Here is a 72,089-nt window from a genome sequence, read left to right on the forward strand (position 1 = left end):
TAAGTTTCTTGTCTACGGAATAAGCTAGAAAGACGTGGTACCCCTCACATGGGTACTTCTGAGGTTTTGAAGCGAGAGACGATTCTGAGGTTTGTGTTGATTTTGTTGTTATAGATTGAAAGTATTTCGTTAGACGATCGTTTAAGGCGAAGGGTCTTTACGTGGCATAGGAAATTGGTATGGTGAGGACCAAACCAATCCATTTTTAAAGATGACATTAGAACTTCTTATCGCAATAGATGTTAAGTTGATTTGAAAGATGTGATTGTTAGAACAATGAATTATTCTATGTATATGTTTTCAGTTTTATCCTTGTTATTACTACTGCGAACATTTTGTACTGTATTTAACGAATATTGGTAGTACAAGTGTTCTGCTAATTGAAAATAATTAATTTTCATAATATAATCCCTACAAGGTCTCACTATAATCGTTTGGTGTATATAAGTCATGTATAATTAATATTGGAAAGACAGTCGACTGAGTGGCTCTGCCCTAATGTGACATCCCCTAATTTCTCGGCCAGAAAAGACCGATTTAATTTATGCTTTTTTAAAATAAAGTCAGAGAATCTTTTTAAAAGATATTGCGGAATTGGTCCCCAAAAACAAAACATGATAAAAGTTTGTCGAAACCTTTCTTTAAGAAATATATAATTTCCTTTTATATTAAAACCTCGGGATGTCATGTTCCGATACAGATCAAAAGCATAAACAAGACATTATAAGCCTTACAACAGTTATTTATAACTACTGGCCTATAATCCATAAATCACTCATCATCATCATCCGACTATGCTCGGGGTCCACTACCTGTAATTATAAAAAGCTGAGTGGGTCAGGCTTGGAAGCCTGGTGAGCATATAGGGTTTTCAACCCACAATAAATAAATTTATTGTACTTAAACATCAAACAATCAACCAAATTACCCCAACCTCGTTATCTTATTTATTTCTTAAGGGTTTAACCTAAGAATCAACTATCACTCCTTCCTAAGGATTCATCCTAAGGAATAGGCACAAGGTCACACCATCACAAGGGTTTATACAACAGACACTAAGTCCATAGCTGCCAAGGTTTATTCAACATGTGCTAAATCCATAGCTCTCATTTATCGACAGTATCATTTACAGGTATTCCCCCCCCCCCTCTGCAATACATGTCAATGGGTTTTTAGAGTACATCAAATGAACATATAGTTCATTACACCTACAGGTTGCGGGCCTGCTAGTGTTCCACAGACCATCTAGAATAGTCCATGGTTGTCATCCCTACTCTGCTGAATGACGGGGGCCAACATTTTGGGTAAGTGATTCTCTCAAATTTCACCACTCACCCTCAACTCATGATCAATATTACTGATCATCTCCTTTATCCAACTCACCTTTCATCACACACCCATTATTTCATCTACCCATGTTTTACCCAACATTTTTGTAGATAAAAATACATATACAGTTTAAATTATTTAAAAACATGTATAAATCACACCTTCAACATCCAACTCAAATAAACAAACAATAAATATTCACACAGCACGTATTTTATGTAAAATACTTCATATCTATGTGTAAGGTGAAAGTAACTACACACTCATTTGATTTAATGAAAATCGGGCAGCAATTCGTTTCCTAAAACGATCGTTTCTAATAAAACCGGGAGTTTTATTGAGAAACCGGGCTCTGCGAAAGGTCGGGCTTCAAAACCGAAAAGATAAATTTTCCGGGTTTCTCGGGCACTTCGTGGCGTATTCCGGGTGTTAGAATCGATACCGGGGCTTCGGGGGATATCAAAATGGTGAAAATATTGAAAAAGGGGGTGAAAATGGCAATTTCTCAAAATTATCCGAGAAAGCTCGCAGGCCTTCTATTTATAGGGCGAGGTTCGGTGGTTGGTCGAGAAGGCGAGTCAGCAGCGAGGACACATGGCTCGGTCTTCGCGAGGGCAGGTGGCGCGCATGCGAGGTGCCAGCGCTTCGGACGAGCCTCGTCACCGGGTGACTAAGCTGCTTCGGACACGGGGCTGCACACGCGTCGGATGTGCGAGGGCCGAGACTTCGGTCGAATCCGGAAGCGACACACGACTGCCACCTGCCTCGGGTGACTCAGCAATTCGGACACGTAGCGCGCTACGAGCGAAGCTGACGTGGCATTTCCGGGTGAAGCTCATCCATGCGAAATTTCTCGAATTTTGTGCCAAAATCTTCTAAAATTCATAACTTTCGCATATGAGCTCCGTTTTTGACATTCTTTATATGCACGCGTAGGTAAAATTACGCTCTACAACTTTCGTTTAGACTTCGTCGGCTAATTTTGACTTTAATTTTTATATTATTATTTTTAACAGACCGAGACAGGAAATCCGTTAAAAATTCATAACTTCTTCATCTGACGTCCGTTTTCGTCAGACTTTTTACCGTTGTACTACTAATGACGAGACTTTCGATTCTCGTTTAGGTTGTGTCGGCTAAAAATCACTCGATCTAAAATTTGAGTTTTTAGCTGTCTACTGCTAAGCTGAAACTTCGAAAAATCATAACTTCCTCATACGAAGTCAGATTTGGGCGTTCTTTTTATCGAACTTCTCGGTTTAACGAATACTACGAGTTTCGTTTAGATTACTAAGGCTAAAAAGTAGTTTATCAAAAACTCAGTTTTTACGACATTCGGCACCGTGCCGGTTTATCGCGAAACTCCGACAGGTCATAACTTCTTCGTTATAACTCGGATTTCGGCATTCTTTATATATCCGTAATCCTTGTCACGCCCACTACAAGTTTCTTAATAGATATCAACTTTATCTAAAATTTAATTTCTGACGCTCATTTTTATTCTTAATTATTTAAACCCTAATAATTAAGCATAAAACACATAAAACACATAATATTCACATAATTCCTTTTCATTTCTCGAAAATGAGTCACAAAGGTTAACCTAGACCATTATGTCAATATTAATGCCTAGCCTAGAAACACGGGCGTTACACCTAAATCCACAACCAGACCAGGAACAGGAAATAAGGCGGAATTACTCACTCTATGCTTACAAATCTTAATTATAAATGACTTTAATGTATACACTAAGCCATCATAGCTTACTTGCAAGGGTTCTTAGTTTTTATATGAACGATGTGTTGACTTATGATTTTTAATTTTAATTGTCAAATATTTTTCATGAAATTTCGATGTTTAATTTTTTTTTTGTTTTTTAGAAAATGTACCAAAATCCTAGAAGGTTCCTCGTTGCTCCTTTATGTCCTATCATTAAACTCCTCCGTCTCCTCCATCATTCCTCTCTGTTGGACAATCTCTCTTGAAATGTCCCGTTTCACCACATGCATGGCACACTTGAATTGTACTAGCATCGGTGGTTGAAGTGATGTGTTGAGTCGGAGTCCTACAGAAATGAGATTCTTCGTCATTCCTCGTCTTTGGATAATCTCTTTTGAAATGTCCAGATTTTTCACAGCTATAACAAGGTTGGCTTATTCCAACTCCGGGAACTTGGGAGGTTGTTGTGCCGGTGATTTGCAGAAACGAGTGGTGTGTCCCTTTCTGTTGCAGTTCTTACAATGTATTTTGTGGCAATTTCCTATATGATGGAAATTGCATTTCTTGCAATTTGGTAGGTTTCCAGCATATCGATTTGTGGATGTAGGGGTAGCAGGAACAACAGTAGCAACAACAATAGGAACAGTAGTAGCACAAACTGTTTTTATCTGTTGTTTCTTGGTAAGTCCTTGGGTCGAACCGCTCCCTTTCTTGACCCATAGCTCTCGTTTATTGTTCTTAGGTTAGTGGGTTGAGGTATTCTCGTAGGTAGGCGCTCATTGGCTTCCTTGGTTGTTACTATGGTTTGGAGTGTCGACACTGTTTCTATTTTCGTATGGATTGTTAGCATTGAATTGTGCCATGACAGGTGTCACAACAGTTGTTACGACAGCTTGGAATGTAGCAGAGTTTATATGTAGAATCGGGGTTTCGTCGGTTAGTCGGTTACTTCCATGTGAAGACATGATTCTGTTACATAATGTGAAAAAAGTTCGTTAATAACTATGATCATTTCTAGTTGTACTCTATCTATTTATATATACATATAAATTTCTCGTTTTGTTATACAATTCTCAATGTTTCGACCTACATCCCTATGATGTATTTATGGTAGTGCGTAGAATTAGATATTGTACAAAGATTAAGTTCACTCGTCCTAGTATTACTCTCGCCCAAGTACACTTAACTGTGAAGTTCTGTTGGGATCCGGTGCCTTAGTGCTGGTATGATCACACCCTAAAATTTTATGGGAAGGCATCTTTTTATCATAATTTTTTTTAACAAAATGAAATGGTAGTAAGTCAGTAGTAATGGTTCTAGCTCATGTGTCTCTTGAACTATGTTATCTTGGTTCTGTATCTATCATGTTCTAACTTTTATAGGGTTCTGTAAACAATTCACAACAGAGGTCTATATAAAATAGACTTATGAATTTTTAATAGTTATCGTCCTTATACAAAATTCTTTGACTTGATGTATTAGTATTTGTTGTTATAAAAGAAGTAATAAACCTAACAAGTAGTGTGAGCAGTGTAATCACTAACTCACTAAGTTATATTATATTATAAATTACTTGTGTGATGTATAGAGTACTTTCTGGTTTTCTCCTGATAGAATAAGGTTCGTTAATGATTTCTCTAGTGCTTTTCACTTCATTCGGTCTTTTCTCAGAATTCTTCTCATGAACCATCTTTTGGTTCTGTCTAGACTCCTATGTTGGCTGTTTGCAATGTCCAGGTGTGTTGGTTGTGCGAGAATGGAAGTGTCTAGAGAATCTATGAGATTAATATAACATTTTTATTAAAAGTAAGTTTTTACGAGGATGATCCTTACCGAGTCTTTCTATAATCACATAGTGTATACAGATTATATATAACTAAGATCAAATAGACCTTCGAATATGTGATCCTACTTTAAGTCCACAACCAAACAAGGAACAGGAAGTAGAGAGAAGATCACAAATTCTAAGTCTATAAAATCTCAATTATATATAACCTTAACGTATACACTCAACAACTATAGACCTACCAGTAAGGGTCTTTTAGTTTTCGCATAAGTTAGTTTCTAGTAAGGATGACTCTCTTGTATTTTGTTGTTTCTGTGTTATAGTGTCATTAAATACTCCTATAGTATTTTATCTTTATGTTTGATTCTAGAGTTCTTCTGGTACTTAGGTAAGTTTTAGACTTGTTGCAACACCACTATAACTCCCAAACACATGTTGGTCATACCTCAAATAAATATAGCTGATCAGGCTATATTGATCTCATATATGACTACATAACTGTCCAGGTTTAACTGTAATGTCCAACATCCAAATACTTTTGTATAGTTCTTACTGTGACACTGTTTCTTGTATGTATGCATTTTAGTATACTTCTTATAAAATACTTAGATTTTAAAAATATACTTTTATTCAGAGCTCTTCATTCCTATATCATTTATAGTTTGTATATCTTTTATGGTCTGATATACTTATTTCACTATAAACAATGCTATGATACCAATCTATCACACCCCCAAACCGGAACGGCGGAAACATTCGGGGGCGGAGGACGTCATGTACAGTATCACAACAATGCATAATAGTAATCAAAGTACAACAATCATTGTATTTACAAAGTTATATGTTTTACATCTGAGTTCAAAACATAGTATGTATAACACCAAAAGTACAAGTTTAAAAGACATGAGTTTATATAGCTCCGTCTTCTCAAAAGCTGTGGATGTACCTGTTTACTGTTTCCCTGAGAATACGAGTAGTTTTGAAAAGGTGTCAACAATTAAGTTGGTGAGTTCATAAGTATGTTTATAACTGAAATCTGTTTTCTTGTTCTTTGATAAAGTAATCATGTTTTCCCAGAAAATCTTATATTTTCTATTGTAGTATAATGTAAGTAAAACGTGTGAAAGTTACTGTACTCTAATGTGGTAAATTTTAATTTAGTTCACTTGAAACCATGAAAAGTATGTTTTCTCTGTACTGAAATAGTATTCTGTACTTATACTTATAAAATGTTGTATTGTAGTTTCATTTTGATAAAACTATGTGAAGTTGTTTTCTTATTCATACACTAATCATTTTATTCAATACCAAATTGTGAGTTATTATAACCATACTAGATGACCTAAGATGACATGAACACGACTTTCTTCAGGCATCGCAAAAGCTACAACATTTGCCACCACAGGTCTGCCGACCTAGCTGTTGCAAGCAGCTCTGGTGTGAGATTGTCAGTCCCGTATAGATCTATACACAAGTGTCACGCTCCCCCTCCAGGAGATTCTGGTTATAATTTCAGGACTTGGTTGGTACTTAGAAAAGTACGTGAAGATTGTCTCACAAATGCTATATTGATGATTAAGCGTAAAATAATGAAAAGTTACTTTGAATAAATACACTGTAAGTAAGTTTCATAAACTATAATTTATATGTTTGTTTTCAGTAAAATATTCTGTTTGTTTTCTGAAAAATGTCCTCTACTAGTTTTCCGTTATATACTCTGTTTGTTTTCTGTTATGTATTCTGAACTTTGAAACCAATGAATAAGTTCTCTGAACTATACCTATTATAGTTTATATGTTTATTATACTGTAATGAAAACCTTTGTTAAATTTTATAAAAGTTTGTAATTCTGTTGTTCCTTAAATTCCACTATTTATATTCAAATAGCACTGAACAGTTGTAGCCTCATGAGGCTAATTACCCCACTCACGACCAGGAATTGGGGGTAGTGGTGTTTGCCCTCAAGATTTGGAGGCACTATCTATATGGGGTACGGTGCACTATTTATACTAATCATAAGAGTTTGTGGTATTTGATGGATCAGAAGAACCTCAACATGCGGCAGAGGAGGTGGTTGGATGTGCTGAAAGATTATGATTGTGAGATCCTATACCATCCAGGGAAGGCCAACGTGGTGGCCGATGCCTTGAGCCGCAAGGCGGCAGGTTCCCCGATTGGGAACGTTTGTTTGAGGATGACCGTGATCTCTCCATTGTTGGATATGATCGAGGAGGCACAGGTCGAGGGGGGTAAAGAAGGAGAATTGGAAGATAGAGCGGATTCGGGGACAGTATCCTTTGTTTGTTAAGGATAACCGTGGCCTTCTGACACAGTGTGGCCGGGTGTGGGTACCGATGACTGGAGGAGTGAGACAGAAGATATTGGAGGAGGCACACAAGTCCAAGTTCTCTATACATCCGGGGGCAACGAAAATGTATAGGGATTTGAGACTGAGTTACTGGTGGCCCTGCATGAAGTAGGAGATCGCCTGGTTTGTGGAGCGGTGCTTGACCTGCAGGAAGGTCAAGGCCGAGCATCAGCAGCCTCATGGCAAGGTTCATCGCTGCCCATTCCAATGTGGAAGTGGGAAGATATCACTATGGACTTCATCACTAAGTTACCGAGGACGGTGAGGGGTGTGGACGCCATATGGGTGATTGTGGACAGATTGATGAAGAGTGCCCAATTTATTCTGATCTCTGAGAGTATATCCGCTGAGAAATTGGCCGATATTTATGTACGAGAGGTGGTGGCTAGACACAGGGTACCAGTGTCGGTAGTCTCTGACAGGGATGTTCGGTTTACATCTAGGTTCTGGAAGAAGTTCCACGAGGAACTGGGCACTCAGCTGCATTTTAGTACAACGTACCACCCCCAGACAGATGGCCAGAGTGAGAGGACGATCCAGACACTTGAGGATATACTGCGGGCATGTGTGTTGGATTTTGGAGGGACTTGGGATACGTACCTCCCATTGGCGGAGTTTTCATACAATAACAGTTACCACGCCAGTATCGACCGACCTTCATTTGAGATGTTGTATGGTAGGAGATGCAGGACCCCGGTTTGTTGGGGCGAGATTGGGCACCGGGTCATGGGGAGCACTGAGGTAATGCTCAAGACTACCAGGTTGATTAAGCAGGTGCGCGACCGGCTGTGGGTCGCGCAGAGCTGGCAGAAAAGTTATGCTGACCGGTGGCGATCGGATCTTGAGTTCCAGGTGGGGGACTTTGTGTTACTGAAAGTGTCACCATGGAAGGGGGTCATCAGGTTTCGAAAGAGGGGCAAGCTAGGAGCCAGATATATAGGCCCGTTCAGGATTACGGCTCGGGTGGGCAAGGTGGCATACCGCTTGGATCTGTCGGATGAGCTTAGCCAGATTCACAACATCTTCCATGTGTCACAGCTTCGGAAGTGTGTCACTAACGAGACCGCAGTCGTTTCTCTGGATGACATTCAGGTGGACGAGAGCCTGAAATACATTGAGAGACCGGTTGCAATCTTAGATAGGAAGACCAAGGTTCTTCGGAAAAAGGAAGTACAGTTGGTAAAGGTACAATGACAGCACCACAAGGGCTCCGAGTGGACTTGGGAGCCGGAGGACGAGATGCAAGACCACTACCCGGATTTGTTTGGGCCAGCAGACTTCGAGGACGAAGTCTAGTTCAAGTGGGGGAGACTTGTAACACCTGTTCCACGTATTGATTAATTTATATAATGTTTAGGATTTTGTGCATGCAGTCGGCGAGTTGGGGTACTCCAACTCGTCGAGTATAGACTGTTAGGGGACGCGGGGTTTGGGTCCTACTCGACGAGTAGGAGCTGAAAAGAGAAACCCTAATTTTTAGGGTTTGCACCTTATTTAAAGAACTTAATGTGCCTCTTGTGGCCTCCCTTATCACCCTAATAGCCAGAGAAAACCCTAGATCGACCTTGAACCTTCTTGAGTGAGAGAAAGAGCTTTTGTGAGAAATTTTGGGGTATTTGTGAAGGATTCTAGAGCTTGAAGAGGAAGGAGCAAGGAGAGAAGCAGTAGATCCGACATCTACTCTGTTTTGGCCATCATCTTGAGGTATAAATTCGTCATCTTGATCTCTAGTTGATTAGATCCCTTTTCTTGGATGTAAATGACCATTTTTGGTGCAAAATGGAGTCAAACTCGGATATGGACTTATCACAAGGATATGGTTCCATATCTAGACCTCTCTAGGTCCCCAATGACATAACGTTGCTCACTTTATGCGGCCTAGCCCCTTTCCATGCACAAAAGCTTTGTAAGAAGCCTAGTTTTGATGTTATGGCCTTGAAGGCCCTTGCATGCATGTAAAGTTTGCAACTTTACGAGGTATTTGCACTAAGGGAGTTTGGATATGGAGTTTGGGACCTTAGATCCCGCTGAAAAAGGCTGGATTTGGAAAGGACTGAAGGAACTCGTCGAGTCCCTTAGCTGACTCGACGAGTCGGGGTAGGGTTTTCCCGTTTCTGAGTTTCTGAATGAGTGCAGTGAAGGATTAGGGTTTTGGTCTGAATGGACATTAGTTTTCTGGACAATTGATGAACTCGACGAGTCACTAGGGTGACTCGGCGAGTTGATGTGGGATCAATGGAATGGACTCGGGAGGAACTCGACGAGTTGCTAGGATGCACTCGACGAGTTGAGGTCAACATGGACTGTTGACCTTGACTTTGACCAGGGTTGACCAGGGTTGACTTTGAGGGTAATTATGGGATTATAACAAGTTAATCACATGTTGGTTATAGACAGTGAGGAGGAGCAATGCGTGGGATACATTCGATCTTAGCTTGTCAGTTCAACATTTGAGAGGTGAGTCTCCTCACCATACCAATGGGTCTAAGGCACCAAGGCCGACCCATTTTATGATATGTGGTATCCTAGATGTAGTTGTATTATGTGGCATGTTAGTTGGTATGAGCTAGGAAGCATGCTAGTGGTATATGTGGTATGTATGTATGGAAGACCATGAGAGAGCCCATGACACTTGGATGTAAGACCATGTGGAGAGCCCATGGATTTCCTATTAAAGACCATGGGAGAGCCCATGACACTTAGGTGTAAGACCATGTGGGGAGCCCATGGCATCCTTGAGTAAGACCCTGGGGACGAGCCCATGGCATCCCTATTTGTTGTATACATGGCTTATGTGATATATATGTAGCTTCTATAGCTATATGATATGTGATATGTGGATTGTGTGTGTGTGTGGTATGATCCGGGAAACTCACTAAGCATTAGCTTACAGTTTGTGGATTTGTTTCAGGTAAATCTGAGCCCAAGGACAAGGGCAAGGCTTGATGGCGCGGCGTGCACTCTTTCTCTCTCTCTCTCTCTCAGCCGTTAGCATGGGACACTTTGATATTTTAAAATAAAAGTTGTTGTTGTTATGAATTTGAAAACAATTGTATTCGGGTTTACATGATTGATGGAACGTGTTTTGGCTAATTAAAAATGAATAATTTCTTTTGAAAATCGGGTCGTTACAGATCGCCGATTCAGGTTGTAATGAGCACATAACCTTTCTTACTAATTTACTTAAAAACAAGAAAATAACTCCTTTTGAATCACTCGTAGTTATACCTAATGGTGACCCCATTTTCGTGGAGGGAAAAGGAGATTGTACTCTCCCAGGGGTATTATGTATTCCAAATTTTGAATGCAACCTTATGTCGGTTAGTCGCATAAGATTTTGGGGTGAATGTATTATCACAACTGCCTATATAATTAATCTACTTGCATCTAAAATCTTCAAAAATAAAACCCCTTATGAACTCATTTGGAACACTAAGCCTCAATATGATCATATGAAAATCTTTGGTTGTCGTGCTTATTTTAAAAATACAATTACGATGGGACATCAGTTTGAATTAAAAGGAAAACCAGGTGTGTTTTTGGGATATCCGCAAGGTACAAAAGGATATAAAATTTATGATATTGAGGCAAAGAAAATAATGGTAAGCAGGGATGTATTATTCTGTGAAAATGTCTTTCCTTTCAAGGGAATTCAGGCAGATGGGTTTGATGAAGGTGATGAGCTCTTCAAGTTTCAATATGACACATGGGAAGAAAGCTTACCATATAATAAACCTATAAAAACTGAGCCTAACACTGATGATGATCACTCTGATGGGCTAATGGTCCAAGAACATGAAGATGGCACTTAGGACAACCCACCATCAATTGGACTAGATATCAAAACAAGCCCAACCAACGAGTCCAACCCAAACAAAGAAATAAATCAGGGCAGTGGAAGTAATACTTTTCACTCACGTGAAGAATTCGAAGGCAGGATCAGAAGCACTCGAGCAAGGTCACAACCGCAGAGATTCAAGGATTATTTTGTAAAACTCCGCCCATCGGTTAGTCATGAACAACCCGTCTCCGATCAAGAAACCTCGACGGTACAACCTATCTCTAATTTTGTTTCTTATAAAAGTTTTTCTACAAATCATAGAGCTTATCTTGCGGCCATTTCTTCCAACAATGATCCAACCACCTTTTCTCAAACTTCTCAGGATGAGCGATGGTGTGAAGCTATGAAAAAGGAGATCAAACCACTAGAAGAAAACGGAACATGGAAGTTGACGACATTTCCAGATGGGAATCGAGCTATTGATTTGAAATGGGTTTATAAAATAAAATATAAACCAAATAGAGAGGTGGAACGATACAAAGAGCAGTTAGTTGAGAAAGGGTTTAACCAAATGGAAGGAATAGATTATCATGATACGTTTCCCCCTGTCGCAAAGCTCATTACAATACGCACTCTATTGACAGTTGCAACTAAAAAGAATTGGTTTGTTCATCAACTTGACGTGAACAATGCATTCTTACATGGAGACTTGGAAGAGGAATTTTATATGAAGATTCCACGGGGGTTCTTAGAAAACCGAAACTCGTGTATTTCGTCTTCAAAAGTCTCTTTATGGACTAAAACAAGCCTCACGAAATTGGTACCACGAACTCGCAAAGTTTCTTTAGATATGGTTTTTTGGCAGTCAAAGGATGACCATTCTTTGTTTTTATGGGATAAGAATGGTGTTTATGTAGCCATACTGGTTTATGTGGATGATGTTATAATGGTGGGAAATGATCTTAAACGAATTCAACAAATCAAGAGGCGGCTTGATGGAGCTTTCAGTATAAAAGACTTGGGACAACTAAAATACTTCCTTGGTATAGAGGTTGTAAAAATTCAAGAAGGACTAGTCTTGAGTCAAAGAAAATATGTATTGGATATCCTCAAAGATAGTGGGGTGCTGGGTTGTAAACTTAGTCTGTTTCCGATTGAGCAAAACCTGAAACTGGATCGAGGAGAGAAGGAAGAACAAGTTGATGCTAATCAATATCGTAGACTTATTGGGAGATTGTTATATCTCCAAGCTACAAGACCTGATGTAACTTATGCAGTTAACGCATTAAGTCAATTCGTTGCAGACCCAAGACGAAATCATATGAATGCGTTAAATCGAGTGTTACGATATTTAAAGGGGACATCAAGACAAGGGATACTTTTACCGAAGGCCGGTGAGCCGGTTTTAACTGCCTTTTGTGATTCTTGGGTGTCCATACACTAGACGGTCAAGAGCGGGATATCTACTCATGCTTGGAGGTGCTCCCATTTCCTGGAAAACGAAGAAGCAGTCAGTCGTTTCACGTTCTTCAGCTAAGGCTGAATACCGTGCGATGACATCCGCAATCAGTGAAATTCTATGAGTTAGATGGCTACTCAAGGATTTACAAGTTTATATTAATGATCCGATCGTTCTATACAGTGACAATCAAGCAGCACGACACATTACAAACAATCTTGTTTTCCATGAATGAACAAAACACGTTGAAATGTATTGTTTTTTTTGTTTATGAAAGAGTTACTTCTAAAGAAATTTTACCAATGCAGATTGACAACAAAATGCAAGTTGCGGATTTGTTAACCAAAGGTCTCGACACGAGTCAATTTTAGTTTTTACTTGGCAAGATGAACATTATCAATTTACATGCTCCATCTTGAGGGGGATTATTGGATAATGTTTTATCCCAATTTTAAATTCTATGTTTATCCCTTGTGTTCAGATTAGTCCGTTATCTTTTGCTGTAACTATTTATTTGTTTTTAGACTTTCAGTGAATAATAAGAAAATATAGATCGATACCATCAATTTCTAGAGGTTGAGAAAAAGTTTACAATTATTCCTTAGTTTTTACAACTTTCTTTTCATATATTTTTTGCAAAAAGGTCGGTTTTTTTTTTTTTCGAAAATTAGCTTTTTACTAAGTACATGAAATCTTCTTCACAATTTTTAAGAAATTGTTATTTTATAAGTATATATCTTTTCTCTACATTTCACGTATGTTTGTTTAAGATACCTCCAATCTTATAAATTAATTTTTAAAAGTAATTGTTTATTACATAAAATATTTTTTATAACTTTGTTTTTTATAAACTTGTTTTAAAAAAATAGTTTTCTTTAAACAATTATTTTTATAAAGATTTTTTTTATGTATTTAATTTAAAATTTTTTGTTTAAATCATTGAACGATTAGACTATTTTTTTTTTTTCATTTTTTACACATTTGTTTTTATCCATAGTAATTGTAAACACATGTAAATTCCATCCATTTCTTTTGCAATTTTGTTCGTTTTTTTTTCAAATATGTTCTCAATTTTTTTCTTACAAAATTTGATCAACTTTGGGTTTCTATTAATATACATTTTGACACGATATTTAGCATTTAGATAGTATTTAATCAAAATTTAGAAGCATTTTAAGAGCAATTTCAAACCAAATGAAAATAGGATAAATTACATGGATCGTCCCTGTGGTTCAGGGTAATTTGCACGTTCGGTCCCTAAGAACTTTTTTTAACTCGGATAGTCCCCGTGTTTTGATTTTATCGTGTCCGCGGTCCCTATCAGACATAAAATTACTATATTACCCTTATCAGTTTTCTTTTTAATTTATTTACCATTTATTTTTATTTATCATTAAAAAGAAAATTAAAAAATACGGGTAAACAAGCCCATATCCCATCTGATCGATCTCATTCTAACCCTCATCCACCCATTCTATGCTCCTCTCTCTCTCTCTCTCTCTCTCTCTCAACACACAATGAAGAACCCTAATTTTCACCGCCTTCAACCGTCGTTGGACGGCCGATGACCGACGGCCGACGGTAACCATCGACTGCAGCCTCTCGGAGAAACCTTGTCGCCTCTATCTCTTTGTTGTCGGTAACCCTCCTGCACTCGAAGAACAAAAATCCATCCTTCTGTCCTTTGTCAAGTTGGATTTGTTGATGATGGAACAAGAAATCTGATGGATTCGGGATGAAGTGATTCCTTCCCTGATTTGGATTTTAAGAGGTCTCAAGACAAAAATTCTTGCAGGTTTGTTATGGCTTGTTTGGATTTAGAAATCGATTTTAGTTGGGTTTTTTGTATCAGTTCTCATACAACCTCAACCTCAGTTTCAATTGTGGTAGTGAGGGGTGGTGGGCGATGTTGAATGTTCTTTTGTTCCATTTAAAACAAAGAAAACACATCCAAATCTGGAACAAGAACAATAACAAACACATTTAGAAAATATTTCTATATCTATTTCTGAATCTGAAACACGAACTCAAGAAGGTCGTGGTAGCCGGACGTTGTTTTCCGGTGACTAAAATAAGGACGGGTGGGGATTCGGTTGGCTCATAGACTTGTGAATTTGTGTTTTTAACTTCAAACAGAGAAGAGGGAAGAGAGTGTGGTCTCTCGCCGAAAAATTGGCAGTGGTCATCGGAAAATGGCAGTGGTGTCATCAGAAAAGTGTCTCACTAGAAAAAGGGTTTGGTAAGGGGAGCTGGGTGAACGGGGATAAAACGAAGAATGAGTTTTTTATTTAAAAATGATAAACAAAAATAATATAAAATTAAAAATGAAATACATAAGGGCATAATAGTCTTTTTACAATGTTTATGGACCAAAGACGCAACAAAACCAAAACACAGGGACTATCCGAGTTAAAAAAAGTTGTTAGGGACCAAGCATGCAAACTACCCCAAACCACAGGGAGGATCCATGTAATTTACCCATGAAAATACTAATAATGCTTTATAATTATCTTTTACCTTTTTGCACACACACAAGATTTTCGCAACAATGCATGGGCTATAACTCCTAGTTGTTTACTTTTTGGTGTATTTGTTTATTATCATTTATTAAAGTTTATATATATATATATATATATATATATATATATATATATATATATATATATGGCTTAGGTTATTCTATTCAAAGTAATTATTGTGTTATTGTACGCATAAATGTGGGCCAATCAAATTTACTTATTTTAAGAAAGTGATTAATATATATTATTGAATTAAATATAATTGAAAATATCATCTTAATTAATTACAAGGGTAATTTAGTCAATTAATATAGATTTAATAAAGGAAAATTTCATTTTTTAAGGGATCATAGATTATATTAATTTTAAAAATCCGATTTTACGAATTATAATTCTTTTAATTCGGACATTCTAACAAAATATCTTTATCAGTATATTCAAAAATAAAAATATTCATGAACCATAAATAATAAAAATATTCTTGAACCTATTTCTTGATCATGAATTTTAAAACTTCTTGTAGAATAACAAATTCTTGAACAATCAATTGAAGAATAAAAACAAAAAATACATTATTTCTTATAGAATACGGGTAACAATTGTTAAGAATTACATTTATTGTTAAAGAATAAAACTAAAAAACAATCAAAACGGGAAAGAAAACATTAAAATCTAACAACGACTAATACATTCTAAAAGAATAATGTGGTTCGTTTCAATTTTGTGGTCTGTTCTTCAAGCATCAACTTCTGTGATTCCAACAGAATTGGAATTCGTCATTCCATTCCAACAGAATTGGAATTCGTGATTCCATTCCAATAGAATTGGAATCTCACCAATATCATCCATTGAATCATCTACATAAACATACTTGATACCTTTTCAGAATTCAACCTTGTCAAGACCCTGCACTGTCCACATAAATGAAGTGTTAAATCAGGAAAAAAAATTTGAATGAAAAGCAAATTAATCATTTCCTGTCAAAAGAATTAGAAAAAAGACAAGCTATGGAGATGATCAAACCTTTGCAACAAGAACTTACGCTCCTTGAATTGACTCCTAGCTTTTACCATAATTTCCATTCGGCTTCTTGAATGCCTTTCAATTTGAGCTTCCACCCATATCAAAGGCTTCACCTGAGTGCTAAGTCGATATGTCATCAGGTCAAATGCTCCATCAGGAGGCACAAATGATATTGTTCTGGTGGAACTTAATGTCATCCAAGTCAATGAAATTGAAAAACTATCTATATATATATATATATATATATATATATATATATATATATATAATATATGTGATATAAGATTTAAAAGAAAATGAAAAATTACTGGTGGAACTTAATGTCATCCAAGTCAATGGTTTTTCCCTTTGTAGTTCGTCCTTGTGCCTCCAATATTACTCTATCATTTAGTCCAAGCTTACACTCAGGCATACCAATGTAACAAGAATGAAAAAAAGAACCCTAATTTGAAACTCACCTGAAAAATTAAACAAAAAAACAACAAATGAAAAACTGAAATCAAGAACCCTAATTTGAACAAAGAAGATAGAGATGGTCGATGAAGTGATTAGTAGTGTTCACAAGGGATATATGGAACCTATAATTGGAGCAATACCAGAAAAAAAAACTCTTTCAATCTCTTCTTTTTCGCTCTTGTAGCCGAGATCGACATGGTGCAGGGGCTTCTTAGGCTTGCTTTTTCGTCAAGATAGGAGGGCCGGTGAGGCTTGATCGGAGGCAGCACCTCCGATTTCTTCTTTGGTTTTTCCAGCGAACAATAAAGATGACGAGAGAGAGAGAGAGAGAGAGAGAGAGCTTCTCCAAAACGTCTATTGAAAGTCGGTAAAAGGGGATGTGTTGTTGGCTTTCTCCAATCTCGCCATCTGGTTGGGACAGAAGGGCGGTGGATACGGTGGTCGGATGAGCAAGAGGGTAGGGTGGCGGCTGGTGGTGGGAGGCATAAGGATGGAGGTGACGGCTGGAGATGGTTTGATTAGGGTTACGGTGGTTTTAAAAAGCCTAGTAGCTGAAGTCAATGGTTACCATAATTATAGGATATTATTTGTGGAAACTAATTATCAAATTACCTATTTACCCTTATATAATTATTTATTTATATTTTAAATTTTGATTGGCCCACATTTATGCATACAATAACACAATACTTACTTAAAACACCTGAACCTATCTCTCTCTCTCTATATATATATATATATATATATATATATATATATATATATAGCTAGGTTCAGGTATTTAAAGTAATTATTGTGTTATTGTATACATAAATGTGGGCCAATCAAAATTAAATAAAAAATTAAATAATTAAATAAATAAATAAGGGTAATTTAGTAATTTGATTAGTAACTTCCAAAAATAATCCCTATAATCATGGTATTGACTTTTAACCTAATTTCTCAGGTTTATATTAAACTCGTTTTTTTTTCTTTAGTCGCTCAATCTCCACCGATTACAAGCCCTAGCCGATGATACAAAGCCGTCGCCACCATGGTCCGCCCCAAATTTCTCTAAAAGTCATCTTCCAGTACCTTCATCCGCCCATTTCTACTTCGAACTCCTGGTTTACGTCTCCAAGCTACCCGTCGTCCTCCTAGTTATCCTCAGGTTATTTCGAGATGTTAGATTATTTAACTACGTTTACTATGTATTGTTGGGAACTCTTCATTTGATAACTCGATGGATCAGGAAGGTGAGAATCCGGCGGCGGATCCTAGGATATGGAATTGGAATCGTAATGATATGACTTTCTTCGGAGATTACGATGAAGACGATGACGAAGATGATGATGAGGAGGAGGAAGATGACAAGAGCATGGATCTTCTGATTAGGTTTGTTGAGAACGTGTCTAAGAAGATATCTAAGCGAGCTCGCAAAGCCGTTCGATCCGTTCTTCCTATCAATATCCCCACCAAATTGGTATTGATTTGCATTTCTCAAGTTATCAATTTGATCCAATTCGTAGGTTTTAGCTGGTTTTTACTACAATTGAGTTCAGGTTACTAAAATTGGGGCAAACTCGATTCAAATTCCATTCTGATTTATTCGTTTATACACAAAATAAACGAACTACAAAGATTTTTTCTTTCCCGATTTGATCCTTTTTATATATGCAAAGTCAGCAGCTTTCCGTTATGTTCTTGATATGTATTCAATTTCAACCTTTCATTAACCTACTTACATCTTTTTCTGAAATTGGCTATAAAAATTTTCATATAATACCTTGTATCTTGCATTCTTACTTTGACATTGTTCATTCTTTATTACCATACAAACTTACTATATGCTCAATGCCTTATATAGGTGGGATTCTCTGTTAATGGAGTTATAATCATGAATTCCAATTCTATTGGAATGGAATCATGAATTATAATTCTGTTGGAATGGAGTCATGAATTCCAATTCTGTTGGAATGAAATCATGAATTCTAATTCTGTTGGAATGGAGTATAGATTTTTTCTCACTGATTTATGCATGTTCTACAATTCTTGGTTATTGGTTTTGGTGCAATTCACAAGTCCACATATTTTTCCAAAGGAATTTAATTTTTTATTTTTCATTTGCTAATGCATTATTGGAATCTAAACTACAATTTGGTTTTGTTTTCACAGAAGTTAATGTTAGAAGAATGGACTACAAAATTGAAAGTGATTCTAAGCAACATTATTATTTTAGAATGTATTAGTGTCGTTGTTAGATTTTGATGTATTCTTTCCCGTTTTGAAAGTTTTTTTAGTTTTATTCTTTAACAATAAATGTAATTCTTAACAATTGTTACCCATATTCTATAAGAAATTATGTATTTATTGTTTTTATTCTTCAATTGATGGATCAAGAATTTCTTATTCTACAAGAAGTTTTTAAAGTCATGATTATAAAATAGGTTCAAGAATATTTTTGTTATTTATGGTTCAAAAATATTTTTATTTTTGAATATACTCAAACATATTCTGTCAGAATGTCCGAATTAAAAGAATTATAATTCGTAAAATCGGATTTTTAAAATTAATAGAATCTATGATCCCTTAAAATATGCAATTTTCCTTTATTAAATCTATATTAATTGACTAAAACACCCTTGTAATTAAATTAGATGATATTTTTCAATTATATTTAATTCAATAATATATATTAATCATTTTCTTAAAATAAGTAAAATTGATTGGCCCACATTTATGCATACAATAACACAATAATTACTTTGAATAGAATAACCTAAGCCTATATATATATATATATATATATATATATATATATATATATATATATATATATGTATATATATATAGAGAGAGAGAGAGAGAGAGAGAGGAGGGTTCAATTGAGAAAAAAAGGTTGAGAATGGGGGAATCATTCTCAGCCACTCATTTATTTTTGTCGCAAAAGTCTCCGTCGTACCAGCGGAAATGGGAAAGGAATAGACATGTGTTTTCCAACAAAACATGTTTCCTTAAACTATTTTTAAGAAGCTATTTTTATCGAAAAATGATATTAAATATATACCAAAATTCATGATTTTTTATTCTCTACAAATAGACATCCATATTGATATAGTTTTAAGATAAAATAAAAAATTTATTTTTTTTATATTTTCAGTTATCGTTATTCATAAGTGAATAAAAATGAATCAGATTTTTACTATAATACATTCGTTATTCACTTATGAATAAAAACTATGATTAATTTTTTTTACAATTTAAGTATCATTCATATATGAATATAGCATATAATAAACATATTATATTCATATTTAAATATTAGACGATGCATTCACTTGTGAATATTACATAGTTTATTCACTTGTGAATATTAGATGATATATTCACTTATGAATATTAGATAATATTTTTATATCTGAATATTACGTAGTATTACATGGTATATCACATGTGAATATTACATAGTATATTCACTTGTGAATATTAGATGATATATTCACTTATGAATATTACACAGTATATTCACATATGAATATTACAAGGTATTTTCACAAATATATATAATTTTTATATATTATTCACATATGAATAACATACAGACTTGCATATTTTTTTTTTGTTTTAATAATCATATACTGATTCAGGTGAGAAAACATATTCATATATGAATATAACGTGGTAATTTAGTTTATGCATTTCATCAAACAGTTGGAGTGTATACAATTTAACTTTTTTAAAAATGTTAAAAACATGATACTTTGACTATTTAAATCTTACAAAATAGTAGATTGATAGAGAATTATATGAAATTTTTCAAAAAAAAAAACGATTTGATCTTTTTCTAACCTCGATTTTGAAGTTTTATTTGATAATCGATGTTGAATGAATGATATGAAATGAATTTTTTGTTGATTATCGATGATGTTGATCTAATGACGCTGGGAGTATAATTAATCGTAGATGTTGAAGATCTGATCGTATTCAAGTAGAATTGAAGGTTGGATTAAAAGAACCAAAAATGAATTTTTGTTGTTAACTGTTGAAACGTGTTGATAAACATGTTATTGACGAAGATCGATGATTGATTAGCACTGGATGATGTTGATGATGGTTTAATTGAAGAAATCTGGATGATTGTTGAAGGTTGGAGAAGAAATTTGGATGATGAACGATGAATGAGTTTGAACTGTAATCTAATTCTCTACAGATACGTATTTGAGATTGAAGGTTGTTATCATATTTACAAGTTTGTCACCGTGTCTTTTTATGCTTAGATTAAATGAGTGGCCGAGAATGATTCCCCCATTCTCAACCTTTTTTATTTTCTCAATTGAACCCACCTCTCTCTCTCTCTCTCTATATATATATATATATATATATATATATATATATATATATATATATATATATATATATATATATATATATATATATATATATATATATTACGCGTGTTTTATAAATGTCTTTATATAAAAAAGCAATTGTTAGTGACTCAGCGAGTGATTTCATCCACTAAGCTTTGTTTTTTGTGTTTTTTCCTTCACAACCAAGTTTCCCTCCCACTTATTGCATGTATAAATCTCCTCCATAACTGATAATACGCTCTCAATCTCATCTCAACTATCACTCTATCAGCGTATTATTTATAGTTGTGTGTTTGATCGATCAGATCAGATATCAGATGGCAGATTGGGGCCCGGTTTTTGTATCGGTTTTGTTGTTTGCATTGTTATCGCCGGGATTGTTGTTTCAGTTGCCGGGACGCGGTCGTTGTGTTGAGTTTTGCTGTTTTCAGACAAGTGGTGTCGCCATACTCGTCCACACCATTCTCTACTTTTCTATCATTTGTCTTTTCACCTTTGCCATCCAAGTTCATCTTTATCTTGGCTAAAGCTCTAAACTCATCGATCGTTAATATAATTTTGCCTACTTTTTTATGGTAAGTGGACTTGTTTGTGTACATTTTTTTTAAGGTTGAGTGGACGTGTACTTGATTACTTTTGAATAATTGTATACTTATAACTTATTTGTATAAAAGAGATGTTGTCATGGCTTTAGATAAATATATATTACGTAATCATAATCTTAGATTGCAACTTTTACAAAAAGAGGAAACAATTCATTTACCAAAGTATAAATTATGATATCATTTGGTCATGTTTGCGTTGGAGAAATCGACCAGAAGAACTGAAGAAGAAGAATGTAAGGTGATAATAAAATTTGGATATCAAAATGAGTTGGGTAAGACATTTTTCCCTAACTAATATTTCAATCATATTTTGTTTGGGTATCATGAAATTCACCAATCAAAATGACAACTTCTAGTTTAGGCGAGGGCCGACCCAAGCTGATTCGAGGCCCCGAGCAAAATAAAAAACGAGACCCTTTTTGCTACATGTGACGACTTAATACCAAAAGTTTTTATTATTTCTAAAATAATATATGTAGAAACATAAAAATGGGCCCCAGAAATTTGGAGGCCCTGGGCCATCGCCCATACTGCCCTACCCTCCGATACGGTCCGTGGTTTTTGCAAGAAAATGAAAGTAGTGTCCTCTTGTTGTTACAGAGATCAAAGAAAACAAATGCCTCTTTGTGTCTAGTGTAAATATACAAGTTGTTTCATTCAAATTAATAGACGAACATCATAAATAGAAATAGCTCATATCTGGACATGTACCATTTCAGGACCAAATGCTTCAGGTTGAATTAGTTGCATGTCTCTTTGCTAATTAATCACATGAATCTATAGATTGATTTATGTTATAACCAGACGAATGTCAATCTGTACGTTGTGCCAAACACCATTATATATATATATATATATATATATATATATATATATATATATATATATAACAAATATATGTCATTATTAATTATAAATAATGAAATAATAATTTATATACTAAGTTGATGATATATATATATATATATATATATATATATATATATATATATATATATATATATATAAAGTATTGTAGTTATTTTGAACAATATTATACCAAAAGATTTGCACCTATTTATAAAACCACATATCCAATTACGACGTGTAAATAAAATTAATTATGTTAATTTTCATTTTATTGTTATTTTTAATTATTATTATCAATAAAATTATCACATTTTTACAATAAGTTGTTTTATGGATTCTCAACCCGTTCTAAATGCATATGTGGTATTTCCTGGTTTAAATTATCTTCATAAAATCAAATAAGAATTATTTCTTACTGCGCAAACTTTACTTGTAATGGTTTCGTCATATTCTGATTTATCGCTTGCTTTTTTAGATGAATCAGTTCCTATTATGAGTGTATTTCGTGGATATGAATGCTTATGACATGGGAAAGGAATCACTTTATTTTAATCTTTCTAGTTTGATGTTAAAATAGTTAATTTGCATTTTAATTTATTTAAAAAAGTTGAAATTTTTCGATGGGAAAATAAAAGAAGTTTCTTAAGTTCACCATGTCATGTATTTGACATTGACCTTGTTGCACTGTGCTTATCTTTGGTTAGAGAAACCCAATCCGATGTGTGATTGTTGTAACGAAATATCTTTGATCAAATGTACGTATTTGAAGTTGGTATCCTTTTAAGTGATTGATATTTATTTAGGATAATATTAAAATATAGAAAAAGAACCAACAAGAGACTCAGGTGGTTATTCAAGAATTCACCCCTTAGTGTCAAATCAACAAGAAAAAATATAAAAATAAAATAAAAGAGAAAGTAAATATCATCTTACAATTTTATCCTAATTATCATCCTATCAATGTTAAATGGTAACAAGTGAATTAAAATATGATTAAGAAAAACTAAATGTGACGCATGTCATTATTTAATATGGATAGGAGGATGGTAGAACGATATTTAATTTTTCAAAATAAAATCATTGTTATTTATACCACAAATTATATATACATGATTCAAATCCTTAGGGAAAGATATATCAACTATAGAATATATTTTTCCGTAAAATATATGATCTTCACATTTGTGAACAAGCAATAAAAAGTACGGGGAATATGAGAGAAATAAAAACTATATTTTTAAGAAAATCAAATGGAAAAATAATAACATTATTTTTTCATTTTATTTTCTTCTTTTATTTATTTCTATGCTTTTATTTTTCGTAACGTAATTATTTTTCCATTTGATTTTCTTAAATATTTAGTTTTTATTTCTCTCGTATTCTTATTTTTCGTATTTGATCCCCCCCTAACTTTTTATTGTTTATTCACAAATGTGAAGATCATATACTTTGTGTAAAGATATATTTTATAGTTGATATGTTCCTTGAGGATTTGAATCATGTTTATATAATTTGTGGTATAAATAACAATGATTTTATTTTGAGAAATTAAATATCCTCCCACCCATGTCAAATGATGACATGTGTCACATTTATTTTTTCTTAATGATATTTTAATCAATTTGTCACCTGACGATAAGTAAGAGAAAATTATAAGAGGATATTTAATTTCTCTTTTATTTTATTTTTATACCCCTTCTTATTCGTTGATTTGACAGCTAAAAGGTGAATTCTTAAAAAACCACATGAGTTTTTTTTTTCTTTGTGAATTCATGTATTATGCATTATTTTGTCAAAATCATCATTAATTCCAAAAAACAAACATTTGAGGAAAAGGTATTAGTGTGGAGTTTGGTATGAATGCCTAGTTCCTTCTAGTTAAAGGGCTTAACCTGTTTCCAACCAATAACATGGTATAAATTGCAATCTTTGCAAATTAGTCCAGAAAATCCATCTTTTGCATTAGTCCACTTGTAAAATGCATAATTAATTCTAAGAAACTCCAAATGGAATGGGACCGAGGTTTGGAGTTTTCTATGAATTCTAGTTTCTTCCTTTTAGAGGCCTTGATCTGATTCCTGCCCCAAGGTTGGTGAAAGCTTCACTTTTCATAGTCTTGTCTAGGAAGATGGTTGATTACAATAACTATCTTGTAAAATTCATAATTAATTTCAGAAGATTCTAAATATCATGAGACCAAGAAGTGTGATTAGATATAAGAGTCTAGTTTACCATATATTTTATTAAAGACACGACTCTCATTGTTTCTAAAGTAAAATTTGCTACCATTTCAGGTTGATCTAGAGAGTTGACTGGTTTTTATAGTTAACTTGTAAAATCTATAAAAAAAATTGTTAGAGCATGTATTTGATATCCCTAGAAAGCTAAGAGAGTATTATAAAATAATAAATAATAACATTATCGAAAGAATGGGTACAACAGGGATAAATAAGTCTATGAACATGTTGATGTACCGAAAATATAACCAAAATGAATACTCTATAAGTATTAAGTAATGTTTGAGTTTATGAACCAAGTAGTGACTAGTGAAAAAGTTATGTAGGTTGATCTGAGTGTGGCTACCTTCAGGTCCACATCCAGTAGAGTTTTCAGTTGATCTTCTAATCATGTGAGTTTCACTCTTCTCTACATGCTATTATGTGTTTTCGTATACACGTGTTGTAACATCCCAAGTTCGAAAGCAAGAAGTTGGAGGGTGCTAAGTGTAAATTAAGGAAGCTACTCGACGAGTAGGTATGCTACTCGTCGAGCCGGAGCGGGATTTGATCGCGGGTTAAGTGGCCAACTCGCCGAGTCGGAAGATGTACTCGACGAGTTGGTGCTGGAATGAGAAACCCTAATCCCGAGGGTTGCACCCTATTTAAAGGACCTTATGTCCTCATTTCGGCCCCCTATTCCCCCAGAGAGTTCCAGAAAACCCTAATTCCGTGTGAAACTTCATTGTTGAGGAGATTGGAGCTTGGAAGAGGAATTTGGTGGAAGGAGCTTGAGGAATTAGAGGCTAGCATCAAGGGGCTTGTGTAGATCTGGGATCTACATCAGTTTGGGCACATCTCAGAGGTAAGGAGCCATTATCTTAAGCTATTTCCTTTTTGGTTCATCCTTGGTGGTTGATTTGGAGTTCCTTGGCTTGTTTGAGATCTATTTCGGGTTTGGAGTTTAGATCTGAGGTTGCTACTCCAGATCTAGGCTTGTGATGTTCCAAAATGTCATAAAGCTTCTGTTTAAGAGTTGTTGGTGAAGCCCCCTAGTCCTTAGCCCTAGCCCTAGTGTGTTTTGGGCCTATATTTCCTTGGTTTCACGTAAAGTTTGCAACTTTATGTGAGGGTTAGAGTGTAGGAGAGTGGATCTATGGATTGGAGCCCCTGCATGGCTCGAAAAGCCTCTGTATGGATTGAGAACTGGAGAGACTCGGCGAGTCACATGGGTGTACTCGACGAGTTGTATGAACATGTGCATGGACTCGGCGAGTTGGAAGAACAACTCGGCGAGTCTGTTGAAGATTGCCTTGGACTTGGCGAGTCTGTTCTTGGACTCGGCGAGTCTGGTCGCAGAACCCAACCTCTTTTGGTTAAAGCTTTGGATTAGTGAGTCGGTTGGCGACTCAGTGAGTTGGACAGGATGGAATTCCGAGATCGTTGAAATCGACGAGTCTTGGGGCGACTCGGCGAGTTGAGTCGTACTATAGGAGTTTTCTGAGTATAAGAACTCGACGAGTCGACGGGTTGACTCGGCGAGTAGAGTCAACCAGGAAGTTTGACTTTGACTGAGGACTTTGACTTTGACCAAGAGTTGACCAGTTTGATTTCCAAGGGTATTTTGGTAATTTTGGTAGTTATGGAATTGGTTCTTTGGTAGTGTTCTGTGGTGGAGTTTGTGTCAGTGGTCGGAGCAGCTTGGTCTTATCTCTTCAGTCGGCAATTACAGGTGAGTTATCCTCACTATATCGACAGGGTCTAAGGCACCAAGGCCGGCCCTTTATCGGATGGGAATCCGGGTATTTGTTTGATATGTATTGATTTGCTATGTCTGCATCCTGGTATTTAGGATGGTATTATGTTAGTGACCTGGTTGAGGTCGGTATCCTGGTATATAGGGTAATGTTATGTTAGTGACCTGGTTAAGGTCGGTATCCTGGTATATAGGGTAATGCTATGTTAGTGACCGGTTAGGTCGGTATCCTGGTTAGGATGTTGTTATGCTGTTTGATCTGATAGATCAGTTTGTCTGAAGATTATTATGTGACCGACTGTTTTATGTGCACATGGTTGTTTGACTGAGGTTGGGTTGAGGCGGGTCCTGCTTTGTGCTGTAGGCCAACATACACAGGGCGGACCGGATAGACCGTAGGCCCAGCGAGCGGTCCGGATAGGCTGAAGGCCCCAGGAGGGCGGTCCGGATAGGCACAGGACCCATACGCGTAACAAGGAAGTCACAACTATCTAGGGTATCAGTTATGAGATAGTTCCCCGGGCGGGTATGCGATGCGTCTAAGGGTTTTGTTGGCGATTACGAGACGTTTCGGGGCAGGATCCGGTTCGGGATCGGGATCAGGAGAGGGTGGTCAGGATGGACCAGTACCACCCAAGGTTATTGGTCAGATGAGTACGGATGAGTTGGATGCTAGGATTCGCGAGATCCTGCATGATGAGGTTGCTGCCATGTTCAGGGCTGAGTTGCCAGAGATGTTTGGGTCGATCAAGACCGCCATGGTTGAGTACTTTGATGAGCGCTATGCAGCTCTTGCGGAGATGGCTGCCGCGGCAGCTACATCGGTTGTAGCAGCGGCAGGGGGAGGAACCGGTCGAGGTTTTCAGTATCGGGACTTCGATAATACGAAGCCCCCTACCTTTGATGGAGTTCAGGATCCTATCATTGCTATGAGATGGTTGTCAGACGTGGAGGGTTGTTTCTGATGGGTTTTAGGTACAACAAATAAACTAGAAACAATTCCTAAGTTCACATGCAACCTACTTTGGATCTATGTTTTAACTATTGAACATACAACTTTGAATTGCAAAACAAGAACCCTAGAGGAGAGAGGCTAATTTCGAAATTAACAAACTAGGGTTTAGGGTTTACATACCTTTCAATTGTTATAGCAAACAATTGATAATCCCTTGATCTTGATCTTGATCTTCTTGGAAGCTTTAGCACCACAAGTGTAATGCCTCTAATGGAATCACACCCAAACTAGCAAGAAGGAAAGTAGAAGAGAGAGAGGAGAGGGAGTATGCAAAATCTCGGCCTTAGGGTTTCTTCAAAAGAAAGAGTGACCAAAAACATGAACCAGGAGGCTCCTTATATAGCTGAGGGATCTAGGGTTTAAGGGAAACCCTAGTTATCCTTTGCTTAGGGCCTAAGCAAACCCAAGGGCCTTATCCAAGCCCCTATGGACGAAATTATTAGGGTTTCCCCTAAAGATTTCGTCCACCCTCTTCCAAGGGGGTTCTAGAGCCTTCCACTCAACTATTAGATAATTGCAAACTAGTCCCTGCACCTTATAATTAATTCTTTTAACCCCAAAATCAATTCTGATTAATTTCTGGCTAACAATTAATTAAACATAATGATTTCTAATTAATATATTAATCCATTAACATATTAATAAATCATTTATATATATATATATATATATATTAATTTATTAATCTTATAAATTAATATCTCTCCTTTCATAATTTCCTTGTCCAGTTGCTAGGTTGAGGGCAACCCAAAAGGACTGTGCTGCTATCAATTCAAGTACATACCAATTATAGTTATGGGCTTAGACACCTAATCCAACAGTCTCCCACTTGGATAAGTCTGTAACTATAATTGCTAGTATGCCTTCTAAATTTGACCAGCAAATTGTAGCTTCCAAAAAGCTGCTGCCGAACTCTGACCCAGTCAGTTACGTGTCCTAAGATAAGTGATCATATAACCCTTCGTTCTGCTTGATATCCCCAGACAAAAGACATGGAATGTAATCAATCTGTTTGTCCAGAATCTATGTTTCCCGATTCCTGATTTGTGATGATGTAGGACTTCTAATCGAACACATCAATTTAGTCCTGGCTGGGCCCAGCACATAAGTCAACACCAAATCATCGAGGGGCCCACAGATATCGCTTTTCCTGTTAGGGCAAAAGGAACGAATAAACGTTGACTCATATGCTTGTATCTTTTACTCATCAAATTATGCATGACAATACGTTTTATAACACCAAGTTACTGATGCGTTTTCGTATCACCAATGCACAACCGTCTTGTAAATTACAACTCATATATCTTCGTTTCAAGATTATAAGATATTATCGTCTCAGTATTACTCGTGATGAATTCCATGAAGTAATACTCTGAGCGAGGGTTTATCCAATACTCAAATCTCAATTTCTGAGTACTCATGAACGTTGCAGCAATTCTATTGCCATGTCTATCCTTAGACAATCTGCAATCCAATTCATGACAGTCTTAATTCACTACTTACTTCCAAGAGTACGAGCGACTGTGGAGTTTGAATAATCTCATTATTCAGGAAGTAAAACATGCAAAAATGAAACACAATAATAAACAATCGACAAAAGGTAGTAGCCAAACTTATAAATAATACTTTATTATTTAATCACCAAAGGTCAATTACATTTACTTTGTTACAAGTTTCAAAAACTAATCTAACTACTAAAACTAATATCATCTTTCAGTCCTATGCTCCGAGCATGCTGAATATGCTTAGCCCTACTCAGACCCTTTGTGAGGGGATCTGCTGGGTTATCTTCAGATGACACCCTCTTTACTATAAGATGGCCTTCTTCAACTCTATGTCTGATGAAATGGTACTTTCTGTCGATATGTCTGGTCTTACCATGATCTCTCGGTTCCTTTGTCAAGGCAACCGCTCCTTCATTATCGCAGAACAGTTCCATAGGCTCCTGGATGGTTGGAACAACTCCGAGATCCCCGATGAAGTTCCTCAACCAAGCTGCTTCTTTCGACGCTTCACTTGCTGCTATGTACTCTGATTCACAAGTAGAATCAGCCACCGTATTTTGCTTGGAACTCTTCCAAGTAACTGCTCCTCCATTCAGTAAAAATACCCAGCCCGACTGAGAACGGAAGTTATCTCTATCCGTCTGAAAGCTGGCATCACTGTAACCATCTACTCTCAAAGTATCACTGCCACCAAGCACAAGAACCCAGTCCTTTGTCCTTCGCAAATACTTGAGTATATTCTTAACTGCTATCCAATGAGCTCTACCTGGGTTTCCCTGATAGCGACTGACCATGCTCAAAGCAAATGCCACATCAGGGCGAGTACATGTCATAGCGTACATGATCGATCCGACAGCGGAAGCATAAGGTACACGACTCATGTCATCTATTTCAACATCTGTACTCGGGCATTGAGTCTTACTCAATTTGGTATTGCTCTGGATAGGTAGCTCTCCCTTCTTGGAGTTTTCCATACTAAACCTCTTTAGTACCTTATCCAAGTATGTGCTCTGACTAAGTCCAATTAGTCTCTTCTTTCTATCTCTCAATATTCTAATCCCAAGAATATAGGCAGCTTCTCCAAGGTCTTTCATGGCAAAACACTTTCCAAGCCAAGACTTAACTTCTTTTAAGGTTGGAACGTCGTTACCAATGAGTAATATGTCATCGACATACAACACCAGAAAAGTTACTATACTCCCACTAGCCTTGATATACACACAAAACTCATCTTCACTTCTAGAGAAACCAAACTCTTTGACTTTCTCATGGAAGCAAAGATTCCAACTGCGAGATGCTTGTTTCAATCCATAAATGGATTTCTCAAGCTTGCACACTCTATTGGGGAACTTTGCATCAACAAAACCCTCTGGCTGACTCATGTAAACATCTTCAGCCAACTTCCCATTAAGGAAAGCAGTTTTGACATCCATTTGCCAGATTTCATAATCATGAAAGGCAGCTATGGCGAGCAATATCCTAATAGATTTAATCTTAGCTACTGGTGAGAAGGTCTCATCATAGTCAACCCCTAGGGTTTGAGTGAAACCTTTTGCAACCAGTCGAGCCTTGAATGTGTGCACATTTCCATCCATGTCTGTCTTCTTCTTGAAGATCCATTTGCACCCAACTGTCTTGCGACCTGGTGCACTATCAACCAAATTCCAAACTTGGTTGTCATACATGGACTTAATCTCGCTGTCCATTGCCTCTTTCCACTTGGAAGCCTCTGGGCCTGCCATTGCTTCCTTATAAGTGACTGGTTCATCCAAGTTTACCAGTGTTCTGTCACTTATGAATGTGTCACCATCTGAAGTAATATGAAAACCATACAACTCAGGTGGCACACTCACCCTAGTGGATCTTCTAAGAGGTAATGAGTTATCAATTGGTTCAACAGGAACTGTTTCCTCTGGTTGAGTGCTAGTGTCATCTAAGGTTCCCTCATTGGCTGACTCTTGAATTTCTTCAAGGTCAATAGTGCTCCCACTGTCCTCTTTGAATATGAGCTCTCTTTCAAGAAAGACTCCTCTTCGTGCTACAAAGACCACGTTCTCACTAGGCCTGTAGAACAAATATCCAAAAGACTGCTTTGGGTAACCAATGAAAACACATTTCTCACTTCTAGCTGCTAGCTTGTCGTGAGTCTCTCGTCTTACGAAAGCTTCACAACCCCAGACTTTAATATGCGCTAACGAGGGAACTTTCCCTGTCCATATTTCGTGAGGTGTTTTGGCAACCTTCTTTGTAGGGACAAGATTGAGGATGTGGGCGGCTGTCTCTAAGGCATACCCCCAGAAGTGAATGGGAAGCGAAGCCCGACTCATCATAGAACGAACCATGTCTAACAAGGTTCGATTACGCCTCTCAGCTACACCATTTAACTGTGGTGTCCTAGGAGGAGTCAATTGTGAGACTATCCCACATTCTTTCAGATAGTCGTTAAACTCGATACTAAGATACTCCCCGCCTCTATCAGATCTAAGTATCTTTATCTTTCTGCCCAATTGATTTTCGACTTCATGCTTAAACTCTTTGAACTTTTCAAAAGTTTCTGACTTATGCTTGATCAAGTAGATATATCCATATCTGCTATAATCGTCAGTGAAAGTCACATAGAATCGATTAGCATCTCTTGTAGTTGATCTGAAGGGCCCACACACATCCGTGTGTATGAGATCCAACAGACCTTCACCTCTTTCACAAGACCCTGTGAATGGTGATTTTGTCATCTTTCCCAAAAGACAAGACTCACACATATCATCTGACTTTAGGTCAAATGATTCCAACACTCCATCCTTTTGGAGTTGGGCTATGCGTTTCTTGTTAATGTGTCCAAGACGACAATGCCACAAGCATGCCTTGTCTACACTATTAGACAAGTCAATATTAAGTACACTATTTCCTAGGCTATCAACACAAGTCACTGTTTCATACACACCATTACAAGGCAAAGCTTCAAACATAAAAACACCATTCTTATAAACAGAAATTGAACCATTCAAATCATTAAAAGAATATGTAAAACCTTGTCTGAACAATGCATGAAATGAAATAATGTTTCTCGTCATCTCAGACGAATAGCAACAATTTATTAAATCTAATCTAACATCATTACTAAGCAGAAGCTGATAAACTCCGATCTTGGTTACTGGTGAAGACTTTCTGTTTCCCATGATCAGGTTTATCCTTCCTCGCTCTATCTCCTCACTTTCCTTTAGACCCTGCAAATCAGAACAGATATGAAAACCACATCCTGTATCAAGGACCCATGAACGAGAAGATAATGAGTTATTAGCATAAATAGTGTAAATACCTGCCGAAGATGGCTTCACTTTGCCATCCTTGATATCTTGCAGATATTGTGGGCAAGATCTCTTCCAATGCCCCTTTTGGTTGCAGTAAAAGCAAACTGCCTCTTTTGGATCAGAAACATGGGGAGTGGAACCATTGGGCTTAGCCTTTGGGCCATTACTAGATGACCCAGCTTGAGCCTTGCTCTTCCAGTTTTGCTTGGGAGGACCTTTCCTCTTTTTCCCCTTTCCCTGTCCAATAGCCAAAACAGGGGCACTCGTAGGTGTGGAGGGTATACTTTTACCCTTCATCCCTGCCTCAGCTGTCTGCAACAAGTTGTGCAATTGGGCCAAGGTCTGCTCAGTATTGTTCAAATGGTAAGTTAGAATAAACTGACCATAACATTCAGGAAGTGAGTTCAAGACCATGTCAATGGCCAATTCCTCATCAAAGTGAATATTGAGCTTGACCAAATGCTCTATGTAGCGTTGCATTCTTTGCACATGTGACACTACCGACTCCCCATCCTTCATCTTGCAAGCCATGAGTGACTTGACTACTTCGAATTTTTCTTGACGAGCTCGCTTATGGTACTTTTCCATAAGGTCCTTGTTCATCTCGAAAGGCCAGTAGTCCTCATAGTACCTCTGCAGTTCTGGGGACATAGTTGCCACCATGATGCATGCCACTTTGGTAGCATCATCGTAATGTTTCTTGTAGGCAGCAAGATCTTCAGGAGTAGCTTCATTCTCATCAAGCTCTTTGAGCTCCTTTTCAAGAACATATTCTTTGTTCTCGAAACGAAGAGCCATCTTGATGTTGCGCATCCAATCGTTATAGTTTGAGCCATCCATAACGACTTTGGAGCAGATATTGAGCAAAGAGAAGTTTTGGTTGGAGGAGGACGAAGCAGAAGTGTTTCCAGGAGTAGACATCTGAAAAGAAAGTTTTAGTTAGATTTCAAGATACCTTAATAGAATAACCCAAAGATATAATATCAAGGTTAGGATCCAACTATGAAGATTCACAACTTAGAAATGGGATGCCGAGATCCAAGTGCAAATTTCATAAAGGTAGGTGAATGACGATTCACCAATTCCACCATTAGACGAAACAAACGAAGTGAAATTCCTAATTCTTTTAAGATACATTGAAACTATTCAATGGCATGTTTTAATCTCAGATTATGCTCTTCTATTTGTGACTGGGATGCCGAGGATCACAAACAAGATGTGAATAACCATGCAAATGTGCTTGGTAACCTCATTGTCTTTATCATTAACTATTGATGTGCTGGTAAACCACACACGCTCCATCAAAATGACAATTATGAGATACCCATTACTACTCTTTATTAGTGCCTTTTAGTGTGCTGGTTAACCACACACGCTCCACTAACGACCAATAAAGCATAATGTGCAATTTCATGGATTAGCATACTTTTCACATTTTTCCTAAAGTAACTAGAGTTGGGATTTTGAAAATAATGTTCTAGTACTTTCTTTAATATCATTATACTTTTAATGAGAAGTAGTTGTCCTATCAAATCTGTTCTGCTAACGACCCTCCACTAATCAAGGAAGCGGTGGGTGAGAGTGGACACCCATTCAACTACCATTTTATAGGCAGTTTCCTTATACCCCCCTTATAGATTAGCTTCGTGAATGAGGCATACTAGCGATTTGACTGAACATGTTCTTATACATATATAATATTAAACTTTTAATTATAATATATATATAAGGTGTGTTTTAAAACATTTTAAAACTTCAAGGGTTTATAAATTTCGAAATTTAAGCTATTAAATTTAAATTTAAATAAACCAATTAACTAGATTTAATATTTATCTTTTAATTAACTATTAATCAAATTATTAAATCTTGTAAGGATTATCTAATTAAATTAATCCATTAATTTAATCCTAATCCTTATCCCTCTAAATTTCGAAAATTAGGGTAAGGATAATTATCCAATTAATCTAATTAAGTAACAATTATCCAAAACAAGAAACCCTAGTTATCCTCTAGCATATTTCGAAATTTACAAGGGAGGAGGCTAGGGTTTTCAAAACCCTAACCCTAATTTCGATTAGGGTTCTTTGGAGGCTAGGGTTTTCGAAAAAACCCTTTGATCCAAAACCCTAGAAATCGAAAATTTTGGCCTTTAGGGTTTAATAGCTATAAACCCTAATTTGCAATTCAACAATTGTAGCAATTCAATTTAAAACAACAATGGCTTTGATACCACTGATGGGTTTTAGGTACAACAAATAAACTAGAAACAATTCCTAAGTTCACATGCAACCTACTTTGGATCTATGTTTTAACTATTGAACATACAACTTTGAATTGCAAAACAAGAACCCTAGAGGAGAGAGGCTAATTTCGAAATTAACAAACTAGGGTTTAGGGTTTACATACCTTTCAATTGTTATAGCAAACAATTGATAATCCCTTGATCTTGATCTTGATCTTCTTGGAAGCTTTAGCACCACAAGTGTAATGCCTCTAATGGAATCACACCCAAACTAGCAAGAAGGAAAGTAGAAGAGAGAGAGGAGAGGGAGTATGCAAAATCTCGGCCTTAGGGTTTCTTCAAAAGAAAGAGTGACCAAAAACATGAACCAGGAGGCTCCTTATATAGCTGAGGGATCTAGGGTTTAAGGGAAACCCTAGTTATCCTTTGCTTAGGGCCTAAGCAAACCCAAGGGCCTTATCCAAGCCCCTATGGACGAAATTATTAGGGTTTCCCCTAAAGATTTCGTCCACCCTCTTCCAAGGGGGTTCTAGAGCCTTCCACTCAACTATTAGATAATTGCAAACTAGTCCCTGCACCTTATAATTAATTCTTTTAACCCCAAAATCAATTCTGATTAATTTCTGGCTAACAATTAATTAAACATAATGATTTCTAATTAATATATTAATCCATTAACATATTAATAAATCATTTATATATATATATATATATATATATATATATATATATATATATATATATTAATTTATTAATCTTATAAATTAATATCTCTCCTTTCATAATTTCCTTGTCCAGTTGCTAGGTTGAGGGCAACCCAAAAGGACTATGCTGCTATCAATTCAAGTACATACCAATTATAGTTATGGGCTTAGACACCTAATCCAACAGTTTCTTCACGTGTTCATGCCCTGCGGATCAGAGGGTGAGGTGTGCTCTAAACCTTTTGAGGCTCGGGGGGAAGGATTGGTGGAGGTTGACTATGGGATCTTATTCTGATGCGCAGCGGGCTGCGGTTACTTGGGATCAGTTCCGGGAGATGTTCAGTACTCGTTATGTTCCACGGGTAGAGAGAGAGAGAGAGGTTGGCTCAGGAGTTCTTGGAGCTGAAACAGAATTCGGAGTCGGTGACGGAGATCACCAGGATGTTCACTGAGAGGGCGATGTTTTGCCCGGAGTTCGCGTCGGAGCAGGCTCAGATGTCCCGGTATCTGAGTATGCTCAAGAGGGATATTAGACAGTTTGTGTCCACGCAGAGATGTGATACCTTGTTAGAGTTGCAGGAGGCCGCCAGGCGGCGTGAGTTGGAGATTGAGTTGCAGTTGCGAGAGCAGAGGCGGGCCCCGGTGCAGTCGCAGTCGGCGCCGAAACGGTTCAAAACCGTTGACTCCAGGATTGGGGGTCAGAGCAGCCACACTTGTGAGAAGTGTGGGAAGGGTCATACCGGAGTTTGTAGGTCCGGTGGTGCGTGCCGCAAGTGCGGGAGAGAGGGGCATTATGCGAGGGATTGCCGTCAGTCAGCCCCGGTACATGATATGAGGATTTGTTATCACTGCCATCAGGTTGGACACTTGAGGGCCAACTGCCCACAGTTTGCTGCTGGATCGGTGCAGGCTCCAACATCGGCCACTCTGAGGATTACTGGCGGGGGTCAGGGTGGAGCGGAGCCTCCGAGGGCTCAGGGACGCGCATTCCAGTTTACAGCAGAGGAGGTCAGGGCAGAGCCAGATGCAGCTGCAGGTATGTTTCGATCTTGTTATCTTGTTATTTGTGTGGTATTGTAAATATGTCTGCATTGTTCCGCATGTTTCGTAGTATGATTGAGGATCTTAGTAGTTAGGAGTTGTAGTTAGCGTTCAGGAGGACTCTTGGTCGAAAGATAAGGTATATGATCTCGTTGCTAGGAATAGCAACTGCGATGCGAGAAGTGTTCAGTTGAGATTCGAACTTCCTTGGAGTTCGGGATGTGCGATGACGGGAGAGTGTTCTGTGGAGGTTGCTCACCCCGGAGGGATTTAGTTCTGAGAGAAGAGGGGGAAACTTTATCAAGTAAGGTCGATCGAGTTATGCCGGTTTGTCAGCGAAAGTTAGGAGAATTGGAAAATTCTCCGGTAAAACAGCAAGTATTCAAGGTTGGTTAGTTGTTTAGATTTATCGGTGTTGTTAGCCGAGAGTGTGGCATGATTGGAGCAAGTGATAGACAAGTGGGGCGGAGCACAGACCATGGTTTTCGGAAAAGGTGACTGATTGTTGTAAGGCCTAGGGTTAGGCCGGGAATTGAGTATATGGAATGGAGCTGGAGTTCGGAACCCCAAGAGGGCTAGAACAGTATGCATGGGAGAGATTCCCAGGAAGAATGGTCCAGGATGGTGTACAACAGTTTTGAGCGGTCCGGATAGACTGAAGGCCAGAAGGCGTACCAGTCAGACCGAAGGCTCGGGGAACGGTCCAGACAGGCTGAAGGCCCAGGAGGGCGGTCCAGACATGCTGAAGGTTCTGAGAGTGGTCCAGATAGGCTGAAGGCCTGGTAAGGCGGTCCAGTCATGCTGAAGACTCTGTATGTGTTAGTAGATATGTATGCGGAGAATGAGTGGCTGTGTCGCCATGCAATAGTAATCGATATGGTCTGGCCCCAAGTATTGATCATGATGATGAAGTTGGCTGGAGGCCGTGCGTGGGCCTTGTTAGTTATGTGATCGGATTCGGAGTATATGGGAGTTCGCGAATAGCAGTTGCTCTACATGGATAGTGTAGAGTGGAGTTTAGCTCTGTGGCGCTTATAGGTGCGGTAAGGGTTGTTGAGTAGACTTCCTGGAAAGGGAAGGTATGTAGCTCCGGAAGGAGTTTGGGTCCTCTGAAAGGAAGGCAGTGGGGTAAATGGATGATCGAAAGTGCTTGGTAGTAAGCACTGGGATTGTACCAGATATATGGAAGCGCATACGGGTTGGATGCCCGTTGAGGTTGTGGCAATGTTGGATGATGTGCAGGCATGTTTTCAGTCTCCTTGGAAGAGGAGGAGGAAAGTGGTTCCAGATTGGAGATTGGAACAGAGGAAGGTGAGACAGCAGGTTAACAGACTCGGGAGTAGTCTGGACTGGTGCTGAGGACTGTATAAGGATATTACAGTCGGAGGTCAAGGACCTAGAGATCGTGATAGGGAGGTGTGAGTGGGTTGCACTCCGTTGTGTCGAACCGAAGGGTTCGAGGGTGACGCAAGGACAAGGTCCTTAGTTCCAAGTATGGTTGTAGGCTTGAGTTATGTATATGGAGGTATTCCAATCTGGGGTATTCCATCATGAGGATTCGTTCCAAGTTGCAAGTTATCAGGGTTATCGCCAAAGTGTCTTGGCGGAGCTCAGTGGGTGTTGTGGTATCCAGTTTTCGCAGGTTGCGAATGAATACGTAAGACGGAAGTAAGGCAGTGTCTTCAGGGGCCACTTAGTTGATGAGTGTTGTCATCAGAAAAAAAGAAGCCGGTGGCCGGCTTGAAGCAGTTATCAGGACCCTGCAAGGGAAGAGATGGATTTTAGGGATTCGATAACTGTGTTTGAAGGAATCTGGGCCGGTTTGAGATCAGTGGATGCATTGTAGGAGTATCATCCGGAAGTTTGTGTTGCCGCAGGCTTCGAGGACGAAGCCTAATTTAAGTGGGGGAGAATTGTAACATCCCAAGTTCGGAAGCAAGAAGTTGGAGGGTGCTAAGTGTAAATTAAGGAAGCTACTCGACGAGTAGGTATGCTACTCATCGAGCCGGAGCGAGATTTGATCGCGGGTTAAGTGGCCAACTCGCCGATTCGGAAGATGTACTCGACGAGTTGGTGCTGGAATGAGAAACCCTAATCCCGAGGGTTGCACCCTATTTAAAGGACCTTATGTCCTCATTTCGGCCCCCTATTCCCCCAGAGAGTTCCAGAAAACCCTAATTCCGTGTGAAACTTCATTGTTGAGGAGATTGGAGCTTGGAAGAGGAATTTGGTGGAAGGAGCTTGAGGAATTAGAGGCTAGCATCAAGGGGCTTGTGTAGATCTGGGATCTACATCAGTTTGGGCACATCTCAGAGGTAAGGAGCCATTATCTTAAGCTATTTCCTTTTTGGTTCATCCTTGGTGGTTGATTTGGAGTTCCTTGGCTTGTTTGAGATCTATTTCGGGTTTGGAGTTTAGATCTGAGGTTGCTACTCCAGATCTAGGCTTGTGATGGTCCAAAATGTCATAAAGCTTCTGTTTAAGAGTTGTTGGTGAAGCCCCCTAGTCCTTAGCCCTAGCCCTAGTGTGTTTTGGGCCTATATCTCCTTGGTTTCACGTAAAGTTTGCAACTTTATGTGAGGGTTAGAGTGTAGGAGAGTGGATCTATGGATTGGAGCCCCTGCATGGCTCGAAAAGCCTCTGTATGGATTGAGAACTGGAGAGACTCGGCGAGTCACATGGGTGTACTCGACGAGCTGTATGAACATGTGCATGGACTCGACGAGTTGGAAGAACAACTCGGCGAGTCTGTTGAAGATTGCCTTGGACTCGACGAGTCTGTTCTTGGACTCGGCGAGTCTGGTCGCAGAACCCAACCTCTTTTGGTTAAAGCTTTGGATTAGTGAGTCGGTTGGCGACTCAGTGAGTTGGACAGGATGGAATTCCGAGATCGTTGAACTCGACGAGTCTTGGGGCGACTCGGCGAGTTGAGTCGTACTATGGGAGTTTTCTGAGTATAAGAACTCGACGAGTCGACGGGTTGACTCGGCGAGTAGAGTCAACCAGGAAGGTTGACTTTGACTGAGGACTTTGACTTTGACCAAGAGTTGACCAGTTTGATTTCCAAGGGTATTTTGGTAATTTTGGTAGTTATGGAATTGGTTCTTTGGTAGTGTTATGTGGTGGAGTTCGTGTCGGTGGTCGGAGCAGCTTGGTCTAATCTCTTCAGTCGGCAATTGCAGGTGAGTTATCCTCACTATATCGATAGGGTCTAAGGCACCAAGGCCGACCCTTTATCGGATGGGAATCCGGGTATTTGTTTGATATGTATTGATTTGCTATGTCTGCATCCTGGTATTTAGGATGGTATTATGTTAGTGACCTGGTTGAGGTCGGTATCCTGGTATATAGGGTAATGTTATGTTAGTGACCTGGTTAAGGTTGGTATCCTGGTATATAGGGTAATACTATGTTAGTGACCGGTTAGGTCGGTATCCTGGTTAGGATGTTGTTATGCTGTTTGATCTGATAGATTGGTTTGTCTGAAGATTATTATATGACTGACTGTTTTATGTGCACATGGTTGTTTGACTGAGATTGGGTTGAGGCGGGTCCTGCTTTGTGTTATAGGCCAACATACCCAGGGCGGACCGGATAGATCGTAGGCCCAGCGAGCGGTCCGGATAGGCTGAAGGCCCCAGGAGGGCGGTCCAGACGTGCCGAGGCTCGGGGAGTGGACCAGACCAACTGAAGGCCCGGTGCGGGCGGACCAGTCATACTGTAGACTCAGAGAGTGGACCAGGTGGACTGAAGGCCCGGTGCGGGCAAACCAGTCACACTGTAGACTCGATATGCATGGCTGTTCTGTATTATGATATGATTTGATATGTGTATGGTTATGTGGTTGGTATTCTGGGGGTAACTCACTAAGCTTTCGGGCTTCTAGTTTAGTGTATTGTTTCAGGTACTTCAGGAGATCGTGGCAAGGCGAAGGCGTGATCGTACCGCTCCTCATGTTTTATGATTTATGTGATATGGTTCTGGGGGATACTCTGAGGTTTAAACTATTTTGAAAACGAGATGTATGAACTTAATGGTTTTTGAATGAATTAAAATGTTTTAATTTGGCTCAATTTTTATGGGTGTTACACGTGTTCACATGTATGGTTGATATGTATGCTTAGTATGTTGGATGTAAGTGTACGGTTGGGTCTATAGAATTCCAATTTTGATGTAAGATTGTGGTTGGGTCCATATAGTTTTCATGTTTGATGAAAGACTATAGTTAGGTATATAGAACACCCACTTTGAAGTAAAAATATAAAGGCAACGGTTGGACTACTATGAGCTCTCGCATTCACATTTTAAGGATTTTTATAGCTTTAAGTTAATCTCATTTATGATTATGTAACCTAGGTTTATAACTTCTACATTTTTGTTTATGGAATTTTTTTAGTAAACTCTGATATTTCAATTTGGAAGTCTTATTGAAATGCTATCATGATACTTAGTATTGATGTGAAAGAGAATGTTACTCAAGTTGTTACATTGCTTGGAAATCACTTCTCCTTAAATAGCCAAGAAGTGATAAAAAGACAAACCGACAAGACTGCATGAACTATGTAAAGCTGAAAAGTTAAAAGGCTGACACTCATGATTTTCTCGATCTTGTCCCATGAACTTTACAATAGAACAAAGACTAAAAGACAAGAAACATTAAATGCTAAGGTAGACTCAAAATAACACTGAATACTAGGTGCTTCACAGACTTGTCTTCAATTTATAAGTAGCTTCATTTCAGAAATCATCACACCTCGGAATGCACTTGACTTCGATTTTGGCTTGGCTTCGAATTGCTAGAGGTTCACTTCATGTATTAACAATTTGTTTCTGTAATTAGCAATTGTATAAATTTTATAGCATGTGATAATTAGGACTCAAACTTGTCATTGAAATTTGAATGATTTTTATCAACATTGTGATGTTTATTAACATGATTTTCGTAATATGTTGAAATGAATGTTCAATAATTAAATTAAAATTTTACTTTTTCAATAATTTATATAACATATTGTAACGCCCTGTTCCTGGTACACATTTAATCTATTAAAATATTCATTTTGTAAGAGCTACTCGACGCGTTGGTAGCCCTAACTCGTCGAGTAGATGCCAGTTTGGACGCGGGGTTTAAGTGGTCTACTCGACAAGTCGAAGCCTGGAGTCGACGAGTAGGGTCCATCAGGAGGATACCCTAATCTTTAGGGTTTGCACCCTATTTAAACATCATATCTGGCCTCCATCCCAGCCTCTATCACCTTCAAACCCTAATCTCGAAACCCTAACCTACCTTGAGTGATTTTGAGCTAGTTCTTGCCATTTTGAGTGTTATTGTGCCTTTTGAAGCTTGTGGAAGAAGAAGAAGATAGAAGGCTCAAAGGGGAAGAAGTAGATCTAGGAGCTACACTCCATTTACTGCATTTTCTGGTAATCAAGTCCCTAACTTGATCCTTCTTCTCTTAGATCTATTTGTTTAGATTTTATGAAGGAATTGGTTCAAGAACCTTAGCCCTTGGGATTGGGACGTCCCAAGTGATGTATATCTCAGATCTGGGGTCTAGGAAGGGTTCCATGTCATAAAGGTGCAAACTTTATGACCATGGAGACCCCATGCAAGTTTATATGCAAGAACATGGCCTTTTTAGCGCTAAAAGACCATGCATGGGAGGAAAGTTAAGGACTTTACGTGTCCCACAGATGATAAGAGCTTATATCTAGTATGTTGTGCTTTAGTTTATGGTATTATGGCTTGTGGACCAAGTATTATGTCTTAAAGAAGTTAGGGTTTGGGTTAAACCCATTACGAAGGACTAAGGACGGGTAAAGTTGGAAACTTTACCCTTAAGAGTGTATTTCCAGTATGTAGAAGGAGTTTGGAACATAGGTCTGAATGGTAAGAGCTTAATCCTTTTAGATGGCTCAATCAGAATAGGGAACTCGCCGATTCCAGGGAAGGACTCGACGAGTTGAAGTGGGTTGTCCCGATTATTATGACAGCAAGAACTCGACGAGTCTGTTAAGGGACTCGACGAGTTGACTCAGTTGACCACGAGTTTAAGCATTCAGGGACTCGCCGAGTTGGGAGATAACTCGACGAGTTGGATTGACTGAGAATTGACTTTGACTTTGACCTTGACTTTGACCAGGGGTAAACTGGTCATTTTACCCTAAGGAGGATTAACAGATTCTGATTAAGTGTTATTATGCAATTGATAGCCGGAGAGTCGCCGGAGTAGCAGACAGGGATTCCTCACTCGAGTTTTCAGCAGTCAGTTTTGCGCGGTAAGTTTCTCTCTAGTAGGAACGAGTCTAAGGCCACAATGCAGACCCGTTTAGTTGTTAGTAGTTCCAGACTACGGTCCGATGCTGGGGCGGTCCCGAGAAGAGTATATGTATGTTTGATGTCTTTGTGATTCATGCATGTTATGTGTTATGTGTTCCGGGGCAAGTCCGATGTCGGGGAAAGCCTGATGTATGTTAGTGTATTTGTTATGTGTTATGTGTTACGGGGTAAGCCCGATGCCGGGGTAAGCCCGATGTATGTTAGTTATATGTTATCTGTTATGTGTTCCTGGCTTCGGTTCGATGTCGGGGTAAGCCCGATGTATGTTATATGCTTATATTATGTGTATATGATATATGATATGTTATGTATGTGCCGGGGTAATCTCGATGTCGGTGCAAGCCCGATGTCGGGGTGAGCCCGATGTTGGGGTGAGCCCGATGCCAGACGTGGTCTGATGCCGGGGTGAGCCCGATGTCGGGCAGGAGTCTGATGCCGGGTTCGTCCCGATGCAGCTGGGCGGTGTCCCAAAGTTTATGTTACATGTTATATGTTATGTGTATGGTATGTGGTAGTTTGGGGGATCTCACTAAGCTTCGTGCTTACAGTTTTCAGTTTGGTTTCAGGTACCTCAGCTAGCAAAGGGAAGGGCTCGGGATGATCGCATGGCACACACCACAGTTTTTCTAGCCTGGGAGATTTACTCCGATATTTGATATGTTGACAGATATTATGATATTTTGAGATACACGGTTTATGATTTTATACTATGGTGATGATATTTATGGTTTTAATAATGATTTAAAAATGAAATTTTGGACCGTATTTTTGGGATGTTTCAAGTTGGTATCAGAACCTTGGTTTGAGGGATTCGGGACACTCTCAAGTGTGTCTGGACTCAAACTAAGGACTTGATATGAAAATTTTCAAAGGAAAATCATTTTTATAAAAGAGTTTTAGAAAAAGCAAAAAGAATTTTGAAAAAGGGAAAAGGGTGTGGTGCATGCAATCAGCCGAGCTCAAGTAAGTACTCCCAAATTACCCATACAATTTTATATGTTTATGAGAACTGCATGCTAGTTTAGGACTAAGGATCTAGGAAGGATGCCTTATGTGCCTATTATATGTATCAACTTTATGGGAATCGCATGCTAGTTTAGGACTAAGGATTTAGGAAGGATGCCTTATATGCTTGTTATGTGTATCTCAGCTTGATGAACCGCATGCTAGTACAGATTAGACAATGATGGCCTGAATGTGATATTTTTGATTATGTGAACTCAATGCTCGAATGCTTCTTGCTTTGTGCTTTTAGGAGTTCTAGTTATCTCTTACTAAATAGCAAATAAATATGCTACGTTACATATTGCAAGGACTAAATAATTTCAGAAGGTTAGGTCTAGCTCTATTGCGCAACTCTTGTTTGAGTCCAACTGTTGTAGGGTAGGATCTTTCATTTGAAGAATTATCTAGTGTTAGTGATATGTAATAGTATTCACGAGCTAGTTAGAGGGAGGTAGAAGGGACTTGTTATGCAGCTGATAGCGGAGAGTGAGTGGTGGTTACCCTAGGGCAAGCCTAGGATGAGTTTAGAATGATGTCAGTATTAGTAGTAGAAGGGACTTGGTCGAGTCGAGGCAGTTCTTGAATGTGATATGTTTGATTATGTGAACTCGATGCTCGAATGCTTCTTGATTTGTGCTTTTAGGAGTTCTAGTTATCTCTTACTAAATAGCAAATGAATATGCTACGTTACATATTGCAAGGACTAAATAATTTCAGAAGGTTAGGTCTAGCTCTATTGCGCAGCTCTTGTTTGAGTCCAACCGTTGTAGGGTAGGATCTTTCATTTGAAGAATTATCTAGTCTTAGTGATATGTAATAGTATTCATGAGCTAGTTAGGGGGAGGTAGCAGGGACTTGTTATGCAGCTAATAGCGGAGAGTGAGTGGTGACTACCTTAGGGCAAGCCTAGGATGAGTTTAGCATGAGGTCAGCAGTAGCAGTAGAAGGGACTTGGTGGAGTCGAGGCAGTTCTTGAGGAAAGTACGGATGGATGTGGAAGGTAGTATGGGCCCGTACTACTGAAAGCAGAGGATCCGTACTCGAATCATGGAAGGCTGATATGAATCCAGGAAACTTGTAGTATATTAGATCCCTCAAGATATGATGAGTATACTGATGTTTGTTATGGTGTATTTTCAGTATGGTGACGTTACACCCTAGGCCGATTGGCACTGGTGAGGGATCAGGCTCGGGCTCTGGATCCGAGCAGATGGACGAGCAGAATAGGGAGTTTATTTCGTCTGAGATCACACGCAGCATTCTCGATCAGACTCCTGTGATCTTTGGATCGGTCAAGGAGGGTGTTTTAGAGCTTCTGGATGAGTAGCTGAGCGCTTTCCGCACTGAGATAGCGGCCATGATGGGGTCGCGCACATTGACTTTCAGGGAGTTCAGAGCTTGTGGAGCTCCTGACTACCATGGGGCTCGGGACCCCATTGCGAGCACCAGATGGTTGGCGGATGTCGCCAACGCATTCCACACTAGCAGATGTCCCGAGAGGGACAAGGTTAGAACTGCATCATGTCTTCTGAAGGACAGGGCACGTGACTGATGGGAGGAGGTTAGGAGATCCATTTGGGATGATTCAATTTTGGATGCTATGACCTGGAGCGATTTCTCGGCCAGGTTCAGGGCCGAGTTTGCACCTGTGATTGAGGTGCAACAGCTAGCGAGGGAGTTCCAGGATCTAGAGCAGACGACATAGACTGTGGCGGAGATCACTGCCAAGTTTCGGGAGAGGGCCCTTCTTGTTCCGCGGTACGTGGCGGACGAGGAGATGAAGAAGGCTCGGTACCACGAGATGCTGAGGAGTGATATTAGACAGTATGTGAGCCGCTCCAGCTGCAAGACGCTGGAGGACATGATTGCTAGGGAGGGAGAGAGAGAGAGAGAGAGAGAGAGAGAGAGAGAGAGAGAGAGAAAGAGGAAACCAGAGGGGGGTCAGTCAGGGGGTTCGGGAAAGAATCCCAAGGTATCATATCACAGATCTCGGAGCCATCAGAGCCACAGCTGTTGTGGCAAATGCGGCAGGATGCACGAGGGAACGTGCAAGGCGGGGAGTTCGGGCTGCTACAAGTGCGGCCGAACTGGTCATGTGAGTCGAGATTGCACAGCCACTACCACCACCACGACAACATCAGATCTGATTTGCTTCCAGTGCAATCAGAGGGGTCACAAGTGGTCTCAGTGCCCGAGTTTAGCAGCAGCAGGGAAGGTGGCAACACCTTCTCCTACCACATTGAGGATTACAGATGGCCGCCAGGGCTGGGATGAGGCGCCTACGGTGCGGAGCAGGGCTTTTCAGCTCACAGCAGAGGAGGCGCGAGCAGCTCCTGACGTGGTGACGGGATCGTTCTTAGTGAACGATATATCAGCTTTGGTACTGTTTGATTCGGGTGCCACCCGATCTTTTGTGTCGCTCGCGCTTAGCAAGCGATTTAGTAGAGCTCTGGGGGAGCTGGATTGACCACTTGACGTAGAGATATCAGATGACAGGACCGTTAGGGTTACGAGGGTTCATAGAGGTTGTGCACTTCAGTTGTTTGACGAGCAGTTTTCAGTGGATCTAGTTCCTATTCCCCGGCGAGGGAACAAGGTTATAGTCGGTATGGACTGGTTGAGCCCCAATGGGGCAGTGATCGACTGCGAGCAGCAGCTAGTGAGGGTTCGGACTCCTAGTGGGGGAGGGTTAGTGATTCAAGGCGAGAGGCCACAGCACGGAGTGATTTTATGTTCTGCGGCGAGGGCGAGGCGCCACCTTCAGCAAGGTTGCACAGGATACGTCGCCTATGTCATGGATACCCGGGATAAGGGTAAGGCGACAGTTGATGATGTACCGGTAGTGCGAGAGTACCCGGACGTATTCCCGGAGGATTTACCTGGGGTACCTCCGGAGAGACAGGTCGAGTTTAGGATTGACCTAGTCCCTGGTGCGGCTCCGATAGCCAAGGCATCATATCGGTTGGCTCCTCCCGAGATGCAGGATTTATCTATGCAGCTGCAAGAGCTGCTAGACAAGGGTTTCATTAGGCCGAGCAGTTCACGATGGGGAGCCCCGATCATGTTCGTGAAGAAGAAGGGCGGGACACATCGCATGTGTATAGACTACCGGGAGCTGAACAAGGTAACGGTGAAGAACCGTTACCCACTTCCGAGGATAAATGATTTGTTTGATCAGCTTCAGGGAGCATATTGGTTCTCCAAGATTGATCTACGGTCATGGTATCACCAAATGCGAGTCAGGGACAATGATGTGCAGAAGATAGCTTTTAGGACTCGCTATGGTCATTATGAGTTTGTCGTGATGTCGTTTGGGCTCACCAATGCTCCAGCCGCGTTCATGGACCTCGTGAACCGTGTGTGCAGACCGATGCTGGATCGGTCTGTAATAGTCTTCATTGATGATATCTTGGTTTACTCCAAGACTCAGGAGCAGCATGAGGAGCACCTGAGGGAGGTGCTGGAGACACTGAGGAGGGAGAGACTTTTTACGAAGTTCTCCAAGTGTGAGTTATGGTTGCGCGAGGTGCAGTTCCTTGGGCATCTTGTCAACCAGAAGGGTATTCTGGTTGATCCGACCAAAATAGAGGTCGTGATGCAGTGGGAGATTCTGAGGTCTCCAACTGAGATTCAGAGTTTCTTGGGTCTGGCAGGGTATTATAGGAGATTTATTCATGACTTCTCCAAGATTGTAGTTCCGTTGATCCGACTGACCAAGAAGTCGGTAGTTTTTCGCTGGGGACCTAAGCAGCAGACAGCCTTTGAGACGCTAAGGCAACGACTGTACGAGGCTCCAATTCTCACTCTGCTAGAGGGTGTAGATGACTTCGTAGTTTACTGTGATGCTTCGATCACAGGCATGGGAGCAATATTGATGCAGCGGGGTCATGTGATAGCTTATGCCTCGAGACAGTTAAAGCCTCACGAGGCTAACTATCCGACGCACGATTTAGAGTTGGGGGCTGTGGTGTTCTCCCTCAAGATTTGGCGACATTACCTCAATGGGGTCCGTTGTACCATTTACACGGATCACAAGAGTTTGAGATACCTCATGGATCAGCCGAATCTGAACATGAGGCAGCGTTGGTGGTTAGATGTGGTTAAGGATTACGATTGCGAGATCCTTTATCACCCGGGAAAGGCCAATGTAGTGGTCGACGCTCTGAGCCGCAAGGCAGTGCGGCCCCGATCCGAGACATCTGTCTGAGGATGACAGTAATCTCTCCACTATTGGAGCAGATTAGAGAGGCGCAGGTTGAGGGCTTGAAGGAGGAGCGTCATAAGTGTGAGAGGATTGTGGGTCGGGTGGCCTTATTTGGTTATGACACCTGAGGGTTGTTCACCCTGCATGGGAGGGTCTGGGTCCCGTATTGGGGAGGAGTACAGCAGGTTCTGATGGATGAGGCCCATAAGTCGAGTTTCTCCATCCATCCCGGGGCGACGAAGATGTACAGAGATCTTCGACCCGATTACTGGTGGCCCTGCATGAAGCGGAATGTAGCTTGGTACGTAGAGAGATGCCTGACCTGCAGGAAGGTTAAGGCAGAGCACTAGAGGCCTCATGGAAAGATGCAGCCGTTAGACATCCCCGTGTGGAAGTGGGAGGACATTACTATGGATTTCATCACTAAGCTTCCCAGGACCGCACGTGGGGTTGATATGATTTGGGTCATCGTGGATCGGTTGACCAAGAGCGCTCACTTCATACCGATCCAGGAGAGCATCTCGGCCGAGAAGTTAGCCGAGATTTATGTTCAAGAGGTAGTGACACTGTTGGGTTTTGAGCATTCTAACACTCCTATGGTGTACATGCAACCCTATAAACCTTGGATCTATGTTTTCTCTATTATACATGCAAATATTAACTATTCCAAGGTTTCATCCTAACTAGCATATTATGAAGCACCTATACTACAAAGTTCTAGTTAGATGACATACCTTTTGATGTAGCTTGATGTCTTCAAGCTTTAAGAGCTTAGCCCCAATAGTGTGGAAGCCTCAAATGGAATTACAAATCACCAAAACACCTTGGAAGAACTTGAGAGAATATGTATGCACACTAAAATCGGCCCACTCTTATTTTCACACACTTGTGTCAATTTTGTGAGCCAAGGACCCCTTTATATATTATGGAGGATTAGGGTTACATCCATGTAAACCCTAATACCCATGACCTTTCATTTACATAGGATCCATGGGTTAAAAGCTCCATGGACCATCCATGAAAGCTTAGCCCAACCTAAATAAACTTGGCCCATTCCATATATATAAGAGTCCATATTTAATTAGTTCTTTTTGATCACTTAATTAATTCTAAATTAATTCTTGATCAATACTAATTAAATAATATGATTCCATATTAATATATTAGAACTTATAATATATTAATATAAATCATAAATATACTATTCTCAAAAGACTATCCATATAAATTGTGCCGGTGAAGTGCAACCCAAATGGACCATGTCGGGTCGGGTCAAGTACATACCAAATATAGTTATGGACTTAGACATTAATCCAACAGTCTCCCACTTAGATAAGTCTAAAACTATTATTGAGTATGACTTCAAAACCTAACTGGCAATCGTAGCTCTTAAAGCCGCTGTCGAACTCTGACCTTGTCAATGACTTGTCCATTAGATAAGGGATCATATATTCCTCCATTCTAGATATCATATGGACTGAGACATGGATTATAATCATTCTCTCTGTCCATTTGTTGTTTCCCGATTTTCGATTTATGATGACTGACAGATTGAACAAATCAAATCAGTCCTGGCTTGGCCAAGCACTCACATGTGTCATCGCTAAATCATCGAGGGGCCCACAGATATCGCTTTTATCCCGAAGGTAAAAGGAATGGATAAACTTCGACTCATATGGCTTGTTCTACTACTTGTTGAATCATACACAAATGCACGTTTTATAACATCGAGTTACCAAATGCGTTTTCGTGCAATCAATGTATAACCAACTCATAGTAACAACTCATATCTCTAGGTTTGAAGAATATAAGATATTATCGTCTCATGATCACTCGTGATAAAATCCATGAAGTGATTCAAATGAGCGCGGGTTGAATCCAATACTCAGAACTTATGAGCACTCATGAGTGTTGTAGCACCACTTTGTCCACCAACTTGGACCTCTACAAACCAACCCATGACAGTCTTGATTCATATCTACTTCCAACATATGACCGACTGTGGATGGTTTGAATAACTTAATCATTCAGGAAGAGCGACTTAGTTATTCTGGAAGTCAAAACATGCAAAGTGAAACACAAGAATAAATGAATCAAATATGGTATCAAACCCTATGAATATAAATAAACACTTTTATTTATCACCATACTGATTACTCATTATTCATTGTTTCGGTTTTATCAACTTTATACTTGAATTAAAAACACTAGTTGTCCCATGCTCCAAGCATGTACACTATGTTTTTCTTAAACAATAGCTTTGCCATACACCAAGTATGCACTCTATGTTTGTCTATGATCCTTACTTTGTGAAATAAACCAATTGAACATAATTTCAATGATTCTAATTTCACACTCCCAAATCCTTATCGAAAAATGTGAGAATTTCAAATTCCTATCATTTATCGAAATCTGTTTAGATTTTAAACTTATATGCACTGACCCTCCTGTAATGAATATGTACAAAGTCACAAAGACTTGTCAACAGTCATTATAAGGTATTCCAATGGAGATCAACTCCATGGAAACTAAGTCTCATATTCAAAGTACATTGCTTTGGACATGCTTCTTGCATTAAGTTTTCTAATCTTACACAGATAACTTCCACCTATGGAGACAACTCCATATTCTCATTTTGACTATCACTTCTGAATAAGAGATGCCTCTTTTCAGAATATGTCAATATGGTCCTTCCAAAATTAGCACTATACTTCCAACTGTCCCTGAGCAACCAATCTTTGGTAAACCTCAGATTGTCCTCGACAATTGCTTAATCATTTTAGTCATATCCAATTCTAGACCTTTTCCCTTCTTAATGCCTCTGGGCATTTGGAAAAATTTAGAAATGACAAATATTATAGAACATGCAATCGATCCTGTACCCAAAGCAAATGGTACACGATTCATGATGTCTCACATAAAGACATGATTCTAGACCAGTCTTTTGCTACAATATTTTATTTGCCATGTTTTCAAAATTTGACTATGAAGAGGGATGCCGTAATCATAATCGAATTTTGAGAACACAATATATAGAATTTCCTTAAGTTGAACCAATCCAACATGAAATTCATATATATATTCTTGACTAAAGATGATTAAGGTCTCAATCTAAGCCTTTAGAACTGAAATGAAGTATATCCTCTCCCTTAATTATAGCAAAACAACTTTTTCAATCCCTGCAACCTCACGAATTGAAACTTTTGTTTTCTATAATTAACATTGCTAACTTGCAACACTAACAATATTTATCATGCTCCCACTAACATGATGATTATTAGCCTAACACTTATGCTCGCACAAGATTTGACATGTACTCAGAAATCAGCTGGACTTCTAGAAATCAATACTTTATTGACTTTCTTACGAAAGTTCAGATTTCTGATACGAGATGCTTTGATAAAACTTTATCAAAATCATACACCTTTCCTTAGATAGCATGCATGTGTGTCTAAATAATTTCAGAACTATGAAAAGGGATGCCGTAATCATAATCTCAATTGTTTAGACCTTTTGCCATCTGCTTCAAATCTACTTGGTGGAAGTGTTTCCTCACCATCATTTTCATGAATCGGAGAGAAACCTTATGACCCTTAGATTTTATGGTGTATGTGTTCTTATCCATGTGAATCGTCAAAACCATAGTCACAAGACAAGGATAATGACAAATCCAAACTCATATGGACTGAACTTATGCAATCTTAACTTCTTGCCACCTGGCAGTACAGGGCCTGCCATTGCTTCCAAGTTGTTATACAACCAACTGAGAACTTTCAGAACTCCTATGTAAAGCCAACTTTAACTGGAATGGGCACAGAATATGTCAACACGATAGGTTATAAACCTCAAGTCGTGTGCTAGTGAAGAACCTCAGGTTTTATTCTTGATTAGTTCTTGAAATTCTTTTTAGGATCTTTAAGACTCCCACTATCCTCTTGACATATAAGACTATCTTGCCATATATTCAAGAGATAGTGCGGATTCTTTATCAAGACAAACACTTCACACAATTGGCCTTAGTTGGTCTTTGTTTTATCCAAAACATCACAACTTACCAATTTCAAATGTACAAGAGTAGGACACTTTTACTCTTACATTTGACAAGTGTTTTAAACCTTTCTTTAAGATATGTCACTCAAGTTACAATCTTGGAGTATGACTCTAAGAATTGTTTTGGAACGAAGTATGACTCATCTTCCTGATCTAACCATTTCAACAATTCATAACTCCTCTTCTTAGTCATAAGAATGCACTAAGATGACCTTTAGAGGACTAATTGTGATATGATTTCTAAATCATTAAGATGATCACAAACATGATACTAAAGTACTCTCCCATCTTTTCAGATTTGAGAAACTTTTATCTTTCTGCTTAATTTGATTCTTCCCATTCGTTCTGCCATACATTGAGACTTTTCCAATGTTTCAGAATTATACTTAAACTTGTAAGTATAACCATATTTACTAAACTTTAGTAAATCAAATAGTCTTAACGAGCTTTGTGGTGGACATGACCAGTGCACAAGAATGTGTACTCGATCCCTTTAGTCCTTCACTTGACTCACACATCCATGTGAACAAGTAATTAGTCTTGATTTTCCAATGCTTGAAAGTTCTCATTCATCATACTATTCAACTTGCATGATTCCAAGTTTCGGTCCAATTGAAACTTGGGTGATGAGGAACTTTCCTGATTTGGTAAATTTAGACACTACCACAAATGAAAGAATCAAATCCATTTTCCAATATTGCTGTCAGTGGAATCATATAAGCAACAATTTTCCACAAATGCCATTGTAAGGATACTTCAAATAAACAAAATTAAACAATTTTCTTTTATTTTAAAACTTTGCGGAAAAACTTATCCTTACAATCCACATGGAAAATTGTTGTTATCTATTCCTTAGCAATATATCATAACTTTTTAAGCAACTGCTCAAAATTCTGATGCGATCGAAATCCACCTTCGCGATCAGAATTAGCATATACTTCCTTTAAGAGTTCTCTCTATTCTTTGATTCTTAAAACATCAACATGTGACCCAGTCACATCATGTAATGAGGATCTCAGAATAGAACTTAACAGAGTTAGATAATGGGCTCTACCTGATGTAGAGTCAAACTTATTGACTTTAACATCCTTAGGTAAATTTGGCAGCTTTGCAATCAACACCCCTTCCTTTGGAAAAATAAACATATGGACCCTTTGGTAATGGGACTATCTCAGACTTAGCCTTTCTCTTTACCATTTGGTCAACCGGGTTGACTATGGCCAATCCCTTTCCATTGGGAAGAGAATGTTTTTTTCTGGATTTCCAGTGTCACCATTGTCACTGTCCATAAAGTTTTTGGGAAGTTGATCTTCTAATCAAATTTGCTTCACTATCGTTCCAAATCATTGCTGATTCAGCAGCACCAAGCAAATAGATATGATCATTAAGGTTCATGTCATAGTCTGTATCATAGTAGTCCCAAAGGAACTCACTATGTGACTTAGAAAGTGATTGAACATCCAACTTTCTCAAGACTTTGAAACCCAACTCTCCCGGCTTGTCAATATGTGACTTCATCTCTAAGATGTGATCACACATAGACCTTGCTTGCCATTAGGGCTTAAGTGACCTTGAACTTGTGGGTTAGGGAGAATAATTGGAGGAGGTGGAGGAAGTAAAGTTCCAAGAGATTTGGGAAGATCATAGATGTCTGAACTCGACATCTTTTCGGAGATATTCAAGATAGTTGATCTAAAGTCCTTAATATAACACCCAATATGAAATATTAAGGCTAGGATCCAACAACCTATTTATAACTGGAAGAGGGATGCCGTAATCCGAGTTATAAAATAGTTGAAGGTAGGTAAATGACGATTTACCAATTTCCACCATGAAAAACGAAATAATTTAATTAGGTTTTTTACTTGGATTTGAAACTCCTAGATCTTTTGAGATTCATTGAACTTTTCAATGGCATGTTTCAATCTCGAGTGTGCCCTTCAGGTTTTGTGACTGGGATGCCGAGGATCACAAAACAAGGTGTGAAGTAACCATGCAAATATACTTGGTACCCTTAATATTTACCCCTCAATCGATGTGCCGGTTAACCACACGAGCTCCACCGATACTATGATAAATATTAAGTTACCCTTTGCCTACTTTGTTAAATCCAGGTTAGTGTGCCGGTTAACCACACACGCTCCACTAACGGTTTAAACAAAGTGCAAAGTGTAATTTCATGGATTAGCACCTTATTCACATTTTCCTAAGTAACTAAGATTGGGAATTAATAAAAGATTTAGTTACTTAGTATTTATCATTAATACTTTTAATGAAGGGAGAATTATAGTCCTTGTCCTACCTGTTCGGCTAACGACCCTCCACCGGTCAAGGAAGCGGTGAGTGAGAGTGGACACCCATTAAACTGCCATTTTATAGGCAGTAACCTTATACCCCCCTTATAGACCGGCTTCGTGAATGAGGCCTACTAATGGTAAGACGACTTGCTCTTATACATATAATATATTAAACTTTTAATATTATAATAGTATAAGGGTGTATTTTAGACATTTAAAATACTTGGTGGTTTAATCTATTAATTAAACTAGACTTTTAATTTAATTAAACTCAAACCATATATTTATGGATTAATAATACTCTTTTAATTAAACGCTTTAATTAACTATTAATAAAGTCCATAAGAGTTAATTTGAACTATTCAACAAAACATCATAATTCCAATTATTAAACTCAAAATTAAAACCATTTAATTAATTGTTTAAGTTATGAACCCAAGAGTTTTAGAATTCAATTTTTTTTTTCATAAAAAACTTTTCTCAAATTCCAAAACTTGAGGGCAAGTTTTGGAATTATTGAAAACCTTTGGATTCCATAACTTATGGAATTAATGGTGTTTTATGATGAAACTTTCCATGTTCCATAACTTAAGAACAAGTTATGGAATTCTTTAAAACATTAACACCAAATTTTGTAACTCCATAAAAACTTTGAATCAAATTTTTTTTTTTTTTAAAAAAAAACTTTCATATCCATAACTTATGGAAGTTTCAAAAACCCTTAAGATCACAACTTTAAAAAAAACTTTTGAGCTCCAAAATTTTATGACAAAATATGTAACTCATTAAAACATTTAGATCAAACTTTTAAAACTAATAAAATAATCATATCATTTTATCTTTTACTAAATTTGACCTAATTCAACTCATATAATAAATGATTCAAATTTTACAAATAATTCGTTTTTCACAAAACAAGTAATTATTTTAAAATTTGACAAACGTCATGTTTTTTTTTTCCTTTTTTTTCCAACTTGAAAATAAAACATTTGCATCAATATAACAGAAAACAACCCATGGCTCTGATACCACTGTTGGGTTTTGAGCATTCTAACACTCCTATGGTGTACATGCAACCCTATAAACCTTGGATCTATGTTTTCTCTATTATACATGCAAATATTAACTATTCCAAGGTTTCATCCTAACTAGAATATTATGAACCACCTATACTACAAAGTTATAGTTAGATGACATACCTTTTGATGTAGCTTGATGTCTTCAAGCTTTAAGAGCTTAGCCCCAATAGTGTGGAAGCCTCAAATGGAATCACAAATCACCAAAACACCTTGGAAGAACTTGAGAGAATATGTATGCACACTAAAATCGGCCCACTCTTATTTTCACACACTTGTGTCAATTTTGTGAGCCAAGGACCCCTTTATATATTATGGAGGATTAGGGTTACATCCATGTAAACCCTAATACCCATGACCTTTCATTTACATAGGATCCATGGGTTAAAAGCTCCATGGACCATCCATGAAAGCTTAGCCCAACCTAAATGAACTTGGCCCATTCCATATATATAAGAGTCCATATTTAATTAGTTCTTTTTGATCACTTAATTAATTCTAAATTAATTCTTGATCAATACTAATTAAATAATATGATTCCATATTAATATATTAGAACTTATAATATATTAATATAAATCATAAATATATTATTCTCAAAAAACTATCCATATAAATTGTGCCGGTGAAGTGCAACCCAAATGGACCATGCCGGGTCGGGTCAAGTACATACCAAATATAGTTATGGACTTAGACATTAATCCAACAGGCACGTCATGGAGTGCCTGTCTCGGTAGTGTCAGACCAAGATGTCCGTTTTACTTCCAGATTCTGGAAGCGGTTTCATGACGAGATGGGTACTCGTCTCCACTTCAACACCGCTTTCCACCCCCAGACAGATGGACAGAGCGAGAGGACGATTCAAACTGTCGAGGAAATGCTTCGTGCATGTGTTTTGGATTTCGTTGGCAGTTGGGATACGTATCTTCCGTTAGCAGAATTTTCGTATAACAACAGTTACCACGCCAGTATAGACCGGCCTCCCTTTGAGATGCTCTACGGGAGGAAGTGTAGGACCCCAATCTGTTGGGGTGAGGTCAGTCAGAGGGTCATGGGGAGTACAGAGGTAGTACTCAAGACCACCGAGCGGATCCAGCAGGTTCGGAGCAGGCTCCAGACCGCTCAGAGTCGGCATAAGAGTTACGCCGACAAGCAGCGTTCAGACTTGGAGTTTCGGAAGGGCGACATGGTTCTCCTGAAGGTGTCGCCCTGGAAGGGTGTCATACGATTTCGGAAGCGGGGAAAGCTAGGCCCCATGTATATCGGCCCCTTCTGAGTCATAGCCCGGGTGGGCAAGGTAGCATACAGATTGGATCTACCAGCCGAGCTCAGCCAGATCCACAACACTTTCCATGTTTCCCAGTTACAGAAGTTCTTGGTGGATGATTCAGCAGTGGTACCCCTTGAGGATATTCAGGTTGATGACAGCCTGAACTACATTGAGAGACCAGTGGCGATTCTGGATCGCAAGACGAAGGAGCTAAGGAACAAGCGGGTTGAGTTAGTGAAGGTGCAGTGGCATCATCGTAAGGGTTCAGAGTGGACATGGGAGCCTGAGGATGAGATGAGGGAACACTACCCAGAGTTGTTTTCAGATGCAGCAAACTTCGAGGACGAAGTCTAAAACAAGTAGGGGAGAAGTGTAACGCCCCGTTCCTGGTACGCATTTAATCTATTAAAATATTCATTTTGTAAGAGCTACTCGACGAGTTGGTAGCCCTAACTCGTCAAGTAGATGCCAGTTTGGACGCGGGGTTTAAGTGGTCTACTCGACGAGTCAAAGCCTGGACTCGGCGAGTAGGTCCATCAGGAGGAAACCCTAATCTTCAGGGTTTGCACCCTATTTAAACATCATATCTGGCCTCCATCCCAGCCTCTATCACCTCCAAACCCTAATCTCGAAACCCTAACCCACCTTGAGTGATTTTGAGCTAGTTCTTGCCATTTTGAGTGATATTGTGCCTTTTGAAGCTTGTGGAAGAAGAAGAAGATAGAAGGCTCAAAGAGGAAGAAGTAGATCCAGGAGCTACACTCCATTTACTGCATTTTCTGGTAATCAAGTCCCTAACTTGATCCTTCTTCTCTTAGATCTATTTGTTTACATTTTATGAAGGAATTGGTTCAAGAACCTTAGCCCTTGGGATTGGGACGTACCAAGTGATGTATATCTCAGATCTGGGGTCTAGGAAGGGTTCCATGGCATAAAGGTGCAAACTTTATGACCATGGAGACCCGATGCAAGTTTATATGCAAGAACATGGCCTTTTTTGCCCTAAAAGACCATGCATGGGAGGAAAGCTAAGGACTTTACGTGTCCCACAGATGATAAGAGCCTAGATCTAGTATGTTGTGCTTTAGTTTATGGTATTATGGCTTGTGGACCAAGTATTATGTCTTAAAGAAGTTAGGGTTTGGGTTAAACCCATTAGGAAGGACTAAGGACGGGTAAAGTTGGAAAGTTTACCCTTAAGAATGTATTTCCAGTATGTAGAAGGAGTTTGGAACATAGGTCTGAATTGTAAGATCTTAATCCTTTGAGATGGCTCAATCAGAATAGGGAACTTTCCGAGTCCAGGGAAGGACTCGACGAGTTGAAGCGGGTTGTCCCGATTAGTATGACAGCAAGAACTCGACGAGTCTGTTAAGGGACTCGACGAGTTGACTCAGTTGACCACGAGTTTAAGCATTCAGGGACTTGCTGAGTTGGGAGATAACTCGACGAGTTGGGTTGACTGAGAGTTGACTTTGACTTTGACCTTGACTTTGACCAGGGGTAAAATGGTCAATTTACCCTAAGGAGGATTAGCAGATTGTGTTTAAGTCTTATTATAGAATTGATAGCCGGAGAGTCGTCGGAGCAGCAGACAAGGATTCCTCACTCGAGTTTTCAACAGTCAGTTTTGCGAGGTGAGTTTCTCTCCAGTAGGAATGGGTCTAAGGTCACAATGTCGGCCCGTTTAGTTGTTAGTAGTTCCAGACTACGGTCCGATGCCGGAGCGGTCCTGAGAAGAGTATATGTATGCTTGATGTCTTTGTGATTCATGCATGTTATGTGTTATGTGTTCCGGGGCAAGCCCGATGTATGTTAGTGTATCTGTTATGTGTTATGTGTTCCGGGGTAAGCCCGATGCATGTTAGTTATATGCTATCTGTTATGTGTTTCGGGGTTCGGTCCGATGTCGGGGGTAAGCCCGATGTATGTTATATGCTTATGTTATGTGTATACGATATATGATATGTTATGTATGTGTCAGGGTAAGCCCGATGCCGGGGTGAGCCCGATGCCAGACGTGGTCTGATGCCGGGGTGAGCCCGATGTCGGGCAGGAGTTTGATGCCGGGTAAGCCAATGTCGGGTTCGCCCCGATGCAGCTGGGCGGTGTCCCAAAGTTTATGTTACATGTTATATGTTATGTGTATGGTATTTGGTAGTGTGGGGGAGCTCACTAAGATTCGTGCTTACAGTTTTCAGTTTGGTTTCAGGTACCTCAGCTAGCAAATGGAAGGGCTCGGAATGATCACATGGCACACACCACAGTATTTCTAGCCTGGGAGATTTAATCTGATATTTGATATGAGATTTTGATATTTTGACAGATATTATGATATTTTGAGATACATGGTTTATGATTTTATACTATGGTGATGATATTTATGGTTTTAATAATGATTTAAAAACGAAATTTTTGACCGTATTTTTGGGATGTTTCACATATGTTTACATATAACTTAGAAAACAAAGTAAAATTAAGCAAAACATATAAAAAGGGCAATTTTGTCGTTTTATATGAATTCCAATTTCATTTCCTGCGAACCAAACAAAATTTGGAATTAATTCCAATTCTATTTTCTACCAACCAAATAACATATGTAATTAGATTCAAATTCCTGTCAGATTCATTTTCCAATTCCAATTCAAATTCTTTCTGCAACATTCTGCGAACCAAACATCACCTAACAGTTTTTACGTAATTTCTCTATTGACCGACCCACGATTGTAACATCCTTTCTTCATTATGGTTACTTCATAAAAAAAAACTCGATCAGACTTTAAACTACAAGTCCAATGTATTCCTTGTCTTTATTATACTTTATAATTTACTTTTATAATTGATTTGAATAAATTATGCGAATGGTCCATGTGGTTTGGGGTAATCTGTGCGTTTAGTCCCTTTTATATATATATATATATATATATATATATATATATATATATATATATATATATATATATATATATTAACTCGAACGATCCCTAAAATGCAATTTTGTTGTGCTTGGTCACTATTTGACATAAAAAGACTATTGTACCGTTATCTATTTATTTTTTCATCGTTTTTAATTTACTGATTAATTGTTAATGAATTATATTTTTTAAAAGATACATATGGTCCCTGACGTTATGCTTATTCACGCGGTCGGAGGTTCGTCTTCCCCATTCGATCAATTTAAATAGAAGAAATTTCTTTGATCCTCTGTCAACAACACTCCGTCGACGAAACAGATGGAGAACCATATCAGATTTCGTGGAGCACTAAAACTCTTGCAAACCCCAAACAATTGCCTCGAAGATTTCTCACCCACCACCAAGCATTGTTGTTAGTGAGTCAAGTTAGGGAAGCGACCAAGCACCTTCGAAAATCATATATGAAACCTTATGTTTCCTTTAAACCTTTAAAATCCTTCGCTACCCCAAACAAAACCCTAATCACGAAGCCAAAGACCCCCCTTCAACTATTAAAACCTACCCAAGAATACACATAATCTGAAAAAAAAAAGACGAGTTTGAAGTTCATTTTCGAAATCGTTTAAGGATCTTTAGTTCTATAAATCATTTGCATATGTTAAAACCCAACAAGAGAAACGGAGTAGGCGGTGGAAATGAAGGTAGTTTCTGGCAGGTTCTTCACATGAATGAGAGAAGAGAAAAAGTCTCGGTAACCACTGGATGTGTCAGATCTGCACCTTCACCTTTTCACCTCGATTCGCCGATTTCTGAAAAAACACCCAACAAACATCACAACTGCCAACCTAGATCCATTATCGCAACTAGCATTCCGACGAACTCAAACTAGAAAAGGAAGTTCAAAAAACCTAGACCCATTGAACCTATCTTCTCCGCTGCCATGGATTTTTTTCCGACGAACATGAACATAAATGAAGGTTTAGAAACCCTACCTGTCTCCAGGTTCCGGCTAAGGCAATTTGACCTGCTTCTCTAGTGATGGTGAGTGGTGGCTATAGAGTTTCTTGATTTTGGGCTCGGTAAGAGTTTGGAACACCAACACCATTAACTGAGGTGTGTGTGTGTGTGTGTGTGAGAGAGAGAGAGAGAGAGAGAGAGAGACATGATGAAATAACGTCGGTGGTGCTTCACCAGAAGTTGCCGACGGTGCTTCATCAGAAGAGTCACCTATGGTGATTTTGTGGAACGACGAGATCAATGGAAGTCGAAAAGTAGGAATGAAACTAAATGCAGTCGAAGGTTTTATGATGTTAATAAAGTGTTTATTTGATTTTTTATTATATTATAATTATAATAATAGATAATAATTATAAAATTTATAATAAAGGTAATATGGTAATTTTATGTCTGATAAGAACCCAACTTGCAACAAAATTATATTTTAGGGACCATCCAAGTTAAAAGCAATAATTATGACCAAACACGCAGATTACCCCAAACCATAGGGACCATCCATGTAATTTACTCAATAGATTTTCAATGGATGGTCATACTCGATATAATCAAATGGTTAAAATAAACTTTACGCTTCGATCTAATCCACTCTCATAGCTGAGATATTGGTCCTACTGAGTTTTCATAATTGTCTAAATTATGCAAACATCCTCAAAACATAACGAGATTAACCAAAAATCTTACTCACAACGTACTGTTAATAATCTTAATTATATTGGAATCTCTATACCTTTGAGTAATTCAAGTTTTTAGAGAATCGAAAAATCGAAACTAAGAAAAACACTGCATTACATATACTATAAAAGCCTAAGTATATAACCAAACAATCTATGCATATAATTTTTGTATTAGACATGGATCTTATTGTTTACATAGAGGGATAAATTAAATTAAATTTCATTTTATATGTAACTTGCTTTACAATATATATATATATATATATATATATATATATATATATATATATATATATATATATATATATATATATATATATATATATATCAAGGTTGCAGAAATTGTTCGGCGGTGGACTAGGGTCAAGGGATTAATTGGCTAGGCGGGGATTAATCGGGGACCATTAGTTATTAAAAAATTAATAATTATAACATTAATTCTAAGAATATAACATTATATATATCATTAATAAATGTAAAATTATAACAATTTAACATTTCACAGTACCAATAAATAAATAACAATTCAACATTTCACAATTTTAGATTAAGCTATCAAAGAAACTGAGGCGACATCCACTTTCAAAGGCATCTGCCTTCCTTGCTATTCAGCATACAAAAGCTTATGGTTGTTATTCACCAAGATCTTGAGAACATCAGTGTTGCCAACTACAGTTTTTATCATCAGAGTCTGGTTCATGGCTTGTAGGGTTTCAAATGTTGATGGCCTGGAATTGGATACCAATCAAGAGCAAAGTTAGGAATTAACAAAAAAATTCATCATATTGAAGTCCTTAATCAACATTTATGTTTGTTTCCGCCAAGAACAACAGTGAACTCTGTGGGGATTTTCATCGAACACCTTATGTGCGTGAATCCTTTGAAATAGGCGTGAAGGCAAATTCAATTGATGTCAAACAATCCTATGACATTCAGTTGTAGAAACATCCTGTGACATTCAATTACAATGAACTTGAGAAACGGTAATCTCATACAACGGTAACATCAAAAAAGGTGTGAAATAGTTGTAAACTCAACCTTAACCATGAACCTGAGAAACTGATTCAATTACACAAACTTCAAAATAGGTGTGAAGTCGGAGACGATGGCTAATGCTTTGAGAACTCAGTAAAGAATTACCTTAATAGCATACTCCCAACGCTTCGCGTACAGTTCCCAAAAACATCTTCGTGGTAGAAGACGGAACAACAGAGATGATGGCAGAAGTCAGAGACGATGACTACGGTGGTGAGCAGGGGAGGAGTCAGAGTCGTAGTCGTTGGAGGAGCCAGAGTTAGACTAAATGCGATGGAATGGAAAATCGGAAGGAACCCTAGCAGACTTTGAGGAGCTAAACCACCAGTCTAAACCACCAGTCGAAACCACCATTGAAAACTGAAGCTCAAACCTTCAACCACCTGCTACGTGAACTAAGAAGAAGTGAAGAAGATATATTCAACCTCCACTCCCACACCCCAAGTCCCACATCCCACATCCCACATCGCTGGTGCAAGAAAATAATAGGTAGAGACATTCTATAAAAAGGAGTGACAATCCCCTTTGAAACGTAAAACAACAATACTTTGGGTTGTTGGCTCCATTGGGCCGACAACTTTAGAGTGGGCTGGAATCACTATTGGTGTCCGAGTTGGTCCGATTTAGTCCGATTTGGACCGAATTGGACCGATTTTGACCGATATTGACCAATGCCGATTAATTAACCCTCTAACACCTATTCGTAGGCGGTTGGAGGCCGCCAAGCGCCTAGGCGCCGATTAATCGGCCGCCTAGACCAATTTTTACAACCATGATATATATATATATATATATATATATATATATATATATATATATATATATATATATATATATCTTACTATATTATTATACAAACCTTACTATTTCTAAAAATAGATTAAGACGTCCAAACGTTTAAGCTAATAGTACAAGTGTTCCTTGAAATATAGCAGCTTTTACTAAGTTTTCTTTAATATTGACGAGTCAATGTTGAATCCTGAAATCTCGGTAAATACTGCCAACCTTCCTTGTATTTATGTTGATCGAGTCTATAGCCATCCAGTGCACGCTTCCCATTCTCTATATGTGAAACCCTGATCTACCCATTATCCATTGTCTCCATCGCCATTAGCCCCCACCCCCAACGATTCGCTTTCTCTTTATCCCTCTGTTAAATCCCCCATTACAGATGAATATCTCTCCCCACCTTCATTTGGAATCAACAATTTGTCTCTATAAACATGTTCTCTCTCTCTCTCTACCGTCTCGCCTCTAACTAAGAACTTAGAACCCTAAACGCAACTCTCATCGGCGACGACCACTAAACGATCACGGTCTCCACCGCCACTGAACTGCCCCACCATCACCACTACCAATCACCTCACCATTGTTCACTTCACCACCGTTCAGGTAATCGACGATACCATGGATGTTCACTTTTTGTCAATATATTTGATTTCTCCTATTATCTTATGCAGGTACGTTTTTATCCAACAACAACTTAGAGTTTTCTAATATATTAAAGTGGTTAATGAATTTCTCCTTTTTTCCTGTGTAACTCAGTTTACGACAATTGTAGATTTCTTTGAGAAATTTCAATATGTCACACGATGTCTATGCACTTCACAAGCTTGATTTTGAAGTTCATTACTTTGAAATTTTACCTATTATACTAATATATTAATCGATTTTATGGAAAGGGCCTGATATGTGCTTCTTTGATTTCATCGTGAACATAAAAAGGTAAATTTGGAATTCTCTCTCTCTCTCTCTCTCTCTCTCTCTACTGATTCCATTTGTTTTCTATATAGATCTTTTTTATGAAAATAAATTAGGTTATGGTTTTCAACTTTGGTTTTATGGAGACGGAGGTGGGATTTGACAAATTCATACTGATTTCCTTAGCAAAACACCGATATCTCAAAGGTAATATAAAAATTAAGGTAACTGATGCTGTATTTTTTGGGTTTTCTTTTATGAGTGGAAATATACATTGTGTTTTCTTGATGTTTATATGTGATGTGTGTGTAACTAATGTGTGTAATGCTGCATGTATGGAATGGGGATAGGCTGAAAAAAGAGTGGTAATGACATGGGGATGGGTTAAACATGGACCATCATCGTATTGTTTCTCTAAAAATCTTTTACTTGAAGATTTAATGTCATCTTTTTAAACTGTAAAGTAACAATTAGTGAGTTACTCTTGGTCTAAAATTAAAATGTTTATGGAAATTGTACATGTGCAGGTTCACCCCCAGGTTACAAATGAGATAAACAAGTGTAATTTTGTTGAGAAGGGTGGGACTGGACATGGATTTATCAGGGAGCACAAGTGATTATCTTTGGTGTTAAGATGGTGGTAGCAACAACAACATTGATGGAAAAGCTTCATTTGGTTGATCTTGCTGGTTCAGAAATTGCAAAAAAAAGAGGGGCCGATGGGACGCTTTTTGGGAAGGTATGATGACATTTAACAAACTGAGCATAAGATATAGAGCTTTTTTTGTTTTCTGTTATAATGTGTTCTAGGGCTGTTCACTATTCGGATAAAACCGAATTGTCCAATTGGACAATTTGGATTGAACTATTTGGTTTGGATTTTTGGATGGTTTTCAGTAAAACCGAATTATTATTTTGAATTTCGGATTGGTTACGGTTTATAAAATTAAAACCGAATAGTCCAAAAAAAACGAATAAGAGATTATTATTTGTTTATTTATATAGATTTGTTTCAAATATCTTTTAGTTATTTATTAATTTGCTAAATTGTATTTTTAAATAGATTAGAAAGTATTATCCAATAAAATACTTCAATGTATATTTTTCAATAACTTTTTATCTATAAAATATTAAATTATAATAAATTTTTTAATGGTTGTTCATAATTTTAATTCTCACCAAACAATTTATTTTAAAGTTGATTAATATTATGTTATATATATTTTTAAATGTCCTGCTTCCTGAAAACCGAATTGTAAAAACCAATCCAACCAAATTGTAATTTGATTGGTTCGGATTGGATTTGAATTTAATTTGGACTATTCGGATTCACGTTTTGAAATTAATGGAAAAACTGCTATTGCAATGGTAGAAAGTGACTTCTTGTATTGACATGGACTGTCGGCTGTCTGAGAATTTTAATTATATGATTACATGTAGTTTTTGATGTTGCAAGAATGAGTAAAAGTAAACAAATTTTGGATTTATAATATTGTAGATACTTTTAATACAAGACAAAATACATGTTTGGTAGGTATAAAATGCTACAAAAGTATGAACAAAAAAGACGGGTAAAGAGCTTGAACTGCAACCACAGATTTTACAACTCTTAGTCTATGGTGTGCATATAATCATACATTCTTGGATATTATTAGGCACCACATCTGCATCTTCCGTTCATATTGGTTCAGACAATACATCTGCATCTTCTACTTTGAAGAGGTTGTTCATAGAACTGCTCAATATTCCTTTGTTGGAAATGAAACCATTGAAGGATTTGGTGGAAAAGATGCAAATAAAACCTGGTTAGAAATCAACACAGTGTAAGATCTTCTTCCACTAATATTTTTTTCGAAACTGCAGTCATTTTCTTTGTTTTGATTACTTTATTAACTAAATTTTATTGTGAAGGAATACAATACCTATTAAGCAATTCCATGATGTCAGTCTTTGACCAGTCCAGACTATGAGGTGATGGATACACTACATTTTTTCTTGGTTGGATCAATCCTATATAGGCCTATATTCGGGTTGTTTTCTGTAACGGACTGACTGTCGTTTTGATAATATCTATTAAGGATGTCTATTTTAAAAAGGTTGGACTAGATTGGACCAGCCTGAAGTCAAAACCAACCAAGGTAACGAACATTGTGAGTTTGGATAAACCTTAAATGGTCTAGAATTTCGGTTCTTCATCACTTCTACATTTTTAACCCTTATACAACAGTACTATTATGAGCATTTTGTTGTAGATATTCCTTGTGATCGATGGTCTTTAGCTTGGAGGTTGCTCAACATGCTTAGTATGTCTTTTATTACAATTATGGAGCTGGACAAGTGAAATGCCTCCAATATGATTTGGAATTGAGGTTTAGGGTGTTTATGGACGATTATACCCTTATAACTCAAGTTTTCCTCCTTTTTTTGTCAAGGCCTATCAGTGCTCAAGTTTTTATCTACTTATGCACTTTGGTGTCTTGCTGGAGCTGGAATATTGATTTGTTTGGTACCCTATGGATTGGATAATTGTCACTCATTTTAAGATCTTTATTGTCCCTCATTCTTTATTTTGTGATACCTGTGTTGGAAAATGTAACGTTGAGCATTATTGTGTTATGTTGTAAGTTGCCTTACAATATGAATGGTATCATATGGGTAATTGTGTTGCAATTAGACGATTTTACCCCTAAATCCCCTTTATGAGGTTTATTATTATTGGTAATGTTTTATTTTATTTCCCTGCAAAATTTTTTAATGGAGGATAAAGTCTTCTTGAATTTTATTTATTGTAGGATTCATCACATATTATGCTTTAATAATATGTTTTACTATAAATAGAGATATTTGATATATGTTGAATGCTAAAAGTGAAAAACATTAAATTAGTTTCTAAATGATTGAGTAGTGGCTATTATCATATGAAACATGGTTTTTGCATACTTGACGGTTGTGTATTGCAAAGTGTATTGTCTTGAAAAGACCAATTGTATGTGAATGTTTATAGGACCTATTGCACTTTATCCAACTCCCACAACATTTCTACCCTCATATGAGATGCGGATACAAAAAAATGAGGGGTTTTTGAAGGAAAGCTTCCTTCAAAACTAAATAATAAATAAATAGAATGTCATTTGTTTCTATATAATTTGTTACTGATATTGTATTATCGATATCATGATTTTTATTGTCAACCATAGGAATTTAATATATCTATCGTCAATTAAAATTTTTATTATCATTTAGGTGAAACTTATATATAAGTTAATACCATCATTTTTTATGTAATAACTACTAAATATCCAATGAACCATCAAGATAATAGAAGTTTGAATTTAATAAACTCATTTACAAAAATTTTCGATTATTAATATAAACAAAAAAATAATATATTTTATTTTTTAATAACCAATCATCTGTAAAAAAAATTATTTTCACCCGTCGTTTGGCACGGGTAAACGGCTAGTGTATATATATATATATATATATATATATATTAAATTGATTTTGTTACCACCGCTATATTAAATTGATATATATATATATATATATATATATATATATATATATATATATATATATATATATATATATATATATATATATATATATTAAATTGATTTTGTTACCACCGCTATAAAATTAGGCTTCAAAAATAAAATTTTGCCTATTTTGAGGTATGCAAGTATGGGATGGCGACAAGAAGGATAAAGAGGGCGGCAAATGCATGAGGTAAGATACTGCCACGTCTCTCCTTTTGCTTTTAACACACAATCGTTTATACTTTGCTTCTTCTAAACACTCACGATTTCTATTAATTTAATTTAATTCGTCATCAACCGTTATATATAAACATATACATACACCCAAATCGGAAATCTGAAATCGATCGAAGATCTCTGTCGTTTTTTGTGTTTTGTGATTAAAGAGAGAGTCGTAATTATTAATCAATGGCGGATTGGGGACCGGTGGTGATAGCGGTGGTGCTGTTTGTGTTGTTATCGCCGGGACTTTTGTTGCAGATACCGGGGAAGAACAGAGTGGTGGAGTTCGGGAATATGCAGACAAGTGGACTCTCGATACTTGTTCATACTATCATCTATTTCGGTCTCGTTACCATTTTCCTTATCGCCATCGGCGTTCACATCTACACCGGTTAATTACCTTTAGCTTTAGCTATCCTATCTATCTTTCTGCAAACACACATACATATATTGTTGGTTTCGTTGTTTCTTTGGTTCTTTCGTTTTTTATTTGCTTTTGAATATTTATGTATGAATTATGTTTGAATTGGTGGTTGATCATTTGATTTATTTAAGTAAGAGTATGATTGTGCAAGGAGAGGAAGTGTTTGTAGTTTGTAATAGTTAATGTAGGTGAAATTGGTAACTGTGAATTGAACTACAGTAGGTGATATTATCTTCAAGTTTTCGTTATTTTTGGCTTCTCCACGCATTTATGGACTTACGTGGATTTGCGTTGAATCACAAATTTGTTTCGTGGTTGTTTCCGTTTTAATTATTTGTAATTAATGGATTACCAAATCTTATAAGCGACTTTATTGTAATTTATTGTTTGTTAAACAATAAAATAATATATTTTATGGTAAATTCCATAAAAATAGTTAAATTTATATGGAAATTTGATTTTATTTTTTTGTCTGAAATTTAAAACTTTGTGTAACAATTTGTTACAGTTCTGATTATCTGACCGGTCAATCAGGTTGTCTAATAATGTAACATGATAATATGTCGGTTATAATGATGTGACATGACAAACTAACGTGTCAAATTTGAAAAAAAAAACATTTTATTTTCACTTTTTTAATTTTAACACAAAATTTTCATATTTTTTCCAATATTGAAACTTCATTTTGTTCCAAATCGAATATCATTTTTTTTTTTCAATTTTGTTTAGTTTTGATGGCGTGACACTCTATTTTTGTTCAAATCGAACAACAAAATTTCATTTGAAACCGTAAAAATAGCTTTTTTACATTTTGAAACCATATTTTTTTCCATCTAAAAACCATATTTTTTGTATAACGAAAAAGTTTTTTTACATTCAAACCATAAATGTTATGTATAAATATGTATTAATTATATTATAACCGTATTTTTCATGCACTATTTGGTTATGTGGCGCTGATATGACAGATGACGGAGTAACACGATACCATATTTGGGATAATCGAAGAAAATTTAATTTGGATTTCATGCAAAATCTAAATTTATAAACATAATACCTTGTTTTGTTTGATGTTCTTTGAGAACAGATTTTTACATAATAATTTGAAGTGAAGTAGAAATATATTCGCAAGAACCAAAAATCATAATACAACGAACGATCCCTTAGAAATTAAAGAAACTCCTAGACCATCGTGTTTACGAGATCACATTAGATTATCTGATTGTGCATTCTGCACCTCCAATCTCATATTAAAGTATAATTATAATATAATTAATATATATTTATACATAATATTACGGTTTGAATGTAAAAAAAACCTTGTATTGACATAAAAATTATGCTTTTTAAATGAAAAAAATGTGTTATATGGTTTCAAATGTATATATATATATATATATATATATATATATATATATATATATATATATATATATATATATATATATATATATATACACTTTCAAATAGAAAATAGTCAACATTGAATAAAATTGGAAAAAATGAAGTTCATTTTGGAACAAAAAAATGAAGTTAAAATTGAAAAAAAAAACAAATTAAAAAAAAACGAAAACTTAGTGTCAAGATTGAAAAAAGTGAAAACTTAGTTTTGTAACGTCCCCAAACTCTAAGTAAATATTTTATTTTTAAACCGACAAAATCAATCATTCATTCATTCAATTCTAAAAGTCATCAAGTATAAAATAGTATTAATAGTTATCGAAGTACAAATCGAGTCATAAAATGCGGAACACCGATGGATGCGATGTAATCACGTCGAACTCTTCCCTTTAGAACCAGAAGTACCTGAAATATTTTAAACATAAACTGTAAAATGTGAAGCTTAGTGAGTTCCCCACAATACCACATACCATACATAAAATGAGCCTCGCCCGACATCCATCGGGCCCCGCCCGGTACAGATTTGATCGTAACATGTCATGCGCCCCGCCCAACACATTCATCAGGCCCCGCCTGATATCCCCCCTCCCCCGGTATTGATAGCTTATTTTATTTCCTAATTTTTATTAGTTTATTTTAGATTTTTATCTCTTTTTATTAGTATTGCATTGTATATTCTTTATTTTCTTTAGTATGGATCGTACCGGGTGCTTTTTATGTTGAATGAGGAATTTTGCAGGGTTTTGGAGCTTATTGCGATTGTGGATTACAGTGAAGACGGATTTGTGGGCTCTCGAGGCGCTATTGGGCTTGGCGGATCGATAAGAGAAGAATTGGGCCTTAAATAATTGAAGGCTTGGATGAAGTGGACTTGTGAAGATGGATCATGGATAATTAATTTGGGTTTGGAGCATCTACATTTGAAGCTAAAAGATGATTGGATGATTTAAATCTCATGGATATGGAGGGGACCAAAGGAATCTTTGGTAGTGGAAGGGTGGAGTGATGGAATGAAGGACCAATAGCATCACAACAACATTTGCGCGGGTAGAATTTTCGTCGCGCGGGTACCCGCGCAACTGCCCATTTTGGGCATTTTGGTCATTTGGCTTGCCATAACCTTGGGGGATCAGACCTAGCAGCCATAACTTCGATTTTACACCATTGGAGACCTGGAGGAGGCGATTTTTGAAGCTCAAGACTCATTTCTCTTCATCTTTCCAAGATTTTTGGTAGTTTCTTTATGCAATTAGACTTTTGTGATTGTTGTTCTATTGCCATGAGTGGCTAAACTCTTTATATTGGTTAACTTTGGTTAAAACCTTTGAATGTTTGTGGGTTTTTGAAGGATTCATGCTAGATTATCAATTATCTTATGTTTATGGTTCTAGATCATATTTCTTATGCTTGTTTAATGCTTTGATCATGAGCTTGACACTTGAATGAGCTATTGTTAGTTTATTTCTTTGGTTTTGCATTGAATCATTGAATTAACTTAAAACAAGGGCTTTATGATGGTAAAAATCATCTCTAGTTTATGAATCATAGCTCATTTATGGATGTGTAAGCATTGACATCCTCTAGGAATTGGGGATTCCTTATCTCTTAAGGCTAATTAACTTTTTGGGTTCAATTGCTTCAATTAAACCCTTGATCTTGATTAAGAAGGTGTGTTGTGGGCTTCCCCAACCTCCATACTACCTAAGAGGAATCTTGGCATATCATGCTTCATGATTGCTATAACCAATTTGGGATGAATGATAAGCTTCATGTTGGATCCTAATGATAAGCACACAAATGTTCATTGTGTTGAATTGCCTTGGTTAACCAATTGTTCCCAACATTTGAGCATCTCACTATCTTGCTTAATTGCAAGTTTTTAGTTATTCAAGTCTTTTAGTTTTCAAACAATCATAACACCCCCCCCCCCCTTTTAGTTTAATTGTAGTTAGTTAGTTTATTTACAATAGTTCTTTTAGATTGCATTGGTGATTGAATACAACCATTTCCCCGAGGATCGATACCCCTTTTTACCATTATATTATGTTTTATTTGTAAACAAAGGGTGTAATTTGCTTGGTGGACTTGACATTCCCATCAAGTTTTACATACAAACATATACAATACATGCAAGAGTCAGACAGACAACTATCATTCTATGAACAAAATCAATGGGCCGACAATGGTGCCTTCGACTCACCAAACACTGTGAGAAGACTCACCTCAATCTGAGGATATCCGAATCAGACACACGATGCTGCTATATGGCTCCTCACACTGAACATATCCAAAATCACCCCTAATCAATAGGGTAATAACCCATAATCAATGGTCTAACCATATTCTATAATACAAAGGGGTAAAAGACTATTTTACCTTCCCTTACTTGACCCATCTAACGATGACCCAAACCCAAAAGGATCCAAGGCCCAAAAGGTCCTCTGGTGAGTACATCATGTGTACCACCCTATTACGCACCACGTACTCGACAATCACAAAAAAGGAAAGACGGGACCAAGAAGCCTTACGCGCTGCGTACTCCGATTTACGTTGGGCGTAATCACAGGGACTTCAAAAACTCATTTTAAGCACTTAATCCTTTAAGATACAACATCCAATTCTTAGATCTAAGTATTGGGAAGGTCTTAACTGATAAAGTCAACAACTTTAAGCTTTTGTATAGCTTAATGAAGCCCAAAACAAAACCCTAACTTCGTATTAGCACTTAATGCTCAAAGGCTAACCATTCAATACTCAAATCAGGTTCCTAATAACTCCATAGTGGATAAAGTTTACAACTTTATCCATTGGGATGGCCCAAACAACTAAGATATAGTCTTTAAGCCTCAAAGGGACCAAAAACACATCTTTCTCATCTTAATCAATTAA

At 37.8% G+C, this 72,089-nt stretch overlaps 2 protein-coding genes across 2 annotated transcripts; both read left to right on the forward strand.

The window, feature by feature from the left end:
* Positions 1 to 21,007: 21,007 nt before the first annotated feature.
* LOC145169179 (uncharacterized) lies at positions 21,008 to 21,462 on the forward strand. The gene has a single exon (XM_079087751.1). It carries the CDS (start codon positions 21,107 to 21,109, stop codon positions 21,314 to 21,316), a length of 210 nt encoding a protein of 69 aa, XP_078943877.1. The 5' UTR covers positions 21,008 to 21,106; the 3' UTR covers positions 21,317 to 21,462.
* A 45,855-nt stretch (positions 21,463 to 67,317) lies between these two features.
* Positions 67,318 to 68,037, forward strand: LOC145169178 (uncharacterized). The gene has a single exon (XM_079087750.1). The coding sequence runs from the start codon at positions 67,562 to 67,564 to the stop codon at positions 67,769 to 67,771; it is 210 nt and encodes a 69-aa protein (XP_078943876.1). The 5' UTR covers positions 67,318 to 67,561; the 3' UTR covers positions 67,772 to 68,037.
* The last annotated feature ends 4,052 nt before the right edge of the window (positions 68,038 to 72,089 follow it).

Source organism: Lactuca virosa, chromosome 4, assembly GCF_052849685.1.
Source record: "Lactuca virosa cultivar CGN04683 chromosome 4, Lactuca_virosa_CGN04683_v6, whole genome shotgun sequence".
Classification (NCBI taxonomy): domain Eukaryota; kingdom Viridiplantae; phylum Streptophyta; class Magnoliopsida; order Asterales; family Asteraceae; genus Lactuca; species Lactuca virosa.

Coding starts and splice junctions, on each gene's coding strand:
- LOC145169179 (XM_079087751.1), top strand. CDS start 21,107: ATGGCAGATTGGGGCCCGGTTTTTGTATCGGTTTTGTTGTTTGCATTG.
- LOC145169178 (XM_079087750.1), top strand. CDS start 67,562: ATGGCGGATTGGGGACCGGTGGTGATAGCGGTGGTGCTGTTTGTGTTG.